This window comes from Sminthopsis crassicaudata, chromosome 2 (genome assembly GCF_048593235.1).
Source record: "Sminthopsis crassicaudata isolate SCR6 chromosome 2, ASM4859323v1, whole genome shotgun sequence".
In the NCBI taxonomy this organism is placed as follows: Eukaryota; Metazoa; Chordata; class Mammalia; order Dasyuromorphia; family Dasyuridae; genus Sminthopsis; species Sminthopsis crassicaudata.
In genome coordinates this window covers 614,493,778-614,565,866 of record NC_133618.1, presented here as the reverse complement: position 1 = coordinate 614,565,866, position 72,089 = coordinate 614,493,778, and the positions used below count along the sequence as shown (strand labels likewise).

Genomic DNA, 72,089 nt, shown 5'->3' with positions numbered 1-72,089 from the left:
AAGATAATTTAAGAAGCAAGAGAAAAATAACAAATAGATCAGGAAAAGCTTCAGATTCCCCAACTGTAAAATGGGGATAACAATGGTTCCCACATCTCAAGGTGGTCATAAGGATTAAATGGGTTACTTTTGTAAAGTGCTTAGCAAAATGACTAGCACATGATGGTTGTTCAGTCATTTCTCAGTCATGTCCGACTCTTCATAACTCTATTTGGTTTTTCTTGGCAAAGATAACTAGAGTGGCTTGCCATTTTCTTCTGCAACTTATTTTACAGATAAGAAAACTGGGTTGAAACAATACCGTATGATGAAGAATTCTGATGGACGTGGCCCTCTCCAACAATGAGATGAACCAAATCAGTTCCAATAGAGCAGTAATGAACTGAACCAGTTACACCCAGCGAAAGAACTCTGGGAGATGACTATGAACCACTACACAGAATCCCAAAGCCCTCTGTTTTTGTCCACCTGCATTTTAGATTTCCTTCACTGGCTAAATGTACACTATTTCAAAGGCTGATTCTTTTTGTTCAGCAAAACGACTGTTTGGTCATGTATACATATATTGTATTTAATTTATACTCTAACATATTTAACATGTATTGGTCGACATGCCATCTGGGGGGGAAGGAGGGGAAAAATTGGGAAAAAAAAGTTTTGCAATTGTCAATGTTGTACAATTACCCATGCAAATATCTGGTAAATAAAAACTATTATTATTAAAAAAGAAAGAAAGAAAGAAAACTGGATTGAGTAACTTGCCCAGAATCATGCAGCTAGTTAAGTGTCTGAGGCTAGATTTGAACTCAGGAATATGGGTTTTCCTAACTTTAAGTCCAGAATCCTATGTGCTATAATGTCACCTACCACTCCTACTGGCTGCACATAGTAGGTACTTGATATTTGATTTTTCTTGTTCCTCAAAGATAAGCCTTCCAAGATAGGAATAAAGGACTTGTGGTACATGTTGCAAAGAGATAAATTTAGATTTGAGGTCAGGAAAAATCTCCTAACTATGGGGAATGCCTCAAAGTGGAATTAGTTGACTAGAAAAGTAGGAAATTCCCTCCCTGGAGGTTTTTGAGCAGAGGCTAGGTACCCCACTTGTTAGATTTGTCATAGTGGGGATTCCTTTCAGGTACAGGTTGGACTAGAAGGATGCTAAGGTCAAGTCTAATGTTCACATCTTGTGGTCCTGTGAAGAGGGGTATAGGATACAGGAAGGGGAAGTAGTTTGAACAAGTGTACAGAGGTGAGAGATGAAGACAGAATGTTACAGTCAGAGAAGAGCTAGCCACCAGGTTTGGCTATACAAGTGAGTGTATGGAGGAAAGTAATGTGAAATTCAGCTGGAGAAATATGATAGAACTACACATGTCCCATGTCAAGGCCCTTCGGAAATAGCTCTCATTTCTTCACTACTGCATTTCTCAATAAATTACTTAATTCTGTGCATACCACTATGCTCTAAGGGTCAATATGAATTGGTGCATCTTCCAAAAGTGCTTCCTTTGCTCCCAGGAATTTATTTGTACCCAAGGAGAATTCAGTGTAAACATAAAGTAAATACGTAGTATAACTCCTTAGCAGAGCTAGGATGATTCGTTTTTACCATCACAACTAAAACTGTCATGCTATAGTATAGATCTGAGTTAGATTTTAATTAGCTTTTTCCCATCCCACTTTTCTGGACAACAGTGGATGGGTTTTCAGGAATTAAATGTATCAGTCACTTTATGAAGAGCCGAGAACCTTTATCCATCTACCCCCCTGAAAGTCCCATCATAGCGCCCTTAATTCTGTTTTTAGATATTGTAGTTTAGAAGGAGACTTTCATTTCTTTCCCTGGGTCCTTCCCCACTCCCACTCTTTGAATGATGATATGGGATGAGCTCATAGTCTGGGGAAATGGCTGCAAGGAGACAGAACAGTGCTCCATCCAAAAAGCACACAGCACCAGTGAGTGGGCAGCAAGTGAGCCGTATTGTTTTCTGCCTGTGTAATCTGAAACAAGTAAGTATTCATTCTAGTTCAATTACCAAGAGGGAAAAAGGAGCTGTGGAAATGTTTACGGAAAAGAGGAGGTTGCTGTTTATTCAATTCTTAGGGATAAAGAGCAGCCTTCTTTAACAGGTCTGTCTAGAAGTATCCTCTGACGGTCAGAACATGCCATTAATTCAAAAGCGTGGAGGAGGTCTTGATAGAGTCATATGGTCCATTCCCCTTCCTTTAAACAAGGCAGTTTCTCTAAACCAGTGACAAAAGAAAGTTTTAGTCCTATAAACATTAACTCAATTAAAAAAAAAAAAAAAAAAAAAAGCTCATCAATCACCAGGTAGGTGTAAAAACACTCTGTCAGGCACTGGATATGCAAAGACAAAAATGAAAAATAAGACCTGGCTTTAAGGAGCTTAATTATACCGAATATCTCTAAACCAGGATTTCTATTTCTCTAGGAACCTGAATACCCACCAAAAGAGGACCTTTCTAGCCTCTAGAACAATGATCTTTAAAATCTGGGACCTGGTCATCTGAAGGACTAAGCTCAGTATGAGGGTTGCATGATCAATCCATCAGAAGGTAAGAGCATTCTATCATCTCTATGGCAGCCAAACAAGAGACCTTCCTTACTTGGTTAATCACTGATTGGGCATTGCCTCCATCAGTCTGAGACCTGTGAAAGACCTTAGCTTAACAAAGCTGCATCAGTAGTTCTGATCCATCTCTAGTCATCGGATCTAGAAAAGAAAATGAGGCTGGTGAATTTTCAGAGCTTGAATCCATTTCACTTGCTTCACATGGCTTCACTCCGTGGTGTTCTTTGAGAAAGAAGGACAAACAATAACAATCTCCAAAATGACCCCTCATCCCCACTTGCCCCATCATTATTGAATACTTCCAGCTTGTACTTCTCTGGCCCTGTGGACTTATTATAATCTAATCCGAACCTAAACACTTGAAGAGATGTAATTGAAAAAAATCCTCTCTCCCATCTATTCCTAGTAAACCCATACTTTATTCCCAGATCACCTAGTAGATGCAAAAGTTGTTCCATCCCTGGTTCTATAGAGTAGAGTAAAATGCTTCCCCACCCATTACTATTTGAGATGGGGCAGAGAGACTTAGGATGAACAGATATAGATAGATTTTAACCTATTTAGTTTATTTCTTCCCTCCACCCAAACCTACCCCATTTTCAACCTTTCCTATTGCTGTCAAGAACACTACCCTTCTTCCATTCCCCCAAGTTCCCAACCTCAGTGTCAGCTGGACTCAGAGACTTCCGTGGCTCAAATGAGTTAATAGATATAAAATACTTTGCAAATTTCAAAGAGCTTTATAAATGCAAGTTACTATCATCATCACCACCACAATTATCATCACTATCAGTACTAGTATTTAGCGTAAAAACAGCATGCTCCAATGATGACTTAATTCCCCAAGCCTTCTGCACTCTTGAGTTCAAGCAAAGTTTCTAGATCAACATGGAGAGGTGGGTGCCAGTAAATGTTAAACAACATGACTGTGGAAGGGTTGTCCTATGCACAAACACTTTTAAGCTTAATCTGTATTAATAACACATTTTTAAATCTAAATCTAAATCAACACAATTATATAGCAATCCTTGATTTGTATTCATTGTTGATTTCAAAGTGTCCAAGATGTGTAAACCAGTTCCAACAAAACTCTTATTTCTCCCCTCACTTATAGAATCTATTGCAGAGTTTTCCTTTTCTACTATATTTTAACATCTGTTCTTTCCTTCTAATCATACAACCACCACCTTATAGGAGGTCGTCATTACTTCTCTTGTAGACTATCACCTCCTAATTGGTCTCTGGGCTTCAAGTCTCTCCTTCCTATTCATCCTTGGCTGCCAGTGTTTGTTTGTTTGTTTTTTAAAATGCACATCTAACAATGTTAATTCCTCTACTCAATAAATTCTGGTGGCTCCCTATTGATTCTAGAATCAGTTCTTCTTCCCTTTTAGCTCAACCTTTTAAAATATCTATTTGGGAGATATATTTATATAATTATTAGTACAATTAGCACAATCGAGTATCTAATTACTTGTTAAATAGCTACATACAAAGAGCTTCTTGCCAGAAATGGCAAGATTTGTCAAATTAATATATATACAGGATAAAAAGGATGAAGAATGGAAGATAGTGCCATAGTCATGAACCTGCAACACTCCTAGAATGTGGTGGATCACTCAACAGAAGTAGGAATACTTGAAAGGGTTTTGGGAGAAAGATAATAAGTTCTGTTTTGAATGTGTTAAATTTGCAATGTCTCCATTGTTTTCATTGAGATTTTCATATAGAGAAGCTTTGTGCACAGTTATATTTAAATAGTATTGTCTTCTCATAGTGGATAGAAATCTGTCTCGCCTTGAAGTCAGGAAGGATTGACTCAGATGCACCATATCATGAGTTACAGATACATAGCTACACTGTGATTTTGAGGAACAATTTGATATAATTTATAATTATTACAAATATATATTTATATATAATATACAATCACATAAGGCATATTCCCATATTAATCAGAGTTGTGAAAGAAGAAACAGACCAAAAGAAAAAAAAAAGCATACACAAAAATAAAGTGAAGAAAGCATGCACATTCGGAGTCCATTGCTTCCTTCTCTGGATGTGGAAAGCATTCTCCAAGCTCTTTGTATTTGTCTTGGATCATTGGATTAATGAGAAGAGCTGAGTCATATACTTGATTCCATTGTACAGTGTTCTCCTGGTTCTGCCCATTTCACTTTATATCAGTTCACATAAGTCCTTTCAGGATTTTTCTGAAATCCCCCTGCTCATCATTTTTTATTGCTCAACAGTATTCCAAATATTCATATAAAATAGTTTGTTCAATTATTCCCTAATTGATGGGCATCTCCTTAATTTACAATTCTTTGTGACCCTAAAAAGAAATGCTATAAATAGTTGTACATATGGGTCCTGTTTCCCTTTTAAGGATCTCTTTAGGATACAGACCTAGTAGTAGTATTGCTAATCAAAATGTCTGCACAATTTGGTTGACCTTTGGGCATAATTCCAAATTGCCTTCTAGAATGGAGGAAAAAGAAGAAAATAATCATCCTGTTTTAAATTCATGTAGAAAATATAAGTAGCTGTTTATCTACAGTGAAATCATGCATTTGGAAAATTCTCTATGTATAATGGCTACTATTTGTACATTAATAAATTGGATTAAATTAGTTATGACTAATATAGCAAGTATATTATTGCCTAATGAACTGTACTGTGATCTGAATATAAGCTGCAACTTTTCCCCAACTCCTGCTTGTTTAAAATGTCAGTGAAACTTATAATCAGTTACTGTGTGTGTGTGTATGTGTGTGTGTGTGTGTATTCCTTTCAAAGACATCTTATTTTATGTATGTACCAATATTAGGATCCATATTATACTTACTTCAAATACTGATCTCTTCTTTTCTCTCCTTTCTTCTTCTTTTCTTGTTCCTTCTTCATCACCCTGATCCTCCTCTACATTGACTCCAATCTACTGCTCTTCTCTCCTCTTCTTCTCTTTCTCCTATTAACTTTCCTACTTTCTTGATGTTGTTGTCAGTAATAAGAGAACATCATTCAAATGTTATTTGGAAACATTCATTATTTTGTCAAGATTTTTAATTTCATTTAATTATTGTCAGTTTTTCTTAAATTCTTTTTCCGTACTTTTATATTTGTCAACATTTCATTCAATTTACAACCAATATATTTGTCTTGTATGAATCTAGTTTTTCTTTTGTGATTTATAAGTCCTTGTGAGGCTATAAAAATAAAAATGAAACTATAAAGATTTTGAAGTACCTTCTGAATCATCAAAGAGAGATCACATTGTTTTCAGCATAGTTTTGGTGTCAAATAACATTTTGTTGTATTCTAATTATTTTTTTTAAATTATTAAATACTTACAGTAAGGAGGCAGCTAGGTGGCGCAGTGGATAGAGCACCAGCCCTGAATTCGGGAGGACCCGAGTTCAAATCTGGTCTCAGACACTTAACACTTCATAGCTGTGTGACCCTGGGCAAGTCACTTAACCCCAGCCTCAGGAAAACAAAATACTTACAGTAGTCACTATGTTCAAATTACAGGAAGCCTTTCCTGTCTCCCTCTCCTGCTTTCCTTCTGAGATTACTTGGGTATGTATGTAGTAAGTACATGATTTGGGCTTTCTCTCTCAGTCATGTTGCTACATCTTTCTTTTCAAGGTTCTAGAGACACCCTGAAGATTTGGGTGTTTGTTTTCTAATGCTATTGATTTGAGCCTTCACTGATTGTGTTCCCCCCACTGTTAGCACCCTGTGACTAGTGCCATTTAATCACATAACATCGATTACCTTTTATCCAAAAAAGGGATATTTACATCAAAGATATGACAAGGACAAAAGTAGAAACTTCCCCCCCAATTCCCTGGGAGCATATTGTTCCCTGTACCAAAGTTTCTTAAATTGTGGTCATAACCCCACATGGGGTCTCATAACTGAAGATGGGGTCACAGAATTATGATTTATTATCAGTAAATTAGTAAAGTTACTGTAAAATACAAATGGATTTGTATACCAAGTTTATATACCTAAATATTCAGGGTTATTAGATTTCTCGAGTCAAAAGAAGTTATAAGTAGAGTTTAAGAAATCCTACCTGTAGCACCAGTCTTTGAGAAGAACAGACTTAGAGTTAACACAATTTCTACAAAGCTTCAGTACCACAAACTTTCAGGTTCAGATGTATATTGAGGATAAATCCTCAACTGAGCTGCTGCTGGGATGGATCCTGGAGGTTTAGCCCTACACTCCCCAAAAAAATAAATAATAATGCTGATGGGATGGCTTTTACATCCCCAAATGGGTTAGACTCCTGGATTTCTGGCTGCTGAAAACTAAGATGATTTAGCCTTTTTGCTAAACTCACAGGGTCACAATTTCTAATCCCTTCACAAATAAAAGAAAAGAACCAAGACCCATGAATGGTGGTGGGATCAAGACCCCTCTCCTTATATCATTGTCCTTCATTGGACACTGCCATCACAATAAGAACAAAGGTCCCCAAGAGAAGCAAGACTATCTGCCTTTGAAGGCATCTGGATTTCTGGATTTACAGCTACAGTCAATCAAAGCAGCTTCTGTCCATCACATGGTGAGTTACAGAATGTCTATGGGTGGTCCCAGTGTCTCTGCAAGGTGCTTCCTTTAAGAGACACTAGGTGGCACCATAGTGCACAGAGAGCCAGTCCTAGAGTCAATCTGACCTCAAACCAGAGCTAGAAGTGTCACTCTAGACTGGTTCCTTAATCTCTGTCTGCCTCAGTTTTCTCATCAGTAAAATGGGGATAATAGCATCCATTTCCCAGGGTTGTTAAAAGGTTACAATAAGGCAATATTTGTAAAGTACTTGGCAAACCTTAAAATGTTTTATCAGTGTTGGCTATTACTCCATGACATTCACTACAGGGATTGTATCCCAAAGAGAGCATAAAAGGGAGAAAAGGGCCCACCTGTGCAAAAATGTTTGTAGCAGCTCCTTTTGTAGTGGCAGGGAGCTGGAAACTGAGTGGATGCCCATTAATTGGAGGATGGCTGAGTAAATTATGGCACATGAATGTTATGGAATATTATTGTTCTGTAAGAAATGATCTTCAGGATGATCTCAGAGATGCCTGGAGAGATTTACATGAACTGATGCTGAGTGAAGTGAAAAGAACCAGAAAACATGATATACAGTAACAGCAAGATTATGTGATGATCAACTATGACGGGCTTGAATCTTCTCAGCAATAAAGTGATCCAAGAAAATTCCAAAAGACTTGAGACGGAAAATGTCATCAACATCCAGAGGGAGAACTATGGATTCTGAATGTAGACCAAAGCCTACTATTTTCATTTTTGTTTGCTTTTTCTTTCTTGTGTTTTTTTCCTTTTTGTTCTGATTTTTCTTTCACAATATGATTAATATGGAAATATGTTTAAAATGATTGTACATGTGTAACCTATGTCAGATGGGGGAGGGAGGGAGAGAACAATTTGGAACTCAAAATCTTACAAAAATGAATGTTGAAAATTATCTTTACGTGTTATTGGAATTATTCTACGATGAATCAGGGTCCCTGACTTCCTGCAAATAGGAATTAGCCTCAGAGGTGCTTGAACATGTGCCAGTCTCCATTACAGATGTAAATACTTGCATATTGTCTTCCCACTTTCAAATCTTTTGGTGCAAGGAAGTTGAAGGGAGAAAATATTCTTACTTTGGCTCCAATCTTGCGGGCAAAGCTCACAGGGAAGTGTCCAACTCACAAAGCCAAGTCTTTGACACCCCTTTCTAAGACACCTTCTAAGTAGGACTGGAATATTGCTCTATTAACATTTTTCATTGCTTGCTGCATTTGGGAGTTAAAATTCAGTGAAAGTAGCATGTCACATAAAAAAGGACTGCTAGGAACTCCCTGCCCAAAAGGACTTCCTGGAGTGAATTTAGATCCCTGGCTTACCCCAGTCCTTGGAGGCTCTCCAGGAAGACAAAGACTTATGTCTAAATTCCAACAATCTCTCTCTTTTTTTTTTTTTTAAGGTTTAAGACTGATGGAATAAATCCATGTTGCTTAGATTTACTATAAAATATGGAATGGAAGAAAAAGAAAAGGTTATGGTAGGTGAGCACAGAGCCAGAGCATGGCCACAGAGTTCATTAACACTTATCCAGCATTAGCCATTGTGGCTTGATGAGAGAGAAGAGGCAGTTGTCAAACTAGTCCTGCTCAGGGTTTGGAGGCTTTCTAACACACTCTACCATATCGGCACCCACTCTATCCCTATTCTATCCTAAGTCAACACCACTCTGGATGCCTCTTCTCCTTCAATGAACCAGAGCTCAGAAATCCCTCTCCCTGAATGCCACTATTTATCCTTCCATCCTTCCCTTTTCTAAGCCTGCTCTTTCTCACCACAGCTTCACACCACTCCACTTCTTCCTGCTCCTCCAGCTCATCATCCCCACTTAGGCTCTTCTAGCAATACTCATCCCCACACACCCTTAGCTTCAGTCTTTCCTCTTTTATTGACCCTTGTGTGTCACCTACAAACATACTCAAGCTTTTTCATCCATAAAAGAAATACCTTCCCTTGAACATATCATTCCTCCAAGTAATTATAACAAAATCATAATTTTAGAACTGGGGAAAAGCTTAGAGGTCATCTGCAACAGTGTCCTGATTTTCTAGATAAGGAAACAGAATCCCATAAAAGGTTAAATGACATTCCTAAGGTCACACCGGTACCAAGTTTCAGGGATAGGGCTTCAGCCAAAGTCCTATAGCCCCAATCCCAGCATTCTTGATGGGTTTTTTTCTATAATTCTTTTTCCTTTTAAAAATTCTTACAATATGCTGTCTCCTCTGTTTGCCTCTACTTTTCACTGCCCATTATTTCTCAACTATTTTGTAGTTTATTTTCTGCCCTACAACTCCCTCAAAACTACTCCATCAAAGGTCAACAATGAACTTTAATGGGTAGGTTTAATGATCTTATCACATTTCCTGATCTGTCTGCAATTTTGACATTTCTAACCCCACTCCACTTCCTGAATACTTTATCCTCCAATGTTCATAATAGTATTCTTCTCTGTTTCTCATCATCATCATCATCTGACGATTTCTTTTGTCTTCCCTGGAAGACCATCATTCATTTTTTTAATTTTATAATTATAAATTTTTGACAGAATATATGCATGAGTAATTTTTATAACATTATCCCTTGTATTCATTTTTCCACATTTTCCCCTCCCTCCCTCCCTCTACTCCCTCCCCTAGATGACAGGCAATCTCATACATTTTACATGTGTTACAGTATAACCTAGATACAATATATGTGTGTAAATCCAATTTTCTTGTTGCACATTAAGTATTAGATTCCGAAGGTGTAAGTAACCTGGGTAGATAGACAGTAGTGCTAACAATTTACATTCACTTCCCAGTGTTCCTTCTCTGTGTATAGTTGTTTCTGTCCATCACTGATCAACTGGAAGTGAGTTGGATCTTCTTTATGTTGAAGATTTCCACTTCCATCAGAATACATCCTCATACAGCATTGAAGTGTACAGAGATCTTCTGGTTCTATTCATTTCACTCAGCATCAGTTGATTTAAGTCTCTCCAAGCCTCTCTGTATTCCTCCTGTTGGTCATTTCTTATAGAGCAATAATATTCCATAACCTTCATATACCATAATTTACCCAACCATTCTCCAATTGATGGACATCCATTCATCTTCCAGTTTCTAGCCACTACGAAAAGAGCTGCCACAAATATTTTGGCACATACAGGTCCCTTTCCCCTCCTCAGTATTTCTTTGGGATATAAGCCCAATAGCAGCAATGCTGGATCAAAGGGTATGCACAGTTTGACAACTTTTGGGGCATAGTTCCAAATTGCTCTCCAGAATGGTTGGATTAGTTCACAACTCCACCAACAATGTATTTAGTGTCCCAGTTTTCCCACATCCCCTCCAACATTCATCATTATTTGTTCCTGTCATCTTAGCCAATCTGACAGGTGTGTAGTGGTATCTCAGAGTGGTCTTAATTTGCATTTCTCTGATCAGTAGTGATTTGGAACATTCTTTCATATGAGTGGATATAATTTCAATTTCATCATCTGAAAATTGTCTGTTCATATCCTTTGACCATTTATCAATTGGAGAATGGTTTGATTTCTTATAAATTAGGGTCAGTTCTCTATATATTTTGGAAATGAGACCTTTATCAGAACCTTTAATGTTAGGATTACTAGGTGAGAACTCAGGTTGTCTGGACAATTACAAGGTGAGAACTCAGGTTGTCTGGACAATTACAAGGTGAGAACTCCGGTTGACTTGACAGTTCTCTGGCTCAGACCTTGTAAAAATATTTTCCCAATTTGTTACTTCCCTTCTAATCTTGTTTGCATTAGTATTGTTTGTACAGAAACTTTTTAGTTTGATGTAATCAAAATCTTCTATTTTGTGATCAATAATGATCTCTAGTTCTCCTCTGGTCATAAATTCCTTCCTCCTCCACAGGTCTGAGAGGTAGACTATCCTCTGTTCCTCTAATCTATTTATGATCTCATTCTTTATGCCTAAATCATGGACCCATTTTGATCTTATCTTGGTATATGGTGTTAAGTGTGGATCCATATCTAATTTCTGCCATACTAATTTCCAGTTTTCCCAACAGTTTTTCTCAAATAATGCATTTTTATCCCTAATGTTGGTATCTTTGGGTTTGTCAAACACTAGATTGCTGTAGATGTACCCTTTTTTGTCCTTTGTACATCATCATTCATGTTCAAACTCCTAAATATGTATGACCTCTAAATCTCTGCCCTATCATTTCTACTCCTTTTCCTCTCCCCTTCCTTTCTCTCTTCTCTTTCTCCCTCTCTTCCTGCCCTCTTTCCCTTCTTCTTCCTCCCTCTCTCCCTCTTTCACTCCTTCCTTTTCTCTCTCTCTCTCTCTCTCTCTGAGCTTTTATGAGTTTAATAATCATATGAAGTAGATGATTTCTAGAGCTTTACATATAGTGTAATCTTTTTCCTAAATCATATCACCAGCTTTCTTTTAAATATCAATACCTTAATGGTTTGAGAGACCTCCCAAACTTAATGAAAATGAAATCATTGTCATGCCCTAAACATATCTATCTCTTTTCTAAAGTGCCATATTTTTTTTGCTCTACCACATTTTATTTTGTTTTAATTTTCAATAGAATTTTGTTTTTAAAATACATGTAAAGAGTTTTCAATATTCATTTTTGTAATACTTTGTATTTCAAAATTTCTCTTCCAAAAAAAGAAAATTTGAAAATTTTTCACCTCGTTACCTTCTCCTTCCCCAAGACAGAAAGTAATCACATATAGGTTAAGTACATGAGATTCTTTTAAAATATTTTTATATTTGTCATGTTGAACAAGAAAAATCAGACCAAAAGAGAAAAATCTATGAAAAACAAATAGCAAAAAGTCAAAACACTATGCTTTGATCTATATTCAGTCTCCATAGTTCTCTCTCTAAGTGGCATTTTCCATTCCAAATCTACTGGAATTTCCTTAAATCATACCTCAATATGAAATTTAACATCCATCACATTTTATCATCACCTAATCATATCATCAATGTGAATAATATTCTCTTGATTGTTCATTTCACTCAGTGTCAGTTCATGAAAGTCTTTCCAGTCTTTTCTGAAATCAGCCTGCTCATAATTTCTTATAGAACAATAATATACCATTATATTCATGTATCATAACTTATTCATTCAGCCATTTCTCAGTTGATGGGCTTCCACTCAATTTCCAATTTCTTGTCACTATAGAAATGATTGCTACAAACATTTTTGCACATGTGGGTCCTTTTCCCTCTGAAATTTTCATATTTATAGAGCAAAAGTTCATGACCAAACAAAAGCGAGGTTCACAAGAGGTAAAATGGATACATAAAATATAAAAATTTTACACAAACAAAACCAACGCAGCAAAAATTCAAAGACAAGCAGGAAAATGTGAAAAATCTTTGCAGTAAGTTTCTCCAATAAATGTCTCATTTCTAGAGAAATCAGTTATGTTTTTAAGAATAAAAGTCATCCACTGATACATTGCTGGTGGAGTTGTGAAAGAATCCAACCATTCTGGAGAGCAATTTGGAACTATGCCCAAAAAGTTATCAAACTGTGCATACCCTTTGACCCAGCAGTGCTACTACTGGGCTTATATCCCAAAGAAATACTAAAGAGTGGAAAGGGACATATATGTGCCAAAATGTTTGTGGCAGCCCTTTTTGTTGTAGCTAGAAACTGGAAGATGAATGGATGTCCATCAGTTGGAGAATGGTTGGGTAAATTGTGGTATATGAAGGTTATGGAATATTATTGTTCTGTAAGAAATGACCAGCAGGAGGAATACAGAGAGGCTTGGAGAGACTTAAATCAACTGATGCTGAGTGAAATGAGCAGAACCAGAAGATCGCTGTACACTTCAACAACAATACTGTATGAGGATGTATTCTGATGGAAGTGGAAATCTTCAACATAAAGAAGATCCAACTCACTTCCAGTTGATCAATGATGGACAGAGGTAGCTACACCCAGAGAAGAAACACTGGGAAGTGAATGTAAAATATCTGTCTGCCCAGGTTACATGTACCTTCGGAATCTAATGCTTATTGTGCAACAAGAAAATGATATTCACACACATGTATTGTATCTAGGTTATATTGTAACATATGTAAAATGTATGGGATTACCTGTCATCGGGGGGAGGGAGTAGAGGGAGGGGGGGGATAATTTGGAAAAATGAATACAAGGGATAATATTATAAAAAAAATAATAAAAATTATTTTAAAAAAAAGAATAAAAGTCATCCTCAATGGCTAAATAATCGAAAACCATGAATAAATAATTTTCAGATGAAGAAACCCAAGATATCAGTAGCCATATTAAAATTTTCTAAATCATTACATATAGAAGTGTAAATTAAGGCTGCTGTAAGGTATTTAAATGGTACCTATCTATCAGATTGGCTAAGATGATAAAGGAAAAAGAAAAATAATGAAGAAGCTATAGGAAAACAGGAACAGTAATGTACTACTGGTGAACCTATGAACCACTCCAACCATTCTGGAGAACAGTTTGGAACCATGCCCAAAAAGCTATTAAACTGTGTAGTATACCCTTTGACCCAATAATAACTCTATTAGGGCCATACCCTAGGGAGATTAAAGAAGGAGGAAACAGACCCATCTGCACAAAAATTGTTGTTCTTCTTCTTGTTTATTTGTTTCAGTAATGTCTGATTCTTTGTCATACCATTTGATGTCTTCTTGGCAAAGATACTGGAGTGGTTTGTCATTTCTTTCTCCATATCATCTTACAGGCGAGGAAACTGAGGCAAACAGGGATAAGTGACTTGCCCAAAGTCACATAGTTACTAAGTGTCTGAGGCCCCATTTGAACTCAAGAAGATGTCTTCCTGACTTCAGAACTACCACTGCACCACCTAGCTAAAAATATTTATAGCAGTTCTTTTTGTGATGGCAAAGAATTGGAAGCTGGGAGTGTGGGGATATAGTGCAGGTTCCTCAGCTTAGCATTTAAAGTCCTTCAGAATCAGGCTCCCATTTATCTTTCCTGACTTTCCACTGGTATTCTTCACACTCTCAGTATTTTAACCAAATAGCTAGCTTGCTTTTCCCAGAACTCAGCATTCCATTTCCCATCTCCATGATGCTGTCCAGGTTGCCCTGCATACCTAGAATATACATCCTTCTTGCCTCTATTTCTTAGTATCCTTAGCTTCCTTCAAAGGAAGAAGATATCCTTCTATCCTTGATAGACTTCAATCTATCAAGATAGAGTCATCTTGATGTTTATTTTTATTCCTTCAAGATTCAACTCAGATGCTGCCATCTCTTCCATCACAAAGCTGTGAAAAACATCAACATCATATATAAAAATATACATCTTACCTAATTTTTTCTGGGAATTCCTTTGTCCATATCACTCTCTACTTTGTTATATTTATATCCCTGCTGTATACCCAGTAAAATACACTTCTCTGCTTATTTTTTTTACATTTTTTGCCTTTGAATTCTCAGAATCTAACATAATGCCTTGAACACAGTAGGTGATTAATGATTGTTAAATTCAGTTCAATTAATTGCATAAGTGCTATGGATATTTGTAATACAAAATTTTCAGACCCTTTAGCTGTTGCTCACTGCCAACTAAGCAAACTTCAAACAATTTAGCTTAGCATTCAAAGACTTCTACTACTTCATTTCATCCAAACTTTATTTCACACTACTAATAACTCACAATTATCTAACAATCACAAGTTTAAAAGCTCAGTGATGGAGATAATGCAAACATGGTATACATTTTACAGATGAGGAAATGGAGTTTTTAAAAATGTATTAGTTCAACCTTGCAAAAGTATCAAAGCCAAAATTTGAAGCCTGGTCTTCTGGATCTCACAGACAATGGTCTTTGCCACATATGACATCTCTACATGGCTCCTTCATGCACCCATAGTCCTTCCAAACTATTCACTCTTCCCAGGAGGAGTCAGGGGAGGTGTGAACATAACCTATACCTACAGCATTGATCTTACTTACATAGCCTCTCAGTGGCTGCTATGATAGTACACACTGATTTGCTCAGAAAAGAAAATATGGGGAAGAAGGACCAAGCTATTTCCGAGCCCAGCTATTTCCCACGTGGTTATCAGTACACACATGATGTTTGACTTGGCTGAACAGCAGAATCCAGGTCTGGCTGCTGAGTGACTAACAGTCACCAATGAGCTGTAATGTAAACTCTAGCTCTGTGTGTACAAGTCATTTTCTAAACACCCTGCACTCACATTTGACTTGACCAGGCTCAACGGCTTAACAGGGCAATGGAGGCAAGATGCTATCTCTTTTTAAAAAATAGCATGTGGTATATATTCTAAAATATACACACTATTATGTGGTCTAATTTGAGGGCAGAAGACTTTTCATTGAAAGCGAGTGATTTTCCTGGTTATGGGTAATCACAACATTTGGCTTCTCAGCTGCAAATACCAACAATCAAAACACATGTTTGGGATAAAATATGGGAGCAGCTCTCTCCCTTGTGATCTGTTAGCATTGCTCCAACTGTGCATTCCTCCTATAAGAAATAACTCCAGCTTTCAACTCTGAAAAGTCCATAAAACCAGGACCATATTTAACATCCTGACTCATAGGCTGTATGAACTCATGAAAAGTGACATTCAGGATTGAGCCAATTATCCATGAAATTCAGACCACATGAACACATTATCCTGAGCTATCCAGCTCATGGGATCATAGATTAGGAGCTGGAAGGAAAGTTATAGATCACCTTTTAAATCTTCTCATTTTGCAGATGAGGAAAGTGACCCAATTATTAGTGCTTGCTTTCCCTCAGTTTATGAAAATTACTTTAGGGGGGGGGGTAGCTAGATGGCTCAGTGGATGGAGCCCCAGCCCTGAAGTCAGGAAGACCTGAGTTCAAATCTGATCTCAGATATTTACATTCTAGCTGTGTGAGCCTGGGCAAGCCCAGGCAATTTAACCCCAATTGCCTCATGAAAAAACAAACAAACAAACAAACAAAAAAAAACTTTGTATTTATTTATCTGTATGCATGCTATATCTTCCCTAGGAATGAGAAGTCCTTGAGAGCAAAGCCTCTTTATACCTTATATTCTGCCCTCCCCAATATACTGTAATTCAGCAACGTTCCTCACCATGATGCTCTCTCTCCCATCTTTGCACTGGGCATCCCCCAGGTCTGGAATACTCTCTCTCTTCCTCTTGACTCTACTTTTTGCTTTTCCTGATTTACTTTGAAGCTTTAAAGCTTAGCTCAATCACCCAAGTGCCATCTACAATGTAAATAGTTTGAATGTGCCTCATTGTTGGCATGGTACCTCCCCATTAGAGTGTGAGTTCCTCGAGAGCAGGCACACTGTATTTCTGACTTTCTTTGTATCCCATGGATGGGGCACAGTGCCTGAAACATGATTAGAGCTGGCTGGCTAACTGACTTTGTACCTCTAGAGCCCAGCACAAAACCTGCAGACTCTTCAGGACTTCTCCAACATGTCCCCTGCCCTCAGTTTCCTTCTGTGTTCTTCTATTATAGTATAAACCTTGAGGCAAGTATTGCCTTTCCTATTAGTATTTCCAGTTCTTAGCACAGTGCCTGGCACCTAGTAGGTACTTAAATGTTTATTGTCTAGTTGGATGATGGCTTTTGGTTGAGGTGAACTGAGGAAATCAAAATCCAACAAGGTCAAAGTCACATGACTAATAAATGATAGAGTTGGAATTGAGGCAGATCTTCTAACTTCAGATCCAATACTTTCCCCCCTAAACCATACTAGAGAATTAAGGCAAAAAAAAAAAAAAAAAAAAAAAAAAAAAGAATTAAAGCAAAACGATGACCTCGATGTGAATTGTTTATTTTAATTCTTGACATCTCTTTGCTGGCACAGAAACATCCATAATTTTGCAGAGCTAAATGCTTCTGCCAATGTTATGCTTATGTAAATCTCTGTATATGTATAAATATATATTAGTAATTACCATTAAGCTAATACAAATGCTTGTTACACAATGATATGTAAGCATCCTACTAATTAGAAACATCTGCTTAGCTTTATTAAAAAATGATGTTTCCCTGTGGGCAATAGTGTCTACACATTACAAAACAAAATGGAGATTTGACAATTATCTGCTGATTTTTTTGATCATTATAGACAGTCCAAGTGAATTAATGTCTATTTCTGAAGTGTGGTTGAAACCTCAATTTTATCAGAGGGTAGTTTAAAATAGAATCTCTCCAGGTATAAATGATAACTATGAAGGGAGGCTAGGTGATGCAGGTGATGCAGTTGTGGGCTGCAGCCAAGAAGACTCATCTTCCTGAGTTCAAATCTGGCTTCAGACACTTACTAAATGTGCAGTCTTGGGCAAGTGACTAATTTCTGTTTGCCTCAGTTTCCTCATCTGTAAAATGAGTTGAAGAAGGAAAGTAAAAATACTCTTTTTAAAGCAGAAACTCCAAGGAAAAGCCACTTCTTTTACAAGAACATGACTTGATACATACAAAAATAATGCATTGTATTCCCCTTTCATCTGGATTACTTAGAACGGTTGCACTAAGTCTAGTATATATTTCTGATTCTGTGTCAGTGAGACATGAAGGAAGTAAAGCCGCAAAGACAGAAGAGACAGGAATATGGCCAAAGTTTTGAGATGTCTAACCACTAGACCACACTCACTCCTCCTGGCAAGATGAAATGAAGTAAGTTGAAGGATGGTAATAGGCAGGTTTATAATCCTTTCTCTTGAAAATGACTACCTGAGGTGAACCACTAACTGTGAGTATCAACAATTAGCCCCTAGTTATATTGTTCTTTTAACAAATGAGTTTCCCAATGGAAAGAAAGCAGAATGTTTTTCTTTAAAAATGATAAATTAATCCAAGGGCCCACTGAAGAATGCTCTGCAATAATATATCTCAAAACTTCTTCCCTTAGGCTTCTCACATCTTATAATTTCCACACACACAGTTCACAACAATTCAGAAAAATGTTAAAAAATAAAAATCCATTTTGTTCTATCCCATATCCATGATCTTTATTCTAACATCTTCTATCCAGAAGTGGCTTTTCAGCCCAAGGAGGATAAATTAATTTTGAAGATCTATAATGATCCGAATAGAAAATGTACAGTGGCCACAAGGGAAAGAAAAATATTGAAAAATATTAGTGTAGTAGGAGTTTGCTATAAAGAGCCCGCCACCACATAGCATGGTTCTGTCTTAGATGCTATCCAAAACCCAGTACTGAAAGCAAAGACAGAACTAAGTCAGGGCAACTGAAGCTGTGACCCAGAGTATCAAAATTTACAGGTATTCACTTCTACCTTGATGATCTGTCTCCCCAGTGTCTTACAAGACTTTTCTAAATCCTTCTGTAGCCCCAGTGCATTCCCCATTCTTACTGGGGTAGAAGTGAATAAAACACTGCTTAAATTCAAATCTGGCCTCAGATGATTAATAGCTATATGATCCTGGGCAAATCATTTAATTTTTTTTCTTTTGCCTCAGTTTCCTCATATGCAAAATGGGCATAATAACAATACTTCACAGGGTTAGTGTGAGAATCAAATAAAGTTAATAATTCTAAAGCATTTAGCATAGTGCCTAATAGTAAGTACTCTAAAAAATTTAACTGTTATTTTTATTATAAGCAACTATCTTCTATCATAGCCGGTCCTTCTCCCAGGCCAGTGGCCCATTTTTTGCCACTGGGTTATGTTTTAGTTTCAGATGTTACACAGGAAGATGACCACTGTGGCTGCCCTTTGGGGGTGGGCTCCTGGGGTCTTATGGTTACCTTGGATGAGTTCTTCCCCAGTTCTTCCCCAACTCCCTCCCTCCTTAGGAGCAGCTTTTTACTATTCCCTGTTGTTCACTTTTGTCCACTCCTTCTATTTGATTCTAGGGACCAGAATGGCCCTTAGAGCTGTGATCAGAAGGAGCTTGGTAATGGCCTCCAACATCTCTGCCCCTATTCCACTAGGCAGACTTGAAGAAAATGCTAGAATCTCTGCAAAATACCCCATGCACAGAACAAGACAAAACGTCATGCTAAGACCTTCAGACCCAATAGCAGCTGTTCCTTGTTTTCAGGTTCCTCCTGCTGACTAATCTATTATCTCTTTCCATGTCATTTGTCATAATCTTTGATTTGTCAGGCAAATTAATCATTCTTCAGTAAGGGGAAATTATTTTATAAAGATATCATCAAGGTATGACAAATGAGCAATAATAATTCAATTTCTCTAGGTCTATATGAATAAAGTGAAGGGAGAGAACTAAACAGTTGTCTGAATAATCCATGAAAATGTTTTTAACCTCAATGATGTGCTGTGTGACTAAGGGCATGTCATTTAAACTCTCTGAGCCTCAGTTTGCTCATCTATAAAGTAGGAATGATCATCCCTGGAATACCTAAAGTATAGGATTTCTGGGAGGATCAGATGAGATAATGTATGTAAAACGTTTTGCAAACTTTAACATGCAATATAAATGTTAGTTAACATCATCATCATCACTAAAACATTTCAGGCTCAAAGCACTAAAATAAGACTTTGAATATTCCCCCATTATCTTATTTTTCCAATTCTCTTTGCTGATATAGACCTGGATTAAAAAAACTTCTATCATTAATGAACTCTCCCTTACTATTGTTGTTCAGTCATTTTCCAGTTGTCCCCCATTTGTCCAGTTCATGCCCACATTTGAGATTTTCTTGGCAAAGATCCTGGGAGGGATTGGAGGAGGGAGTGATGAAATGATTTTGACAAATACAAATATGGAACGATAACTGAAAATTTCCTCTCTTTCACTAGATTTCTGAAACCCCAATTTATGTAATGAAAGAGACAGAGACAGATATGGAAAAACTGGGACACTGATACATTATTGGTGGAGTTGTGAACTCATCCAACCATTCTGGAGAACAATATGGAACTATTTGGAACAATATGGGCCTGTATCCCAAAGACATCATAAAGAAGAGAAAGGGATCCACATGTGCAAAAATGTTTGTAGCAGCCCTTTTTGTAGTGGCAAAGAATTGGAAAATGAGTGGATCATTTGGGGAATGGCTGAATAAGTTATGGTATATAAATGTAATAGAATATTATTGCTCTATAAGAAACTATCAGCAGGATGATCTTGTCTTTATTTGGAAATAAAAACCATTATAAAGATATTGACAGAAAAGGAAATTTTTAAGAGAACAGAAATCCTGAGGGTAAACAATACAATTCACCTTATAACAATGAGGTAAGGAAGAGAGAAGAAGAAAGGGGATAAATTTACCACATCCCAGATTCTATACAAGTACACTTCTTACATAGAAGATTGAGCTCGACAAGCCTCCAATTAGTCGTGGTTATATTCTTTTGAAGTAACAGCTCCTTATCTGCAGATCCCTCTGACCTGGTAGACACTTGTATCTAAAGGCCCCAGAGTACCCTGGCACCTCCCACAATCCTTCTAGGTAGCAAAAGTTGTACTTCTCATCACCTGCTTTTCTTACTAGGGGCCACGTATCCAAATTCTGAAAGCACCCGAGATCTCACAACATAAATCAATATAATTAGTCTTCTAAGCATGTCCTCAAACATGGAAATAAATTTAATACATATTTTCTCATACGTTGTTCAAATGTACATAGACACTATTGTAATAAACAAAATACATATTCATTTAAAATTCATTATTAAATTCATAGCACCATTTTATCAATCAGCAGATATTAATTGTATCCTAAGTGGCCAAAATAGTTTGACATTAAATTTAAGACGGTTATAAATTCTTGAAAAGGAGACCTGCCCTAGAAGTCCTTAAAAAATAGATAGCTTTATTTTTTTATTTCCTTCACAGCTTAATTTTATTTTATTTCAAAGTCCAATTCTTCTTGTATAGCAAAATAACTGTATTGGTATGAATACATATATTGCATTTAACATATACTTTAATATATGTAACATGTATTGGTCAACCTGCCATCTGGGGTAGGAGGTAGGGGGAAGAAGGGGAAAAATTGGAACAAAAAGTTTTGCAATTGTCAATGCTGAAAAATTACCCATGCATATATTAAAAATAGATAGCTTTGAATCAAAGGAGATTGTCAGGGAAATAATAAAAGCTGAAGCAATTTTTTTTCATTAGTGTATGTAACTCTATAGCCAGTGGTTGGGGACCTTGAAAATGAAATCTTAAATACAGATGGTAGTACTGTCATGAAAATTCAGTGTTGGGCTATCTATAAAATGGGAATAATAACTTCCTTAAATAGTCTTTACCAGCCATAAGGTGCTATATAATTTTTTACAATTATCATTATCATTATTGATATGGTGGATAGAGTGCTGACCCTGGAGTTAGGAATCCCTAGATCCATTCCCAATTCCAGATTCATTTCCTTACCAGCTGTGTGACCCTGGGTAAGTCACCTTAGCTATTTGCCTCAGTCATTCTGCAAAATGGGTACAATAATAACATCCACATTTCATTATTGTGAGAATTATATAAAGCAATAATTATAAAAATGCTTAGCACAGTGGATGGCACACAGTAAGTACTCTATAAATGTCAGCCATTCTCATCTTTTAGACCAGAACTATGATTTAATTGGTTAAAAACAAAAAGAAAAAAAATTCCTCCACCAATACAGGAGGTACCGGTTTTACAATTTTCAGTCTAAAGTCACCTATGGCACTAAAGGTTACCTGCATTGCCTATGGTCACATAGTCATCATGTTCCAGAAGCAGGGCTCAACAGTCTCCCTTCCACAACCACATGCTTTCTCTTTTTTATTATAAATGGAGGATGAACCTCTCCAGATGAAACAGTCATAGATGGTTCAGAATATAATTACAAAGTGTTGTTACAATCAAATTAAATAAACCAAATTACAAATTTCCAAGCATAATCAGTTTATTAGTAAAGTGTGAATTTATCAATAAGTAGAATCTCAGAGAAGCTAAGACTCCAGAATAAGGGAGACAGCTTTCAGGGAACAATTTGGGGGATTATAGAATATAGAACAAGATTTTGTAGGTGAGGAATTGGTGATGAGTTCAACATCCATCAGAAGCATGGGGCACAATATTATTGGTTGGAAATTGGGAATGAGAGGCTAGCAATAAATATTCGCCTCCTTCCACCAAGAAATGTGTTTTGGGTTGTTTTTTAAAATCCACCTGCAAGATGAGAAATAATAAACCAGACTTCTTTTGATAGCAAAGCAGACATCCTTGAAGAACAACATGATGATGTACCAGACTCCCTGGTGTTCACTGGCAACCCTCAAGGATAATAGATCTCCTTGGGTCAAGAATAAGATAGTGATCAGTAAAAGAACTGAACTTAATTTTGCGCATTTCAGGCCAGCTAAGTTTCTGAATAAAATTCAGAGCCCTGGACTATGACTTAGGCAATTACAGAACAAAGCCAATTAAGTGTAAATCAGATCAATTAAAAAAGACACAATCATTCTGGTCATTTCAGTGTAAAGGAGTTATTAAATTTTTCAACAACCCTGAAGCAATGTGTGAATAAGTTCTTTAATCAATTAAAGGGCATTATAGGGGCTTAACCTTTGGTGAAGATAATTGATATAAGAAACATTTTGTGATTGGTTAATTGAATCAGATATGCCCCTGGGGCTTGCACTTGGCCTGTACACTAAATATCTTTGTCTGATTTTAAGATTCTTTAAAGCTGAATCTTTTGTCTTTTGCACCAGACTTCTAAAGTCCATCTTTGTGTCAAGCAAGAGAGATAAGAGAGGCTGAGAATATCTTTAAAGCTTCAAACTTTACTGACTTTTAGGACACTCTGCATTTAATTAAAAAATAAACCATTCATCAGGCAAGGAGTTCAAGTTCTGAGCTGGGAGATACTTATGGAGGAGACTCCTTTATCCCTACCAGAGGGTTTTAGTCAATTCATTGTCTCCAGTTAATTCCTTAAAAGTATAGGCAGTAGAGAAAATATCAAATTTGTATTGACAGCTCCCTGATTGGGAGGTTTTGTACCAATGAAATACAAATTTAGTTCAAAAATATTGTTTACATAGTACATTTTCACTGATTTAGCTTCCACTTGATGACCTTGATGTCCTTTGAAACACTCTCCTATCTCATCTCGCAAAGGAAAAATCACATAGGAGAGAAAAGTTCTTCACCCTTTGCCACCAAGAACAAAGTGATTGGATAAATGTAGTTTGGGGAATTCTGCTCTTGGTTTGTGCTAAAACCAAGTCATCTGACAATTTCTAGTGTATGTAGATTTTTTAAAAATCCATTTTCCAAGAATAGTGAACATATGTTCTCCTTTAAAAGTGTACATCTCTTGCTCACAACCCAAAGATCTTAATTAAAATGCTGCTAAAGGAAGCAAATCAATTAACAGATATCTTACAAGATGGTTTATTTTATCTTACATGGAGAAAATTACTTATAAGGATCATATTACCGCTTTAGGTGATGCGTTAACAAAGGCTGCTGCCGAATTACATCGTTATCAAGTCAGATAAAAGACACCTTGGGAATCCCAGAGAATTATTATCATAGAACACTTTGCCTTGAAATACAGCTCATCTTTCATCCTTCATGAGGAGGACGTAGGCTCAGAGAGGCAGGAACGCCCCATGGAGGATGGCTTTGTCTGTGTGGAAGTCTCCAGATTTCTCAGGCTGGTCTGGTAAGCAGGAGATTTGTAAGTTGTTAAACACACCAGGGTTAACAGCATGGGAAGAGGAAAGAAATTCTGGCAGGAGACATTTTACAGTGAGAAGACTGTGGGTTTGGACTGGTTCTTCAAACTCTTCTTTTTCTTTCCACATTCCACACTCAAATAAGCCCATGTATGTTGGGATGGAGCCTTCTGCCATTTTTGAAAGAAGAGTGAAAAGACTCTCATAATATCTTTTCCCTATCATTGCCAGGTCACGGGGTGGAGGAAACAATATCAGATTTAAAGTCTGTGGTGCTGGATCTGCATCCTAATGTTGTTACTGGATTAAGTTGCCTAGAAGGCCCATTCCATCTCTATTTATAATTCTATGATCCTACTCTTTGTATCATCCTTGGCAAGTCATTTCTCCTCTCTTGGGCCTTCTTCCCTTATCTGTATAATGAGCAGGACTAATTAATTTATTACACCTTCTTCAACTCTAATTCTGGGATACTGCATTTCTCCTCCATTCATTTGCCCAATTCTTTTTTGGGTAAAATTTACCCTACTTCTAAGGTCCTTGCCACCTTCCTCTATTTCTCTTTTTTTTTCTTTAAATAATGCTCAAATCTATTTCTCCCATGTTCAATATATATTAGACTCTATTTGCCATCTAGGGAAGGGTGTAGGGGAAGGGAGGGAAAATCGGAACACAAGGTCTTTCAAGGGCTAATGTTGAAGAATTGTCCATGCATATCTTTTGAAAAATAAAAAAGCTTTAATAAAAAGAATTAATGGTCAAGTGGGGCAGCTAAATGGTACAATGGATAGAGCTCCAGCCCTAAAGTCAGGAGGATCTGAGTTCAAATCTAACCTCAGACACTTAATACTTCCTAGCTGTGTGACCCTGGGCAAGTCACTTAACCTCAACTGCCTCAGCAAAAAATTAAAAAAAAAAAAAAATAATGGTCAAACTTTTAGGTTCAATACCAATTACATTCTATTCTGTCTTAGTCTCCATGTTCTTCAGAGCTAGGAACTCTGAATATGCTGAATATACAGACATTGAATCCACCAGAATGCAAAAAGAGCCAGAACTAGAATGGTTTGAAATAAGGATAAGTTTCACAAACTGTGCTTTGGATAAACTGTGTGGAGGAAGGCTTCAGGTGAGCGAGATGAAGAAGAGAACTGGACTTCCTGTAGATAGGGCATGAGGGAGTAGAGATAGGCAATAGGGAGAAGCTTACCTGCTCTCCTGTCTCACCTTCTGAGAGTTTTTCATTTATTCACTTCATATATTCACTTATCATATATGAAGTGAATAAATGAAAAACTCTTACGAACTTACTTAGCTTATTTAATAATCTAACTAGCTAATCTAACTAGCTCCATTGTTTCACTTATGCTAAAGGACTAAAAAAATAGTGCAGTGCCCTCTAAATATATTTCCCTAAGCCACAAGCCCTAGTTCTATCTCTGGGATTTTGTGATAGAGCGATGCTGTACAGTAAAAAAAGGAGTAAATCTGGTAACGGAGCTGGGTTCAAATCTCATCCCTAATACTATTTGTGTGAACTTAGATAAGTCCATTAGCTTCTCGGTGCCTGTTACCTCATCTGCAAATTGAGGAAATTAGACTATGTGGCCTTAGAAGTCCCTTGCAGTTTTAGGTTAATAATCCAGTGGTCCCATGAAATATATGCAATGTCCAGAAGGCTGCAAGAATGAGGAAGGTGGCTGATGAGATTAATGGGAATGCTATTAGTTAGACCCACAATACTAATGAAGCTCAGCTCGCAGTTTCAATACTTGAGAAAAATGGTTGATTTTTTTTTTAATGTTCCATAGCAATGGCCTATAGTCCCATGATCCACCTAGCAAATGTAAACTGGTGGTTATAAAAGGAACTGAATTTTAGGTGCATGGGTCAGTGTAAATCCATCCCCATTAATAACAGAACAACTCATCCTCCTGCCCTGCTGACAGTGGGCCATCATCCTCATCTAGAAAAGAAAGTACTTCCTCTTTTTAAGAGCAGATGCACTTAGGAATCTCTTCCTCTCTTCATTTGTCTCCATCAGTAAACAGGTTGTCTTTGATCCCTGGTGAATTAACAGCCTTGAATGTTAAACTTTTGTACGGATTCACCAGCACCCCTGGGAATGGTCGTAGCATGTCTTGTCCAAGCCAATCGCACACATCGGAAACCAGCCGCCGGTTAGAGTTCAATCACTTGAGCATCTCTGGAAAAGAAGAAAAGTATTCAGGGAATTTTTGCTTCTTAATTCTTTGGCTGGTGGAAGGGAGGGATGAGGAGTGGGAAGGACCCATTTCTGTGTAAACAGATTTTCACAGGGATAAAAAAGGGGCTGAAATTCTGCAGCTGAAAATGCAAGGGAAGAATTCTGGAAGCAGCCATGAGTTAAAGAGATTTGGTCTCTTTGCTGATAGGTTTTGCTCAGGCCAAATTCCCTCTGATTTTAATGGACTACAGGCTCTGGGCTCTGTGTCACAATAGCAGCATGCATACTGAATGCCCCTCATTATCCATTATTACTAAGGGATTCACAATATCAATAAATCTGTAGCCCGGAAGAAAGAGACATGGAATGGCAATCAGTGAGTGAGATAATGGCCAATCCAGATAGCAGGCCTGCCACCTTCTTGGGAGGCAGACTTGTTAAGCTCCTATTCACTCCCAAGGTTGATACAGATAAAGGAAGGAGAAAAATAATACAGTGCTTGCTTTCAAGAGTCTTACAATCTGATTTTTACCTAACAGTAGTATTACCCATCCTCAAGTAAAGTGAATTTTTGAACTCCTTGAGGGCAGCAACTATTTTTGGCTCCTTTTGTATACCCAACAATTAGTATAGTGTAGACAAATAGTAGGTGCTTAATAAATGTTTATTAATTGAATAGAATATTAAGACACTGAACTGGAGACTTTCTGATGACTCCTTCTACTAGTGTCCTCCCTCCCTCTCTTGCTTGCAACTAATTAGCATTTATTCTGTTTATATTTTTTCTGCATGTACTTATGTATATACTTGTTATCTCCTCTGGCAGAATGCATATGCCTTGAGGGTAGAGTTTATTTGATTCTTTGCATTTGCATCCTTAGTGAGAGTCTGGAATATATAGTAGGCACTTAATAAATGCTTGGTGATTGATTGAATTGGAGTTGTGTAACTAAATAACCCAATAATTTAAAAAAATTTAAAAAAAAACAACTTAGGGGCAGCTAGGTGGCTCAGTAGATAGAGCACCAGCTCTGAAGTCAGGAGGACCTGAGACCTCAGACACTTCCTAGCTGTGTGACCCTGGGCAAGTCACTTAACCCCAATTGCCTAAGGGGAAAAAACATCTTAAATAGTAATCATCCCCTGAAGTGACCACCGGGTATTATTGCATGCCCTGAAGAGAAAAGGGGAAAGGGCCCTTCTTTATCCTAAATAATAAGTGGAATCTCTTCCTTAGGATTCTGCTTTAAGAAATAATCAGTATTACAAACAAATATATGGAAGCTTGGTGGACCTACTTTGGGATATGTATGATAGAAGGACCTTTCTCTCCTGCATATGTACAGGCCTTCTGACTATTTGCAATGAAAACGGGCAGGGGCAGACTTCCCGAGATAATGGAGGGTAGAAGGTCCTGTTGTGCTATGGTCCATGGGGTCACAAAGACCTGGACATGACCAAATGATTTAATAACAAAAAATGTGGATGTTTCCTGTTGACTATGAAGAGTGGAGCGCCATTATGGGGATGCTTCATAAGGCTTTTGTGAAAACTAATTAATCCAATCACTTTTTCAACTTGCCATATTATTTTATTTCTGTAGATATGGACTATCTATCCAGTTACTGAAAAGAGGGAAAAAAATCAAGCAACTTAGACTGACAGATAGATAGATGCATAGATACATATATACAAAGAGATGTATCTATCTCTATACAGACATGTATATATATACATATATATATACACACATATATGTAAAATACACAATAATACAAAAGTTACTTGACCAGTGGTAGTCACTGAATTGATTGGTTGCTTTAGATTCTGAGTTAATATAACCAGCTCCAAATTAAGTCTACTTGACAAAAGTTGTAGTCAGCAACTATACTGTTGTACAAAGTCTACTTTTGTCTGGGCTAACCATAAAATTTTAAATTTATTTGTGACTTTAGGAAATATTATCCAGATAGTTATCTCTAGTTGTTAATAAAGACCCAGTTGCAGTATTATAAATATCTCCTGGTTTTGTTATTGTTGAGTCACTTCAGTCCACATCCAACTCTATTCCCTTTGGGGGTTTCTTGGCAGAGATACTAGAATGGTTTGGCATTTAATTCTCCAGCTTATCTTACAGATAAAAAAACCTGAGTGTTTAAGGCTGAATTTGAACTCAATAAAATGAATGTTTCTGACTTTAGATTGGATACTCTATCCACGTTGCCATTTAGCTAATCAAGTAGGGAAGCATCATAAACTTGCTAAAATAATCCAGGAGGTTTTTGACTCCTTATTCTAGCAACAACTTGGACCAAAAAGAGTTTCCAGCAAAATGGTTAAAACTGCTAGGAATTTATATGGAGATTCTGAAGGTAGTTCATGAAAGCATGATGTGGCTGGAATCATCATTTATCTTTGGGATAACTCTTGCTTCCTTGAAATACATCACTGCTTTATCTTAACTGATGTCCTTAAGACTCACCTGTCAGAGGAATTCAAATTGGATCTGCAAAAGAAAAGAAATAAGAATTGGAATTTGAACATTCATTGAGTAATGCATTACGTATAGAAAATGCATTAAGAGTTTGGCCAATTTACAAAATTCCATTGCTTGCTCCTGGCTTTTTCTGATGAACTTTCTTTCTTATTGATCTTTCATTCAACTTTACTCCATCTAGTGTCAGTTCCTGGTACCTTGAATTATGCTTCCTTTCCCCTCAAGATTATTTCAGACATTAGTAGCTATGAAAGAGAACTTTGTGGCTTTAATTTCATTCATTCATCCATTCACTCAAACACTCAAATGAATATTTATTGTATTAAGGCAATTAATTCACTATGTGCTATGAAGAGACTCACAAAACTGCCACAATTTATTATTTGTTATCATTTTTAATAAAAATATTTAATCTTGATCATTTTAGAATCTTAATTGTTTCTTCTTGGGTACCATCTAACTCATGACTCAGTTTTTCCACAAAAACTCTTCTTAGATTAACACAACACAATGTGCAAATTAAAAGTAGCATTCCTATTTTTGTTTAATCCAATGATTTCAAAGCATTTTGTTATTAATAATGATGATTCTCATAATAATTTATTTTATATGATACATTAAATTTTGGAAGGCATTTTACATACACTATCTTATTTTATTCTCAATCCTATGAAATAAGTATTATTATTATCATCTCCTGTTTCACAGAATTGTTAAATTGTTAAAATTCAGAAAAGTTAAATGATTTGCCCATAGTAACACAACTAGTAAAGGTCTAAGACAAGAGTCAAAATCAAGTCTGTTTGACTCTTAAGTTCAGAATGTTAGCCACTATTCTTTCTACTTTTCAGATGAAGAAAACATGGTAAATTTTATTATTCTTATTCTTATTTCTAAAAAGAGTGTTGGCCCAGGAATGTCAATGAAAATATACTTTGCTTTTTATTCTACATCAGGGTTTCTTAACCCAGTAGTTCATGAACCTATCTTTTTAAGAATATTTTGATAGCTATATATTTTTATGAAATTAGTTTCCTTTGAAATCTATTTTTTTTCTTTTCTGCACATAAAAGCATCATTCTGAAAAGAGGCCCCTCGATTTCACCAGATTGTCAAAAGAATCCATGACACACACAGAAAAAAATTAAGAATGCTTTAAAAAAACAAATAGGATGACTAGAAAAAGAATTATTCCAAAATTCTTCTAAAACATGTGCTTAGACAAAGAAACATGTGTTCCTTGAAACACTTTCTATGCTACAAGTTTCTGTTTTTCTCTGTTGTTGATGATTTCTTTTTAATGGCTACAACTAAAGTATTGACTCTTCTTCCCTTTAATCTCTTCTCTTTCCCACCTTCTCCAGCTACTACCCACATAATTTTCTTTTTCTCTTCTCCTGTTTTCTGAATATCCTGATGTGCAGATAAATCCTGATAAATAACCTGATAAGATGAAGATATGCTGATAAATCTAGGAAAATTAGTGGACATGGACTCTTCACTTGTTAAATAGTTTAAATGTGACTCTTTGAGTTAAACAATAATAAATCCTATCAGCCTCCTAGGAAGAGCAGAGGAGATAGCAGAGGAAGGAAAGACAGACTTATCAGATACTGGGGAAGTCAGGAAGGAATCCAAGTTGATACTCAGACATTTTAACTGCAAAAAAAATCTCTCTCTGGAGTCTGCTGTTCTAGCTTTCCAGCTGCCAAGCTTTCTCCTGAAAGGAGAGAGCCATCAATTAGGACAAACTCTAAGGGACAGGACAAATTCTTTTCTTGTTAGGTCAACTATGACTTGAAATAAGTGGATGTCAGGCTGGAGCTCAAAAATTTCTTTGTTAATCAGAGACTGGATGGTAATCAATTTTGTTGCAATGACATTTGAACTGTCCTTTTAAAAAACATTCATCATGGAAAGATAAAACATTTCTGATGACAACCCATTAGAAGATGAAAGGGATGGATCAGAAGAACAGACACTGAGAAATCATGTCTGTTCTGGTACATCACTGGGAATTAAGCACAGGATATGAAGCCAGAGGTCCTGGGTTTGAATCTCACCTTGGGAAGTGACCTGGACTAAAAATAACTTAAATTTATTTATCTCTTCATTCGTTTATTTTTGCTGATACAATTGGTGTTAAGTGACTTGTTTAGGGTCACACAGCTAGGCAGTGTTAAATGTCTAAGGTCAAATTTGAACTCAGGTCCTCCTGACTTCAGGGTTGGGTCTCAACTATAAAATTATCTCTGAAGTCCTTTCTGACTCTAAAACTGATCATCTGCCTGTTTTTATGTTTTTGTAATTACTTTGAACTCACCTAATTTTTGCCCGGGTTTTAGAGTATGTTTTCTCCAGTACACTTTCTTTGCCACAAGATTTCTTTGTTTTCTGTGTTTGTCTAGGATTTTCTTAGACTCGTTGAATGTTGGAGTTAGAAAGTATCTGAGAGGTCATGTAATTCAACTTTTATCTGAAAGGGCAAGTCCTTGCCAAAATTTTCCCAAACCACCCATCTATCCTCTGTCTGAATGTCTTTATTAATATAAAACCCAATGTATTCTGAAGCACCCTATCCTTACTTTGGACATTTTGAGTGATTTGGAAGCTTTTTGTTTATATTAGTCCAAAAAATGTCTCTTCTTTATGTTCCCATTTCTGTCCTCTGAGGTTAAGCAGAAAAAAACCTAACCTTTATTCTTTGACTATCATTGTCTCTACTTCTTTCCCTTTCATATAAATTTTTTTCTGAAAAATTAGCTCATCTGGGTTCTTGTTCAAGGTCTGCCAGAATTCATAGAATCAGAACTGGAGACCTAGAAGACAGACCTGGAGACCATTTATCCAACAATAATATATAAAAAACATCCTTTTAAAAAGAGGAAAAGAAAAAAATGTAGAATTTGGGGGACAACCACTACAGTGGAGCAATGACCTCCAAATTCAGGGGAAAGTGAAAATTTGTATAGATGAATTTATCTACTATATATCCTGAAACAATCCTTCCTACTGGCTTCTTTATGTCTCAACAAAATTCCATCTGCAAGAAGCCTTATCCAACTCCTCTTAATTCTAGTGTCTTCCCTATTATTTCCTATTTATCCTATATATTTTGTTTGTATAGATGTCTTTGTCTGTTGTGTCTCCCATTAGATTTTGAGCTCCTTGAAGTTAATACTTTTGCCTCTTTCTGTATTCCCAGCACTTAGCGGAATTTTTGTAATATTATTGATCAGTCACATCCAAATCTTTTTGATCCCATTTGGGTTTTTGTTGGCAAAGATACTGGAGTGGTTTACCATTTCTTTCTCCTAGTCATTTTTACAGATGAAGAACTGAGGATTAAATGGCTTGTCTGGGGTCACACAGCTAGTAAATATCTAAAGCTAGATTTGAATTTATGAAGATGAGTACTCTTGATTTCAAGCCCAGTGCTCTATCCATTGTACCACCTAGCTGCTCCATCTGGCACATACTAGGTGCTTAATAAATGCTTGTTGACTTAAAATGATTGATGCAACAATTTGACTCCACTTTCTCTTACCATATTTTGCCTTTGAAATAGCTGTTCTATTTCTATAAAATATATTGTATATGATATGTTCATAGCTCATTTTTTAGTTTTTGGAAAAAATCAAACTAAGAATACTTAGTTCTATTTATTGGGAGATGAAGGGAGGTTAGAGGGATGGGAAAGGTTCAGACTTATGAATTTATGAGAGTGCCTTACAGTCTCTGAAACTAAATTTACTATCTCCTAAGGTCATTGCTCACAATTTTTTTTACAAATTCTCATAGTTGTGGTTAAGCATTTACGTATTATGCTTTAAAGTTTTCAAAACACTTCCCTTACATCATCTAGTTTGATCTTCACAATAATACCATGAGGTAGATAATGTAGTCATTATTATTTTCCATTTTCAAGATAAAGAAACTCAAGTTCAAAAAAATCATAACTAAAAAGAAACTAAGATTTAATTTAATCCAATAGACATTTATAGGCTTATGGCTCAAAAATACTTGGTGGCTCATTTATGTTCATATACGTAGAGAGGATAAAAAGCAGAGCTCAAATCCAGCTCTCTTTTATTCTAAGATAGAGCTTCATTAATTGTATTTTTGTCTATCTTCTATGATTATATGGCCAGATAATTCTCAAAACTTTAGAAATATGACTTCAAGAAGTAGTTCCCATATCTCAATCTAATCCCCTAAGGACCCATTCACTATCCTTGTAATATTCAACCGAAGTGCTCCTTCCCAGGCATCCCTCTCCTCAGGGTATTACTTTGCCTTTAAAAAAAAAAAAAAAGTAAGTTCCTTGAAGTCTGAGACTTTATTTTGCTTTTTTTACTTGCATTCCGCAGCATTTTAGTGATAATATCATATGCAAATGTGTTACTACCAATTAATATTTATATAATGGCCAATGAAGTAAATGCTTAATAAATGTGTTGAATTTCTTCTATTATTATATATGATTTCTTGAATGGGAAATTTATTGTTATATATTTTGAATCCTCTTTGATATTCTGCTGAGCACATGACAATGTTTGATTTTATTTCTTATTTTCCTTTTCTGTCTTTTTTTCATTCTGTTCTTTCATATTTTGTATTTAGTTTAATATGAAATATGTGCATATATGTGTTTTTAAAAGTAAAATAAATGTGTTGAACAAAATTTTAAAGATAATTTTATATGAATAAACTTCTGAATAAGATAATCATCAGCAAATGGGTACTTACTCATTTCTAACAGAGAGATAGAGAATAACAACAGGTAGTAACGTGATGAAAAAAGCAGATATTGACAGATATTTGCAGAATAGCGTGCATATATTATCTCATTTGCTAGAAGCTTAGCTGTAGATCTAGAATGAGTGTAACTAACTGATTTATTTAACTGAATCTCTTCAGATGAGGAAAATGAGTCCCAGAGTTCCATGAGTTGTATAGAAAATGAGTTCTAACAACAGGATTGAAACCCAAGCCTCCTTTTGTTATAACATGCACACCATTGCCTCCCCTTATTGCTATCTTTTTTTATTTTTTTTAAATCTTATCCCTCAGAAGGTACCCAAGTGTTCTCTTCTCACGTTCAACTCAGAATCAAGCAGCTGTACTGAACCACTACTAATCATTAGTAAATCATTCATCCTCCTTGTGGGTCAAGTATGTTAATGTTTTCCTTCTCCCAGGAGAACCGGCCCCCTCTCCTTTCCTGGTACTTTACCTTTCTCCTGTCTCTGGACCTCCCTACAACACATATCTATCCCTTTTCCCCAGATATCTAGTTTGCATCTCATATCTGCTAATCACTACTAAGCTTAATAAATAATAGAGGGAACTCTGGTGTCAGTCAGTCAGTCGAAAAACACTTATTAAACCACCTACTATGTGCTAGGCATTGTGGGAAGTTCTAGGGTGCAAAAAAGGCAAAAAAAGTTCCCTGATCTTAAATAGCTCACTATCTAATAAAGGAGACAGCATGCAAAGAGTTAAGTACAAACAGCTGTAGCGAGATGGAGATAATTTCAGAGAGAAGGTAGTGAGATTAAGCAGAACTAGGGAATATTTCTTGTAAAAGGTGTGATGCAAAAAGCTTTAGCCTAAAAATGAGGTGGGTATTTCGATTGGATCTTGCTTTCCTCAGCTCCTGTTCCAACTACTAACTCCTCAGACTTTCAGGTTCTCTCTCATCTGTAAAATGTCCACAATAGCACTTGCCCTGACTACGGCAGGAATGGGGTGTATTTTATATGAGCCAATATAGACAAAACCATTTTTAATCACTGAATGCTATTTGAAAATAAAATATAGGTAAAGCTTTTGTATATAAAAGATTCAAGTATGATCCCTTCAGGAGGTATTTGTATTTTAAGAGGGGACTCTAAGACCCAAAGCCAACGTGAGGGAAACAGTCCCTATTCTTAAAAAAACTATAAAGATGTAATGAAGGCAGAAAGGTTAATGGTTGGAGCAAAAAGGATATGCCCAGAATCTCTGAAATCAAAAAGGCTGTGCTGGAGACCCTAGAGACTCAAGAACCTATTCTTCAATTTTCAGTGTGAGTATTTATACCTCAGAAATCAGCAAATACTAATACTAGGAGTGATTTATTATTTTTCTGATTATTGAGACTCAAAAATGTGAAAGAGAAAAATCTAGATAAGGTAGATTCAACTGAAAAGTGGGTCTATCAGATTTCCCCCCCCCACCAAGAAAGCCACTTGTTTAACATTTACTAGCTTACTCCTGCATGCAGACGACTGCCTGTCTGCACTTCTGGGTGGGTGTGAGGAATTTCCCTTCTCTTGGTGTTCTGTTTTGATATGAACATGCATTTCCAATGAATTAGGTTTTAAGCTGGAACCTTTCCACTTTACTAACTATTCTGATTCACTGGGGAGGTAATTGGAGGAGAAAAGTTGAGTGTTCTGCCAGAGCCTTTTGAAAAATTCAGATGAAGATTGTACTGATTGGTCATGAAATACTGTAGTAATGAGTAATATTTGAAGGTGCAACGATGAGATCAGCAGTAGTCATAGTTGTAGTAGCAGTTACTTATGTCTCTGTAGATCAAAGTTTGTAAAGTGTTTTAGACTCATTATCTCATCTGAAGTTGGAAAGTTTGTGAAAACTCCCTGAGGTGGGGGATTAGTCTGACTTCATCCTTGCCTTATTAATGCCAATTCAGAGCTTTGCACTTGATACAGGCTTAATAAACATTGGTTGTTGAACTGGCAATGAGCTCTGTTATAACCCCTTTGCTAATGTACTAGAGCAGGAAAGGAATAAAAAGGGAATATGATGGGTGCTATTTATCTTCTCTATAAGACGGACACTGCAAGTCAAAGAATATGGTGTGAAAGTTTCAAGATCTGGCTTTCAACTCTAATGTATTTGAGTAAACACTGAGGAAGAAGATATTCCCCTAAAACTTTCCCTACTGGAAGCATTGAATTGATGATTAGGATAACTTTATTAACACTTGGGTCTATTTTAATTTTGTGGTTGACCTTGACTAAGCAACTCATTCAACCTTTGCTGATTTAGTTTTTCTCAACTGCAAAATGGGGATAAGAAAGAGCAAGATACTCATAGAAGATACTGAACTGGAAGCCCCCCTCCTTCTTCAGATGAGGAATGGAAGCCCCTCCAAGTTGCTTCCAATGGCACAACCAATTTGTGGGAGCATGAGACTAGAAGCAGTGCCTGAGCTGCCTTTCTTATAAAATTTAAAAGTACTGGACAAGTATAATTATTGCTATACTCTATGAGAGAGAGAGAGAGAGAGAGAGAGAGAGAGAGAGAGAGAGAGAGAGAGAGAGAGAGAGAGAGAAAGAGAGAGAGAGAGAGAGAATATATATATATGTATATATATAATAATTGAAAGACCCACTCTCCATTCCAGTCAAACTGGATCATGATCTGTTTTTCATATTCTCAGCACCGAAAACATCTCTGAAGTAGTAAAGTAGTTAAGGTTCTTTCTCAAATTAAGCTGCAGAAAGTGCAACTCCATTGGGCTGGCCATGTTGTTCAAATAACAAATTAACACTTTCCAAAATGACTATTTAATGGAGAACTCACACAGGGCAAAAGCTCACAAGATGATAAGAAAAAGTGATACAAAAACACTCTGAAGGTATCCCCTTAAGAACTTTTAAATAGATTATATAACATGGGGCTCCATCAGAAAAGGTGCTGTGCTCTATGATCAAAGCAGAATTGAATTAGCTCAGAAGAAACACGAGGTGCACAAAGTTGTAGACTCCACTCCAAATGTTCATAGGGACTATTTGTCCCTGACCTGTGGCAGAGCATCCCAACCTCGTATTTGTCTGATCAGCCACAGTTGGACACATTAACTGGACTCTAACATAGGGATGTCATTTGATCCTCTTTGAGAACAAAGGACATCAACGAAACCAAATCTAACATATTAACATGTCTCATAGACTCTTGACAAATATTTGTCGAAATGAATTATGGAGAAGAAGCCTTCTATCCATCCCTCTGGAGTCAATCAAATTCTCTCAACATTCTTAGCAACCTGAGGGAAGGCACAACCAATTTTCAGTATAATGTCAGAATGAGATCTACCATCATCATCATCATCAATAGCATTTATTAAGTACCTACTGTATGCCAAATACTGGAGAAACCAAAATAACAATGGGCAAAACATGGTCTCTCCCTGGGAGCTCAGGATAATAAAGGAGGCAACATCCAAACAATTATGTACATACAAGATGTGTACATTGTAAGTGGCAGGATGTCTAGAGGGGCAGCCCGGAGCCATGTACCCTGTAGCCATGAAGTAAATGACATAATCATGGATTTAGAACTGGAGGAGACATTAGAAGCCATTAAGGTTAACTCTCTCATTTTATAAATGAGGGAAATTATGAACAGAAAAGTTGAGTGATTTGCTTGTGGTCACATGAAGTGAGATTTTAACTCATGTCCTCTCACCAAAAGCCAGTGTCTTTTCTTTTATTCCAGCAGTCATGCCTCTGAAGAGATACATAGCCAAATATAGCCTAATGACCAGAGGGAAATATTCCCAGAGTGTAAGAGGGAGATGAAGGAGTTCCCTTGTCAGAATCTGCAAAAGACATTGGTCTCATGTTGACATTTGCCTGAAGTAGCATGTGAGGCATTCCATCAGATGGTGGGGTCCCTTCTGGTGTCATGTTACCCCCCTGGAAGCTGTAGCCCAGTGCCTGGAGAATGTCAACAGCTGACTGGCCAGGCAATGAGGAGGAGGGGTGCCGTGCAGCTGGAAAGGCGGGAGAAAAGAAGGAACACCCCCATCTCCTGCCCTTTCTGTGTCATTCAGGTGTATGAAGAGAAAAGCCTCCTGGAGTTAGAGTTATCCAAACAATTGCTCTCCTAATTTCATTCCTGAGAATTTCCCTTCTGTCACAGATTTCTGTTGACAAATAGAAATGTTGTTATTGAGCTCATGTGGCCAAAGAATGAGAAACGAGGTGGACTTAATGACTATCCTCTAAAGGGGTGTGATATCTCCTCCCTCATTTCCTTGTGTTAAATGAGGAAAATGAAGAGTCTGTCATTGTTCTATCAAGTGACTTCACAAGTCTAACCCCCCACTGATCTGCCCAGCAAGGCACATTCTTCAGGAAAAAAACAAACATATAAATTATTATACTAGTTAAGTCATTTTCAATCCTGTCTCACTCTTTATGACCCCATTTGGGGGTTTTCTTGGCAAAGATACTGGAGTTGTTTGCCATTTCCTTCTCCAGATCATTTTGTAGATGAGGAACTGAGGCAAACAGGATGAAGTGACTTGCTGAAGGTCACATGGTATGTGTCTGAAGCCACATTTGAATGCAAGAAGAGAAGTCTTCCTAACTTCAGGACCAGCTCTATCTGCCGTGCCAAAAGTGAATAAGCACATATGTGTATATTCCAAGAAAAAGTGAAGTCAGAAGCCTCCAAACTGTGCACTTTCTCCTCCCTACAGTCATAGTCTAGATGAGTTTTTCCCCAAGTTCCCTCACTCTGCTTCTTCCCCTCAATTACAGTCTCACAGAGCCCTGGGATATTTCCCCCTAAGGCCTGGTATTGTTGTCACTACAAAACTCTGCTCATTAACTGAATTTCCTTAGTCACCTCTTGTATTATTTTGAGAACATGAATTATAAAACTGGTTTCAGGGCACTTTGCCCAGGTGCTAAAATTGCTAGTTACCATTCTGCTTATCTGATAAAGACGCCCTAGATCCTTAGAACCAAAAATTAGTTCAGGAAGAGAAGCCAATGAAAGAATTCCCAAGAACTATCATGGAGCCAATAGAATGCACTGAGCAACACTGTACGGCAGCAGGTGCCACCTGCAGCGTGGAAAGATATTTTCCTGGGCTTGCCACCGGGGAGCTGTGGAGTTTTTGCTCAGAGTCAGACAGGAATATGGCCATGAATATTGGTTCTTCGTGTCTAGGGAAGTTTTGCTTCCTACAATATTGCCACAGTATTCCAGGAGGAAATTAGGTAAAATGAAAGAGAGTGTGGTGGTAGGAATGTCCATTGCATTTATACTGGAAAGTAGAGGTGCAGCTATGAATTTCTGAAACTTCTGAAAATTCCATGAGATGCTGCCAAAATTGACTCTTTGCCCATTTTCCTATCCCCAAATTACAGAACTGAACAAGGAAGGGATGATTCAGAGACCTCTCGACTGAGAACTAGAAACTTTGAAGTCGCCAAGATTATACTCAACTCAAGATAAGAATTCTCTCAAGAATTACTTTCCTTATGTTTAGTTATAAAATATCAAACTTTGGTCAATAAACATTTATTGGATTTATTTTGTGTCTAGAAAGATAAGCATTGGGGATGGGTGTAAGATAATGAATTTTAGAGGTCATCAATTTCAACCCCTTCATTTTGCAATTTAGGAAACAAGATTTCTTCAGGGTTAAACAGTATTTGATATAGGATTTTAACCCAGGTCTTCTGGATTCCAAATCTAGTAACCAGTTCACTATGTCTTGCAAAAGAAATAGAGGAATCTTCACAGACAATGGAGGGACATAAGTTGATGAAAACTACAGGACTGCTTACCAGTGATGTGTCCTGTGCAGCTGTACACTTTGCAAGTGTCTGATTCCACCATCTTTGATGAAATATCTTTATTGCTCTGGTTAGACTGGAGGAAGGAGATCTTGGTTCCTGAATCTATCTTAGATTATCCTAAACAGCTTCCCCCTTCTGTTCTACTTGCTCAAGGGATAACAACTAATTCTACTCATATAGAGAGATTGAAAGAGTCTAGAGTAAAAAGCCTGGGAAATAAATTTTCAATGATTCAAGTACATTATTTCATCAATGTGGGTCCCCCCTTTCCCAAAACAGAAGGCAACCTCCTTATGACTTGGCACGTGACTTTTGAGACTTATTGTAGCTGAAAAACTCATCCACTTTACAACCAATCTGGAGCTGAGCCTCTTCAAATTGAGCTGGGCTGTTCCTTAGATGGCAGGTGACAGACTGGTCATTGAACCAATATTTAAAGCCTTCCCAGTATGTTAGGGAATACCTAATGTCCAAAATCTTTGTAACCCAGAATAAATCAGCATCTCACTAACATGAGCATTGAATAGAACATTAGTGGAAGGGCTTGAGATTACAAGCAGATAGATGAGACTATGGTTAGAGTGATGGACTTTTAAGTGGGGAAGACCAAAGTTTGAATCCTGTCTAGCCATGTGACCTGACCAAGTTACTTAATCTGTGTTGTCCTTAGTTTTTCCACCTATATAATACTATCTATTCCCTACACTCTAATGAGATAACAAAGAAAATGCTTCAAGTACCATGTGAAAGTTAGATATTTTTATCATAGATCTGGAAGAGATATAAAGGCCATCTAGTCCAACCCTCTCATTTAATGAGGAAACTGAAACTCCAGAATGCTGTGACTTGTGCAAGGTGAGACAAGGAGTAAGCATTAGAAGTACAATCTGTACTGAAGGACTGGCAGGACCAAGTATACATTTCCCTTTACCTTGGTGCATTCCGGTCCAATTTCACATCAGATCCATAGCTAAGGGGCTCCTAATTCCTCAAATAGGCCAATTGCACTGAGTTTCCCTCCTCTCCATCAAATCTCATCTCCTTTTCTTTTTTACATTGAAACTATTTACACTCGAATTATTTTTAATATATACAATGAAATTATGATTTTTCAATTATTCCCACTTTTTCCATATGTGTTTTTTTAATTTTTAATTTTTTTCTTTTATAAGGTTGTTAGTATGTACTTTCTCCTGCCAACCCTGATTTTTTTTAACTCTATAGTATATTCATATATTCATCCATACATTTATTAACTGCCAATATCCCAGGCCCCATACTTAGTGCTTAGTGATATCCTAAAAGTCTTTCCAGATTTCTTTGTTTCATATGCCTGCCAGTGTTAATTACATGATAGAATCCCATTACAATGTTTTACAATTTATAAAGTCAATTTATTTCATGGTCAATAATTTATTGTTGTACCAGTTGTTTTCCTACATAGGACAACCTCCTTACCCCTGGAGTACTTAATCTGTAATTCCTTTGGCCTCAAATACAAGGATGAGGAAAATAAATTAAGTGCCATAACCTAAAAGCAATCCTTACCTTGTGTTGCTCTTTCTTCTGGTAGATGTGTCTAAAAAAAGGATTATAAGGAATTAGATAAACAACATCTATAAATCTACATTACAATGCATTCTCAGTCTGCTGAGCCCCCAGTGTCCCTTGGGACCAGTGCTCACCATTATGGAAACAGAAAGTATTATGGGACTCGATATGGATTTGGAGAATTCTGGGATTTAACTACTCTGGAAAGGGTTGTTGGGGTGGGGAAGAAGAGGAAGCAAGTGTAGAGGAAAAAGAAACTATAAAAGGAATGGAGAACTCTGGCTTTAAGGTGGCTTGCTATCTATCTCCTGCCTGTTGGATTTGGTGATGACTAATTTCAGGATCTAAATTCCATTGCCTTGCTGGCTGGAATGATATTTTGGAATTTTAAAAAGCTTTCTATTTTCCTTTCCATTTTTCCCCTCCCCTCTTTCATTTAAAATACCTAATCTGGCTTGTGTGTGATGAAGAGGCTGTTTTGCTCTCCCCTTATTTATGTGGATGCAAAAATTAATAGTTAATTACCTGTGCAACTATGACAAATTATGTTCCACATGAATTTAGATATGCAAATGGATCAAACAGATGCATCAAGGTAGCAGAGCATCCTAGGTCTGCTCAGGTATCTGTCTCCTTCTCTTTGCTTTTTATATGCAATAGTCTCATTTTCCAGAGATGTGAATATCTTTCATCAACATTTTCATGATTACATTTTTAAAAGATATATCATTATTTCATCATACAATAGAATGAGAGTTTCTAGATTAAAATATTGAAATTCTTTAAAAAAGGAGTAAAAATCAATGTTTTCTCATCCTGTGAGAGTATGAACCTACTTAGAAGTATCTGGGATTATAAGACAACATTTTACATGAACCAGATGAAATATTGTATTATATGACTATTTATAGAACTAAAGAGGCAAAGAGACAATGAATAGAGAGCCCACTAGCTTTGGAATTATAAAGACAGGGATTCAAGTTCTGTCTCCAATATAGACCAGTTGTATGACTATAGGTAAGTGAATTAATCTCTCAGTGCCTTAGAAAATCCTCTAAAATTATCAATTACAGAGCAGATATTGATCTGTATTAGTAGAGGGAGTTTCCATATAAAGGTTCATTCATTGAAGAAATCTTTGTGACAGACATGGACAAAGATATAGATGCAGATATAGACATGGACTTAGGCACAAATAGACACAAGCACAGACAAAGACAAAAAAGACAGATAATCTAAATCTATTTTTTCTCTCCTTTGCTTCTTACTGATTTATGATTCAATTCTGTCTTGTGATTTCCTATCATCTCTCCTCTGAAGGTTTTACAAATAAGGTTAATATTCTAAATCAGTTTTGTCTTTGACCATAATATCTTTTCATCTTATCAAATAAAATATTTGCTGACTGAGGTAAATTCTAAGCTCTTTTGATTTCCTTTTTGTGAAACTAGATTCTCCCTGATATATTTTCCTATATAAGAAAATATGTTAAAACAAGAGGTAAAATACCTCCTCCTTCCACATGTTTTCATATATATACATGCATATTTATCTACAGCTAGACAGATGTATTATGTATATATCTTTTGGACATATATATAATGCATATACATGTACATATAGAAAGTATATATAATATTTACAAGCTACTTATTTAGAGAAACAAAAATTTTGACTGACACTGTTACTTCCTCAGTACAGAAAACTGTTGAATTTTTCTTTACTAATATAGACTAGCACCTTCTCTGCAATGTAGATTCTTGCCAAATTGCCTGAGGGAGGTATTAAGAGATTGAGTGACTTGCCCAGTAGAAAGCAATGGAGGATAAAAAGTAGATTTGCAGAAAGTTTACATTTAAGCAAGATCATCCAAAAAGCAATTAAAGATGAAACTGAATAAAGAACAACAAACACCTCCTCCCCAAAAAAGATGAAAAAAATTATCAATATTTTACAGCTAATGTTTTTCTCCCTTATTGACAGCTGGTCCACTAATGTTTTGATTTTAATGTTAGAGTCTTTCATGTGCTATTGAGTGAGAAGGGGCAATAGAGAAAAGAATTATGGGAAGCACATCTACACCAAACATATACTGAAGAGGTCTATGCTCAAGGTATTAACAGATTTTCACATTTAGAGGGCTCCTTCATCAGATATCTGAAAGGAAGAAAAAAAACTGAACCATAAATGTTCTCAATACTGAAAGAGGGTTTTGGGGATACATTAAGAACTATTATTTTATGTTTATTTTCTCGCCCTTCTAAAAGGTTTCTGAGAATGATCATACATCAAGGGCATCCTTGATGATGAGAACAAAAAGGCTTTTGTAAATAGTGTTTTACAGTGGACACAAACCTTAACACAATTGTTTGAAAAATGTAGGATATATATAAACTAATTATGCTCATTGTTGTTGTTGTTTTAAGCATTTAATTTAGTGGAGAAAAATGTAGTCTTTTCCACTCTATCCCAGAAAGTTTCTTCCCTCCTGTGCATAGGTTAAAGCCATTCAGGATTCCTTGATAAATATAATAACAGAAATAACTTTATTCAACCATATTCTGATAAATACAAATGAGAAAGAAAAAGAAGAGAAAAACTTGCATGCCAAAAGTGTTTGTCTCTGTAATAAAGCATGTCCAGTGCAGATTACAAATTAAAGAGAGAGTAGAGTATCTCTTTAGAGTGAAGTATTCCCAGTATTCCTGTTTGTAAAGTAAAATAAAGAAATACTGAAATAAGATTCACAGCCACTCAAAAGAACTTTCTCTAACAAATCACCAAAAAAAAAAAAAAAATATATATATATATATATATATATATATATATATATATATATATATTTTAATCAGGTAAAGAATTTCTTAACTTGCAGTCTGCTGAACTCTTTTTTTACCCACTTAATAGTATTTTTGCCAACTACATGTAAAGATATTTTCAACATTCATTTCTGTAAGATTTTGAGTTCCAAATTTTTCTCCCTCTCTCCCTTCCCCCTCCCTAAAACACCAAGCAGTCTGACATAAGTTATACACGTATAATCATGTTAAAAATATTTCCATAATGCTTTGATTTTCACTTTTTTTTTAATTCAGGGGGTTTTGTATTTTCCTTTCTCATGTTTTTCCCTGTTGAACTGCTTTTTAAAAATACTTTGATGACTGAATTTCAACATAACTGGTTTTCTTTTTAATTATATCTATTTTATTTAATGCGTTTAAAAAATACTACTCTGGAAAGGGGTCAATAGGCCTTAACACACTGCTAAAAGGATCCAAGACACACAAAGAAAGGGTTAAGAACTGATCTAGACTAAGACCTGAAGTTGCCTTAATAGCCCATGGACTAGTTCATCCATCAATTAGTTAAAAGGCATTTATTCAATGTTTACTATGTGCCAAGGAGAGTGATAAAATGGACAGAGAGCCAGTCTCTAGTCCTAAATTTAAGTTACTCCTCTGTCATATACTGGCCCTGGGAAAGTAACTTAATATCTCATTGTGTCATACTAAGGTTATGACTATGAGATGCTACAACAATGAAACCATAGATCTAGTGCCTATTGCTACCAACTTGGCTACAAAGAAAAACAAAACAAAAAAAAACAAAAACAGTCCCTGCCCTCAAAGAGCTTATATCTAAAGCAGATCCTGAAGATGGGCATTCCAAACCCAAAAATAAACAGAAGGAAGGGAAAATGGACTGGAAAATCTCACAGCCTTTTCAATGAATCTTCTGCTTCTGATGTTGTTAAATAGCTATAGATCACTGAATACCACTTCTGCATTATTGTAATTGTGGGTGGCCCAAAGAGTGATGGGGCAGTACAAGCTGAGTTTAAATAGGCTGGTGAAATCAACAATGAGTTGTCCACAACAAAGAGAGTAAAAATTATCAAGAAGCTGAGGAAGAAAAAAGAGAAGGAAGAGAAGAAGAAAGAACAAGAACAAGAAAAACAAGACCAAGAAGAACAAGTACAAGAATAAGAAGGAGGAAGAGAAGTAGAAAGAAAAGAAGAAGAAGGAAGAAGAGGAGAAAGAAAAGAAGGAGGAGAAGGGGAAGGAGAAGAAGGAGGAGGACAAGGAGGAGGAGGAGGAGGAGGAGGGAAGACAGAAAGTAAGGAAGGAAGCAAGGAAGAAAAGGGAGGAGGGACAGAGGGAGAGAGGAAAAGAATATTGTTGAAATATTTTTAAAGAGCAGAGAAGAAAAGAGAAGGAAATTCAGAGGGAGGCAAAAAGAGGATGTAAGATAGTTTTAAAACTAATATGTTAAATCTATTAGTTTTAAAAAAAACTATACTTAATACAGACTCATGGTTTCATGTACAATCAGTCTTTTCTGTTCTTTATATGTGATAATGTCTCCACGTATTTTTTTGGTGTTTTTCAAAATCAAAATGACAAAAAAATTTAAATTATTTTAAATAATATTCAAACTTTAAGAAAAATAAATCATCACAGAGATATACAAATAACAAAGTTCTGTCAGTCATACAATAAAAGCAAAGCAAACAGATATGGTAGGCATATGTTCCACTGATATCCATTCAAGATTAAAAGAACCTGAGGCAAGAAATTACACCCAAAGTCCACCTTCTCCACCTTGTATATAAGAGTGTACTTGCTGTATAGGATCTGTGAAATGGCATGGATGATACTATAAGAGTGATTTTAGTGTAGAGTAATCAATTTAGGATATCTTGTTTTAAGAAGGGCATTGATAAGCTGAAGTACATCCAGGGGAATGAGTGGATTAATGAATGAAAGGATGAAAGATCATTGATTAAATGCACCAAATTCTAGAGTACACATAGAAAAAGATAGGATATTTCTACTATCAAAGATTTCACAGTCTAAGGGACCAAGCATAATAAAAAAGGTGGATAGAAAAGCCTCAAGTTTCTAAAAGTTATACAAAGGAACAGATGGTTAAGGACCACGGGTCTTCAATTTGCTAGAATAAGTCCAAAGACAGTGGAAAAGGAGTCTGTAAGGCATAAAGGAAGGTGGTAAATCTTCGAAGACCTTAGAGGTCAGTGACAGAGCAGCAGACTGTAAGGCTTACTAGTCCTTAGATTAATCATTAGGTCCAATTGAGGGAGTGGGGAAAGATCTTCAGGGCAGATAAGGTTTGTTGGGTCCAATACTCACCGGAAAGAATTGAGTAGTTGACTCTTATCTCATCCAAACTATATGTGCAATCAATTAGCCTTAGGGTGTGACTGGGTGGAAGTGGGAAAAAAAGGTTACTACTTGATGGTGGTGGGTAGATGACTAGGAGAGTGCTGGCAACTTTTTTACTTTATCATATGAGGATGATTAGAATATGGCATGGGAATGTTTAACCTAAAAAAGGAAAAGATTTGGGATGAGGGGAAGGATATCTATCTTCTAGTGTTTGAAAGACTGTCATGTGGAAAAGATATTAACGTTAATCTGTTTTGACCTGAGCAAATAGAACCATTGGGGAAAATTATAGGAAGACTGGTTTACACTCAAAATAAGGAAAATGATTGAATTGAAAATAATACTTATTGAAAATAAGTAGAGGGAAAAGTAAACTGTCTTGTAAGGTAGTGAATTCTACACCACTGGAGCTATTTAAGCAAAATGGATGGGTCCTTGACATGGATATTCTAAAACAATGCCGTGCTTCATGTAGGGTTTGGATCTCAAAGAAGAAATACTCTGATTTTCACTCAAGATTCAACTCTGAAGAGAACAATATTGTGTGCCCAGAAGACTTTGGGAGACACTGCACCAAAATGTTTTTGAAATAGGGAAAGCCTAAAAGGAACCTTGGAGGAAAATATTTCCCTAAAACCAAATGGTTCCCATATTCTCTTCTTACAAATACAGTTATAGAACAGAGAACCGCTATAGGGATGCAACAGAGAAACTCCCCCTTGAGTAAAACAAAAGCTTGTATTTTTCCTACCTAAGGAATCATTATCAAACATATGTTTTCGGATCATACAGATCTTCAGTGCTAGAAAACCAGCGGAGATAATGATTCCCAGTGTAATTCCAATGATGGCATATTTGATTTCTGAAAATAGAAAATAAAAAGATTGCTCAGAATTGCTATTAACACATTAACCCCTGCCCAAAATTCTTCAGTGGTTCCCATCAGTTAAAGATTAAGTCTTTAAACCTTAGTCTTTAAACTAAACTGTTAAAAATTTTAGTCTTTAAACCTTAACCTTAAAGTCCTTAGTATGGCATCTGCAAGACTCTTCATAGTCTAGCCCCAATATTCCCTAATAATTTTTCAATTGATATGTGTCCACTATATGACAGGCACTCCACTTGGAAATGAGAGTAAAAAGGCAAAAGCTAAAGCAATTCCAATTCTCAGGGACTGCAATTCTGTTAATGGAAACTATGTACATATTCATGTAGATGTAGATATTGATACACATATATGTATCTATCAGATTTTGACTCTAATGCAGGGGTTCTCAAACTACGGCCTGTGGGCCAGATGCTGCCGCTGAGGGGCAGAGACAGAGTGTGAGCTTTTGTTTTTACTATAGTCCGGCCCTCCCCAGTGAACTGGCCCCCTATTTAAAAAGTTTGAGGACCACTGCTCTAATGCTTACTAGCCTTGTGACTCTTGGCTAATGACCTAATGTGTCTCAGCCTCAGTTTCTCCCCATCTGTAGAATAAAGACAATAACATCTACTTTATAGAATTATCGGAGAGATCAAATGAAAAACTATATTAAGGATTATATAGATGGTAACTATTTTTTATTACTCCTTTTAGTCTTTTCAAGCAAAATTAGAAGCAAGTTAGTAATTTCCCCTTTGGTATCCTTGTGACTTGTAATTATTATTTAGTACTTTTTCTACATATATCCCTTATTTTCTGCATTCCCTTCATCTATTGTCTAGGCCCAGTGCTTGATGGGGAAAAAAAAATCTGTTCCAATAAGAATAAGAGATAGAATGATACACGGTGCTTTTAAAAGATGTTAAAGCAAAAAAATCTCAAATTCAAAATAAACATGTATTTTATAACTACTACCTACAAAGCATTATTAGGCCCAGGGAATACAAAGTTTAAAAACAAAAGGTTACAATTTAGTAAGAGAGATGAGACTTGTATACAAATAATCATGTTCAAAGGAGAGGTTCAGATAGAGCTTTATTAAGGAGGGAATCACTTTCAGATGAGAGCAGGGGACATACAGGAAGACTTTAAGGAGGAAGTGACATCTAGACAAGATCCTCAAGGAAGGGGAGGGTTCAATAAGTAGAGATGGAAGAAGCCAATCTATAAATATGGACATGGAAAAGGGTAAACAAAGGCATAGATTCAATTCAATTAAGCAAGCATATTGAGCAGAAAAGAAAAAAAGCCTTACTGGATGGATAAGAGTACAAAGAAAAGAGCTATTCTCTGCCCCCAAAGAGCTCACATTTTGACTCACTGCTAAAGAAGAGAGGATAATGACAGAGACAGTGACACCTTCTCAGAAGCAACTTTCCCCTTTTTTGCTCCAACTTTACCTAAGTAGCACCACTCCCTGGAATGTCTAGCAACATTTCCCCAAATCTTTTCTATGAATATTTCAGATCACAGATTACAGCCTTAAATTCATAACATTATGTGTGCTTGTTTGAGAGAAATAAGCCCCAAATCATTCCACTGTGTTTGTTTCACTATGATTTCAGTGTTTTGTTTAATTTTTCCTATTCTTGTTTTCCACAGATAACAAAAACGCCTGCGTCAGGGACCTACCTATTTCCACACCAGTAGATTTTCCTTTTGCCAGCACCTGAACTCCACCAAAATCTGCAAAAGAAGATAGTAATTTAATCTAATTGTCTCATGGATTTTTAGAATATAGTTTTGGACAGATTCTAGGCCAAACCACCTTAAATCCAGTCCTATCCATATTTATTATAAACATCTGATACAATATAGTGAGCTGGTTTTATGGATACTAGTCTTGTCTCCTATTTCCCATGATTCTCCATTCTCGATGTTAATATTTTAAATAGGTTTCACTATTTACACAGTAGAGAAGATTGTGTATTATATGGCTAACTCAAATTGAAGTATTCTCATAAAAGAAAAACAAGAAGCCAGTGAATCAATTCATTTTAAAATTCATTCAAGATGCATGTCAGACATCCTATAGCCCAAACAACTTGGGGGTTAAATAAATTTTTCTTTCCTTTCAACTGGTTGTTTTGACATTTTATTAATTAATCCACTGGGAATGGGTTCTTTGCTTGCATAATTTTTCCATTATAACCATTAATTCAATAGCCTAAGGCTTTCCTATTTTTCTTTTTTTTTTTTTTTCTTTTCCGGCCACCATGATATTCCACAAATTTTGATATATGAAGATAATGGAATACAATACTGTCGTTAGAATTGATGAAAGAAATGATTTGAAATAAACCTAGGAAGATTTGTATGAAATGATGTAATTAAGGGAATGGAAATAGGAAAACAATTATGTCAATAGCTACAACACTGTAGACTTTAACTTTGAAAGACTTTATAATTCTGATTAGCGTAATATCCAAGCAAAATTCCAGAAGACCCATAATGAACTATACAATATGTTAATCTTCCTAAAGCTCAATCCTAATCCCTGTGCTCTCCAAATTAAGTATGTGACTTCCCACAAGCCATCCCACTACCCTAAACTCCTGTTGCTTCCCTTATAAGATGGAAGAGGAGACTAATAGATCTCTGAGGTTCTTTTCAACTCTAAACCTATGATCTTGTGTTTCTTAATAGGAGGTAATAGCATCCAGCAGTATAACATACACTACCACATGCTACTGCCTCCTAAAGTACAATGTAAGGAACATTTATTAAACACTTCCTCTGAAGTGAGAGAGTAATACTAGATTGAGCATTGGCCATGGAGTCAAGAGGACATGAGATTAAATCCAACCTCAGATATTTATTAGTTGTTTAACTCTGGGCAAATTGCCTCCAAAAAAATAAACAAAACAAACCAACCAAGCACCATGCAAAACCTTGGGTTTGGTCCTGGAAATGAAAAAAGGAATTAAAAAAAAAAAAAAAAAAAAAGATAGTTCCTTTCTTCAAAAATGTACACAATTAATTATATACTACTAAGAAAATTGAAGAGAGAGAAAATATTGTTGTGGGAAGAATGGAGAGAATCCTAGATAGAAATGACACTTGCAAGCTAAAACATGAAGAAAAAATACTAAGGTAAAAATGAGACAAGAGTATGTTTTAGGCACTGAGACTGACTTCTATGACTGCAAAAGGCTGGAAAGTATGTACTATTGGGCCCTGAGTATTTCATGTCTTATTTCTCTAGTTGGATTCTCTAGAAAGTAGAGACAGCAGAATCTTTTACTGCTTTTGTGTCTTCCACATACCTAGCACATAGTAGGTGCTCAATTGAATATAGTAATTGTTTCAGTCAATCAACAAGTAATTATTAAGCAACTTCTCAGTGCCAGGTGCTATACTTGGCACTGGAAATACAAGTTTGGTTGATTGATTGACTGATGGCAGAGAATCATAACCTTCCACAATAAAACTTAGATCAGCATTTCTCAAAGTCTAGACCAGGGGGATACCTGAGATTCTTTTAGGGAATCTGTAAAGTCAGAAGTATTTCATAATAATACTAATGTGTTTCAGTTCAAATAAGAAAATATTAATACATGTAACCCAATTAAACAAAAGCTCTTTTGAAACCCGAGACCAAAAAAGTTGGGAATCACTGACTCAGTCACTGATTCATAAATTTAAAACTGGAAAGGATTTCAAAGACTATTAATTTCAGGCCTCTCATTTTACAGATGAGGAAACTGATAAACAGATAAAAGGAAAGGGGACATTAGAAAGATATTTTAGGCTCTATCTCTTGGGTCTGATTCAATAAAGCAGTTCTTTCTTCTTATGTAGAAAGTTGGGGGAAAATGTTTTCATTACTACTTGTTCAATTGTATATAGAGATATTGCTCATTCTTGTAATTCCACCATTAGCCCAATAACACCATCCATTAAGACATCCTTTCTCCTCCTCTGGGAGAGAAATCCCCAAATGCAACTCTCCTCATAACCTTCTTTTTAAAAACCTGGGTTCAGAAAATCTGACCCCTGGAGTTGTAATGAGACTCTGGATAACAATCAATTATGCAGATACTAGAGCCATCCTCACAACCTCAGGTCATTCTATTTGGATTCATTAGTTGTGTGGGAGTCCCTTCTGTGCTATATAACCCAAGGCACTTATTTCCCCTGGCACTGCAAAGTAGGAGCAAAATGTATAGGCACTAACAAATTGGTCAGCAGAACATACAACATGCTGTCCCCCAAGCAGTCCATGAGTTAAAGTCCTTATAAATGCTGCCGAATTTTGGCATTAGTGCAGAAGATGTGAGTGTGATTCCAAGTCCAAAACTTATAATGTTTTATGACCCTAACTCTCTGAGCTGTAGTTTACTCAAATGTAAAATGGACATGATAATATTCATGTTCATTCCCTCTTTCTTCTTTCATTCAATATTTATGGAACGAGCAAGACATTGTAGGTATAGCAGACAGGTGTTGTGTTGCAATGAAAACATGGTAGACTTGGAGCCAGGAAAACCTGCATTCCAATTGTGTTTCAGTCATTTACTAGCTATATAATGCTGCATTTCATCTCGGTCGGTCTCAGTTTCCATATCTGTAAAATAAGGAGGTTAGATTTGATGAACTTTAAGTTCAATACTAAATTTATGATTTTATAATGTGACCATAGAAACACTAAAGAGAAAGGGATTCAAGAATTATGGCAAAGACAAATTAATACTACATGGTGACTAACTAAATGAGGGGGAGAAAGAAAGGGTTAGAGTCACAGGTGTTTGAGGCTATCAAGATGGATGCTGGAAAGAGGTGGGAATGCAATTGGAAACAGGGAAGAATGCAGAAGGAATAGGTTTCAGGGAAAAGATGACAGGTTTGTTTGTTTTAGATCTACTGAACTTGGGGTGGAATTGAACTAAGTAATATAAAATAATTTCTTGATCTGGCAAAGCTGAAGACTTTTGTTACTTATTTAATTGGGGAATTTAATAAGGGAAGAATGAGAATTATTATCTGGAAGAAGAGAATGCAATGCAAATTTGTATGACAAATGGCTGAATTCAACCATGTTGGTTGTTCATGATGTTATTATGAATTTTTTTTTTTTTTTCTGGAGGGAAAGGCAAGAAGCTAAAAATCCAAATTTCTTTTCCTGGTATTTCAACTCTCCACGTATGGTTTCCATCTTACTGACTTACTTCATATACTTTATGCTATACCCAATCTTTCTTAGCAACTTCACATAGATAGAAAGCCTTCAGTCTACTCAATAAGCAATGTTCCATATATGGAATTCACTGGACTACCAACTCACCACATTTATACAAACACATACGTGCACACACACACACACACACACACACCTCTTAGAATAATTAATTTCTTTAAAGCTCACCTCAGGTATCATCTCCTATTATCCCCTATTTAATGTCTTTTCTAATTTCCCCTAAACATTTACCTCTTTCTCCCCAGTGCAATTTAAATTTTATTTTAATCTCTCTTACAATTCATCTTGTCTTTTTTGACCCCTATCAAGAAAACCTGGTGAGTGTCCAAAAAAACCCTGAAGCAAACAACACTTTGTGCACGTGGAGTGAAAGGTAGTCTGAGAATGTACATAGGAACTTTTTGTGTTCATTGTTCATTCCCTCTTTCTTCTTTCATTCAATACTTATGGAATAAGCAAGACATTGGAAGTAAAGTAGACAGGTGTTATGTTGCAAGGAATCCTTTCTCAGTAATAGAAAAAAGAAGTGTGAATTAGAGAGACAAAGATATTCTATTCAGAAATTAAAATCACAAAATTAGAGATGGAAAGGACTTTAGAAAACATCTATTCCAAAGGGATCTGTGACACTAAAAAGTCTTTGACAATCTGCTGAAACCCGACTATATTTAAATGCATTTTATACATATGTATTACTTTATTTGTATATATATATATATATATATATATATATGTATGTATGTATATATATGTAATATGTATACAAATACACAATATACAAATACCAAAGCACAAATATACAAATAATAATATTATATAATACATATATTAGTATTGAATGAGATGAGATAAGATCTTTCAAGACAGTTGTGAAAATCGAGTAAGGCTTCATCTACCTCAGAGTTTGAGTAGGCCTGAAGGACTTTGAAGATTGAATTAAGGGCATACTTAAGTCCCCTTCCTACTAGCCTCCCATGACATCATTTTCTCCCTATTTCAGTCAAATATGAGCAACTGTGTACTTACTGGTCAAGTTCAATTTCATGGGTAGATCTCCCATTTAGAATGTCAGATCCTCAGCCAATGAGGATGAGGGTCAGTGGTAAGATGGGGTATTTGCCTTAGGGATTAAAAGTGTTAACCCTGCGCCAAAAGGTGCTTCCTCCCTTAGATTGTCTGCTCCATGGGTGGGACGCCCTTCTCATGAGAATGTATAATAAACTTTGCTTTGCTTCTCTAGAGATCTCTCCAGCTTTTTTATTAAATGGTGACCCCTTACCATTTCTGTACCACACAGTATGAAAAATCAATGACTGATATACAGATTATAAATATAAAGAAGAAGATTGTGATCATGTGTTATCTAGTCAAAACAATAAGTATAACAATTTCTAAGTAGTAATGACCACAAAAAAAAAAAAAATTTCAAGATAAATACAGCAACGGAAATGTGATAAGAAAATAGCTGCAACTTCTACCGTGAGAAATTCACCAATCCTGCCAATACTTTTGTAATTTGTTGCCTACATTCATAATTGAAGGAAAGACTAAATTTCAGTTAGAGATTAGTGAAAATAGAAATGCAATTTTCTTCCTCATCCAATTTCATGGGCATCCTGAAATTTATTATATGTTAAGAGTTTATTAGTTAATCTGACCTCATTTCACAGATGAGGAACTTGAAGTCGAAGATATCTACGTGATTTGTTCAAGGTTATGCAATTAATAAATAATAATGGCAGAATTTGGATTCAGAGTCTCTGATTCCAAAGCCAGCATTTTTTTTCCCCAATACACCCAATTGGCTTCTGTTATAATACAATAACAAATGATACCTACCCAATAGCTCATATCCTCCTAAGCTCAAATCGAGTATCAGTCATTTATTAGCTATATGACTCTGGACCAGTCACTTAACCCTATTTGCCTCAGTTTCCTCATCTGCAAAATCAGCTGAAGAAACAAATGGTAAATCACTCCAGTATCTTTCCCAAGAAAATCCCAAATGGGGCCATACAGTCAGACATGAGTAAACACTATCAAAGGAAGGAAGAAGTGGGTCAATTAATTTGACAGCAACACGATGATAAATGAGAATCATTCATGTTTGAAATTTTCCCACATATATGGTGAACACATGCTTAGTGTAGTATCTGCTGCCTGCCCTTTGCTTGTCCCTGTTTGGTTGAAATCAGAATGAGATTCAGATACATAAAGAAAGATGTTCACACAGAAATATATTTCTATAAACATCCTGGCTAAAAACTATTGTTTTTATAGGTCTATAACTGAGTATTTGCTAATTTACATCCAGCCACAATTAGTATTTATTTTTATTATAGTCATAAGATAATAGATTTGGAGATGGAAAGTTTGGCTGGATGTAAATTAGCAAATACTCTCCTTTCTACAAAGGCCTAAGGCAGAGCCACACCTTCGAAAATACGATTTTTTTTTTTTACTTCCTTCTATTATTCTCTAGTTATATGCCTTATCTCCCCAAACAAGTTGTAAGTTCCTTAATAGCAAAGACCTCATTTTCTATTTTTTTCCTATTTTTTACATGATCTAATCTAATGTGAACAAATGGTAAATACTTAATAATTAAATAAATGTTGACTTGACTAACATGGAAAAATGTAGGGGGAAGAATTCTGGATTTGGAGTCAGTGGTGTTGGGTCTTCCACTGCATCCAGGGGCATCTCCAGTTTTCCTGAGCTATATCTGGCCACTATGCCCAGCTGGCTTTGAAGGAGAAAGTGGAGCTGGTGACTTTGTATAGCTCATCCTCACTTAAATCCAATTCACTTGCAAGTTATGGCTCACTTCCTTGATGTCATAGTCCTCTTTGAGAATAAAGAACAGACAACAATAAAAACAAGTTGTACTGAGACTTTTGGGACACCCAATATAAAAATATACACAAAGCAGTTGAAGGAAAATTTTTGAGGAAAGTCACTAGTAGTTGGGAGGATTGGGGAAATTCTTCTGAAAAATGTGGAAGTTGAGTTGAACTTTTGAGGAAACTAAATATAAGAAGAAAATACAATGAATGTGGGACAATGTGAGCAAAGGCTGGAATGCTTGCTATGCAAAAAGGAGCAATATGGCAATACTATAAAGATAGGACAGCAGGTTATGAAGGCTTTTAAATGCCAAAAATATCTTCCTCTTTCTATCCTCTGTTTTTGAGGAAGATATATTATATCCAAAAAACAACAGGAAGACATTGAAACTTTTTGAGCAGGGGTGGACTAACCTTTAACATGTTATCTAATCCAACTCTCTTATTTTAACTGGTGAGAAAATGAATGATTCTTAGAAAATCCCTCCAAAAATATGGAAAGCTTACAGACCAAATTTGTACTCAGGTCCTCCAACTTCAATCCCACTATTATCTACTATGCTGAAGGATAGTAACTCAATCAGTAACTCAAGAAGGAAAGGGCAAAATACTGGAAATGAAATGAAAACCTTCCACCAATTACTCTCCTTAGTCCTCAAGTCTCCAGTATTACCATTAAGAGAATGCTGATACTGCTAGTTGAAGGGGGTTGAAGACTCAGTAAAACTCAGTTCCCGCCAGAAGATCGAATAATAGATATGAAAGGATAAATAAACTAGTTCCTAATAGAGGAGCTCAGCAGGCCTCTGACTGAATAGTCAGATAAGAAGCTTCCTTAAGGAGAAGTTGAAAGAGGAAGGTCAAAGAGGTGGGGTTTTTTGCCTTCTTTGAGACCTCTCCCATTTATGTATGCTATTTTAGGCATCTTTTTATAAGGGCATTTGTTCCTTTTCCAAGTTTGAATTTGCCAGCAGCTAAAAACAATTTTAAAAGAAAATCACAGAGCAAGTAAAGAGGTGCCTATGGCATGTAACTCCCTGGCACCAACATGGCTGGCCAATCCTGCAGAGTTTTTGAAATAAGAAATGCATCTCTACTTCCTAAGTGAAAGGCTGGAGAACTCTGCAGGATCTTATTAATAATGAAAACATTCTCCCATCCAAAGCCTGTCTGGTTTTCATGGTGTTCTTTCCCTGGTTGAAGGCTGCTTTTCTGTTTATATTGCTTTTATCTGTAATGACCACACAGCCAAGTGGGCCAAGGGCCCCAAGAAGTGCTACTCATTGACTTTTCTCCTTCTTAGATCGAATGACTACAAAGAGCTAGTTTAAATTTCAGAATTCTTGTTCTTCTTCTTCTTCTTCTTCTTCTTCTTCTTCTTCTTCTTCTTCTTCTTCTTCTTCTTCTTCTTCTTTCTTCTTCTTTCTTCTTCTTCTTCTTCTTTCTTCTTCTTCTTCTTTCTTCTTCTTCTTCTTCTTCTTCTTCTTCTTCTTCTTCTTCTTCTTCTTCTTCTTCTTCTTCTTCTTTCTTCTTCTTCTTCCTTCTTCTTCCTCCTCCTTCTTCTTCTTCTTCTTCTTCTTCTTCTTCTTCTTCTTCTTCTTCTTCTTCTTCCTTCTTCTTCCTTCTTCTTCTTCTTCTTCCTCTTCTTCTTCTTCCTTCTTCTTCTTCTTCTTCTTCTTCTTCTTCTTCTTCTTCTTCTTCTTCTTCTTCTTCTTCTTCTTCTTCTTCTTCTTCTTCTTCTTCTTCTTCTTGTTCTTCCTTCTTCTTCTTCTTCTTCTTCTTCTTGTTCTTCCTTCTTCTTGTTCTTCTTCTTCTTCTTCTTCTTCTTCTTCTTCTTCTTCTTCTTCTTCTTCTTCTTCTTCTTCTTCTTCTTCTTCTTCTTCTTCTTCTTCTTCTTCTTCTTCTTCTTCTTCTTCTTCTTCTTCTTCTCAACTGTTCTTACCCAAAATTTAGAAAAGTCACTTTATTATTAGATTGTGATAAAAATTGGTCATGTCCAATGAATCGATAAATCCATGACCAAGTATTTATTAAGTTTTTATTATGTTCCAGGCACTGTACTAAGGCCTAAAGACCAAGAAAATGTGATAATTCTGAAAGCCAACCTAGTGGAAGAAGTATCTTCTAAAGTTGTTAGTCACTAAGAAAAATAAAGGGCTACATCAGCTGGAGAATGGCTGAATAAGTTATGGTAAATGACTGCAATGGAATATTATTGTTCTGTAAGAAATGACCAGCAGGAGGATTTCAGAGAGGCCTGGAGAGACGTACATGAACTGATGCTGAGTGAAATGAGTGGAACCAGAACAGCATTGTACATATGGCAACAAGATTATATGATGATCAATTCTGGTGGGTGTGACTCTTTTCAACAATGAAATGATTCAGGCCAGTTCCAATGATCTTGTGATGAAGAGAGCCATCTATACCCAGTGAGAGAGCCATGGGAACTGAGTGTGGATAACAACATAACATTCTCACTCTTTGTTTTTGTTTGCTTGCAATTTGTTTTCTTTCTGATTTTTTTTCCTTTTTGATCTGATTTTTCTTATGCAACACAATAATTATATAACCATGTATACATTTATTAAATTTAGCACATATTTTAACATGTTTAACATATACTGGACTATTTGCCATCTAGGGGGAGGACATGGGGGGAAGGGGGAAATTTGGAACACAAGGTTTTGCAAGAGATAATGTTGAAAAATTATCCATGCATGTGGTTTGAAAATAAAAAGCTTTAATAAACAAAAAAGAAAAAAAGGAGGGACTAGAAATCTCATCCTTCCCAGTATTCTCTCTTAGCCTGTCTATCTAGGCCAATGATGAGAAAGTCTATTTTATCATCCAGGACACTTTGAAAATGTGTTGGTACATAACCCATTAATATCTGCCAAGGAGCTAATGTGGCAAAGGGGATTGTTCAAGGCATCATGTGTGCTTCACTCCACTAATTCTGGAGCCCTTGGACCTGAGATTTCAATCCGAAGTACATAAGATAAGCATCCCTAGGGGTCTGGAACACATTGAATTGTTATTTTCACCATAACACCGCATCCTAAGATGGGTACTGTCATAATCCATAGGATCACAGACCTACAACTGGAAGGAGCTTTAGAGACTATCTGGTCCAACTCCCTAAATTTACTAATGAAAAAAAAATGAGGCTCAGAGAGATAAGTTAAGTGATTTGACCAAGGCCCTGGTAGTAAGCAATAAAAGCATCTATTAAGTACCTCTCATGTCAGTCATTATAATAGACATATTGGCAAATATAAACACGAGACAAACCTTGCCTTTAAGGAGTTTATGTTTTACTGGAGGAAAGATAATGTATGCATATAATTCAAAATGTATATAAAAGCCAAATAGTATACTTTGATTTGACTCCCTCAGAAGCCTTCAGGTGGTATGAATCTGGATTTCAACTGAGCCTTTTGGGGGAAAAAAAATCTTGATCAAAATGGGCCGTATAGATCAGATCCAGCACAAAGAGGCAAATTAAAAAATACCTCTTTGGAAAAGCTACATAGATGGCCCCACATTTAACACCACATACTAAGATAAGATCAAAATGGGTCCAAGATTTAGGCATAAAGAACGAAATCATAAATAAATTGGAGGAACATGGGATGGTTTACCTCTCAGACTTGTGGAGGAGGAAGGAGTTTGTGTCCAAGGGAGAACTAGAGACCATTATTGATCACAAAATAGAACATTTTGATTACACCAAATTAAAAAGTTTCTGCACAAACAAAACTAATGCAAACAAGATTAGAAGGGAAGTAACAAATTGGGAAAAAATTTTTACAGTTAAAGGTTCTGATAAAGGTCTCATCTCCAAAATATACAGAGAATTGACTTTAATTTATAAGAAATCAAGCCATTCTCCAATTGATAAATGGTCAAAGGAGATGAACAGAATTTTCAGATGATGAAATTAAAACTATTTCCACTCATATGAAAGAGTGTTCCAAATCACTATTGATCAGAGAAATGCAAATTAAGACAGCTCTGAGATATGATTATACACCTGTCAGATTGGCTAAGATGACAGGAACAAATAATGATGAATGTTGGAGGGGCTGTGGGAAAACTGGGACACTGATGCATTGTTGGTGGAGTTGTGAAAGAATCCAACCATTCTGGAGAGCAATCTGGAATTATGCCCCAAAAGTTATCAAACTGTGCATACCCTTTGACCCAGCAGTGCTACTACTGGGCTTATATCCCAAAGAAATACTGAGGAGGGGAAAGGGACCTGTATGTGCCAAAATGTTTGTGGCAGCCCTTTCATAGTGGCTAGAAACTGGAAAATGAATGGATGTCCATCAATTGGAGAATGGTTGGGTAAATTATGGTATATGAAGGTTATGGAATATTACTGCTCTGTAAGAAATGACCAGCAGGACGAATACAGAGAGGTTTGGAGAGACATATCAACTGATGCTGAGTGAAACGAGCAGAACTAGGGGATCATTATACACTTCCACAATGATATTGTATGAGGATGTATTCTGATGGAAGTGGATATCTTCAACATAGAGAAAAGCTAATCCAATTCCAATTGATCAATGATGGACAGAATCAGCTACACCCAGAAAAGGAACACTAGGAAATGAGTGTAAACTGAGAGCATTGGTTTTTTGTTTTGTTTTGTTTTGTTTTTCTTCCCAGATTATTTTTACCTTCCTAATACAATCCTTCCCTTGCAAAACAACAACAACAAAATGCGGTTCTGCCCATATATATTGTACCTAGGATATACTATAAGATATTTAATATGGGAATGCCTGCCATTTAGGGGAGGGAGTGGAGGGAAGGAAGGGAAAAACTCGGAACAGAAGGGAGTACAAGGGATAATGTAAAAAAAAATTGCCTATGCATATGTACTGTCAAAGAAAATGTTATAATTATAAAAATTAATTAAAAAAAAAAAAGGAAAAGTTACATAGAGACAAAGCTAAGTTTCGACTTCTCTATCAGGTAGCTAATGGTAAAGGGTATATGTATATATATTATATAAAATTAAAATTAAAAAAACCTCTTCTTTGAGTTTTTTAGAGAGTCTCTGGTTTCATTTAACTGAAATTCACTTTTTAATATTTAAAAATTTTAATACTTAAAATTTAATTATTGTTATATATACATACACACACACACACACACACACACACACATATATATATATATATATATATATATATATATATATATATATATATATATATATATATATATATATATATACATATATACACACACACACACACACACACACACACACACACCCTGGCAGGATTGAGGCTTGATCCACCTGGAGTCTCCACTGCTTGGTTTAATTCTGAAAGTTAGCCTTGAGGTTATTAGGAATTCCATCTCATTAATCACAGGCCAAACAGGAAGATCTTAAAACAAACCCCTCACTTTTAATGTTAAGTTCTGCCTCTTTCTCTTACTTGACCCCGAACATTACAGTTTCCCTATCTGTAAAATGAGTAGACTGAACTTGGTGATAGCCAGTATGTCTTCCTTTTTTTAATTCACCTGCAATCCTCTGATATCACTTCATTTCTCTGAATTCCTCATCCCCTTCTGTCAAACAAGGGCAACAGTCAGTCACTCTCTTACACTGACAGCTTGCCCTGAACATAAAAGAATAAGAAGTTCCTTAATTTTTTTTTTCTTAAAGAATGGTGCAAATAATAGGGATCATTCAGTATGCAATGGCCCTCTGGAAATTCAGGCAGGCTCTGAAGTTTACTCATTATGCTGGTTCATGGATTTCATTCAATTCATCTATTTCACAATATTTGATAATCTTATGTATCTAAGTACTTAAAATTTTTAATAAATTCAATTTTTAAATGAAAGCAATACTCTTTAATAAAATTTAAGTACAAATAGTATTAAAGCTCAATGAAACTTAAAACTTAGATAATATTAATGGTTAAGTAGTAATTTTGAAGTATTGAAGCTTAAAACTTTAACAGTATTACTATTTAAGCAGTAAACACTTAAATAAGTAGTAAATTATAAATTAAATTAAATATATAAATTAAAGCAATTAGTAATATTTAAATACTCAAAGTGTTAGTACTTTAAGTTATTAAAACTTAAAATTTCAGCATCCTTTGGGGTGTCCTATATGTCTATCACCATCATCATTATCAATATTATTCCAAAATTTAGGAAACAATTTAATTTAGTAAAGAATTTAATATTTAGAAAAGTACAACAGTGGTTGGCTATCACACTGTATAAAAACTTCTGTTCATTCTTTATTAATTAATTCTTAAAGAGTCACACGTCAGTATTAAGATACTCAAAAACTCACATAATGCAAGTGGATCAATACATTTTTCAACCTAATAAATCAATATGATGAGAGCTCTGTGGTGTTTTTGTAGCAGCCCATCCAAATGGAATAAGTTCTAAACCTAAGTTACCTTCATACTGGATGAATGATCCAAGAAGGGAAGGGTCAATCTAGATGGGTTTGTGGATAACCATTTAGACAATTGTGGGTTTTCTTGCCAAAGGGATTTAGGTGGCTCCTTCTATACTGGAGATTCATGTAGAACTTGATCTCCCTCATTTATGGCGATTAAAGAATTGGAAGGGATTTCAGAGATGATCTAGCCCAAACTCTTTATTTCACAGATAACAATAAATGAAGCTTAGAAAAGATGATTAATTTGCCAGAGGTTGCACAGGTAGAAAATAGATGGCTTGGGATTTCAACCAGTGAACTCTTGATTTAGAATATTCTATCCACTACAACCCAGCTTCTTAAACTGTGGATTATGATCCCATATGGGGTCTTACTATGGAGTCGTGAATTTATGATTTATTATCAATTAATTTTGTATTTGTATTCCTATTTTATATCCCTTATGTAGTTGGGATCATGTAAAAAATTTCTTGGAAAAAAAGGGGTTTTAAGGGGGAAAAGTTTAAGAAGCCCTGGAGGACAGGACATTGTTTCCCATAAATTACGAGTGATTTCATGACACTTTTGATTATCCCTGTGGCTATTTACTTGTGTATTTGTGAAAAAGATCATGATTTACAATGCAGGCAACATTAACATGGAAAACCACAAGTCACTTTAATAAGAGTAAGTATCCAACAACTCTAATTTGGAAGGACCTACCTTGTTGAGAATAGGTAACCTTTGTGTTTGAAAAATGAAGCTTTGCTATGGAGCTGGAGCCCTCATCAAGGAGAGCAACATCTCGACAGAGCAATCAGATTCATAGCACCAGACAAAAAGCCAAAAGGCTTAGTCCTTGTAGAGTTTTCCAACTTTTCCCTGTTTTTCTTAGAAAGAAGCGCCAGACCTGAACCAAGCAAAGAACTCCTTTCACCCATCAGTCCAGAGGGAAGCTCCTACATAAAGGACAATCAACTCTGGGTCAGATCATGTTGGGGAAAAGGAGTGGTTTATCTCTCAAATTATCTAGCATCAATCCCTATAACACAGTTAACATTCCTAGACTCTGGGGAGGGAGAAGTGGAGAGAAAATAGGAGAGATGGGAGAAGGAGAAAGGAGGAAAGGAGAGCCCTAAGAGACTAATAATATAGAAATAGGATGGAAGGCAAGGATTAGAAACCCAAGACTTGGTAAGAAAGTGAGGACAGGAAGCACCCTAAAACAAAGCCCTATCACACCACTTTAATTATAATTCTAACTTCTTTTTTTTCACTCAACAGCATTTTATTTTTCTCCCAATTATCTGTAAAGATAATTTTAAACATTCATCTTTGTAAGATTTTTGATTTCCATTTTTTCCTTTTTCCTTCCCTTATGTCATCCCTCCCCCAAATAGCAAGCAATCTAATATAGATTATATATATAGATTATGCTTAATTTTTTTATATTGGTCACATGTTGTGAAAGAAAAATCAGAAAAAAGGGGGGAAAATTAAATGAAAATAGTAAGCTCCAATCTACATTCAGTCTCCATAGCTCTTTCTCTGGATGTGGATGGTATTTTCCATCCCAAGTCGTTTGGAATTATCTTGGATCACAGTATTGTATAGTTCATTGTCATCCTTCTGCAGTCTGCCTAATTTACATCCTATGCATCCTTGGATTGTAGTGCATTTCAACCTTTAAGTTAAATTCCCCAAGTAGTTCTTCTCCTAACAGAAATAATAATAGTATTCTTCTTGTGTATGGAAAGAAAGAGGGAGAGAGGAGTTTTGTGGAATAATTTAATAATGATTGTAAAGCCCAGTGGAAAGAGAAAGTGTTACATAAATGCTAAGTAGAATGGTTATTGTTATTCATGCAATATTCATACCCTTCTTTAGCCTCTGGGAGATTTTGCATTGAAGTCCATGGAGACTTCCTGGAGGGTAATCACTTGACTTCTAAAAAGATGGAGGGTAGAATACTGACTGCTCGGAATTAGAAGATCTTTCCTCAGGATAGAGTGAAAAATAAACATTCACTCTCATCTTTCTTCAGTCTTTAAGTAGAAGGAGAAAGGGAATAGTTGTATAAAGCCTTGGAGGAATACACTGAACAACTCTCCGGGGCTTTATTAAAAGCTGGATAAGCTCCCCAGGTGCTAAGGATGATGGAAAGTTTTAAGAATAGTGTGAAACTGTGTGGTAACAAATCCTTTGAAGTGCAATTATTTTAAGAATATAGATTTAAAGCAAGAGGTCTTTGGAGGTTATTAACTTCCATTTTACAACTAAGTGATTTGCCCAAAGTTTGGATTCTGATCCCCAAAATCAGGTCCAGAATTTTGACCACTGCACCACATGACCTCATTGAGAGCATTTTAAAAATTCCATTTAACCATCTCACCTAAAGCATTGAAAGATTCGGATCCTACCTTGACCATTCACCCCCAAGCTTCCAGAAATTCCTATAGGATTTCTCAGAATCAGCTTAGACATCTGTAGGTTTTTGTATAAAAAGTAACTGCCTTCAAAGTCATTTATCCCTCCTTATAGTTTGTGGGGAAGACAAGTATAGAACAACAAAAAAGAATAAAATTCCCAAAGAATAAAAATTAGTTCGAAAACATGCATTTGTGTAGACAAAATATAAGTCGGAAGCAATTAATAAAGGAGTTAGCTTGATCATTAAAAAATAAGTTGTTGTTTTCTTTTTTTTTTTAAGGAAAGATTGTTTTGTTCTTTATACTTAATCACATCTAGTACAACTAAGTAGTGAGGTGGATTGACCTGAGTCTGGCCGGAGTCAGCCACAGATACTTACTGGACAAGTCACTTTACTGGTTCTGCCTTGGTTTTCTCATTTGTCAAATGAGGAATTTACAAATAATATTTGTAAAGCATTTAGCACAGTGCCTGGCACATAGTAGGTATTCAATAAATGCTTGTTCACTTCCTATTCCCTGTGTTTTGCAAATAATAAGACTTAATAAATACTGTTTGATTGATTCATAAGTTAGTGAGGTTTCCCCTATGGTTTCTGGACTAACCTAAGTGAGTGATCTAGGGTATTTACTATAAACAAATCTGTCTAGTTCAGTTTCTGCCTATAAAGGTTGACCCTATGTTGGGAGATGTAGATTAAATGCTGGAAATTGTCAAAAAAAAAAAAAAAAAACGAAACCACTAAATGCCACTAGGGCATTTATGCCACAAAACAAATCACTTCTCTCTCTTGTTTCTAGTGATGATCTTTTAAGTATCTGGGATTCCTATCTGGAAAGTATCTGGGTTGCTCATATATTTTATTTAGACAATATAGAAAGATGAAATCAGGCTTGTCTTTCAGGGAACCATAAGTAGACCATTTGAATGAACCAAAAGTTAATCAAAGATATAGCAATTGTGTCTAGTGTGGATTCTGGGAGTCTGGGCAAAAGAGAAAATATTTTTTGTAGCTTTAATCATCAAAGCACATGTGATTGAATTTGGGAATTACTGAAGAAAAATCTGTTGGACCATGTGTTCAGGTACAAGAGGCTTCTTAATTGGGGATCTGTATGTTACAGGTTTCTTTAACATGACAGAATCAAAAGTTACCAAGTGTAGCTTGATGTTATCAAATGATGACCAGAGATCTGAAGCCAGGAGGAAGTTCAGAAGTCACTCAGACCAGCTTTTTCATTTTTCATAAGAGGAAGTTCCACCTCAGACACATTATGTAAGTTACCCAAGGTCACATCAATAGTATTGGGTACACCAATGTGTTGCTTTATTCCACAACTAAAATCTCCTCCCACTAGTAAGAGGGAATGAGGTTAGTGTATATGCTTTTCAAAGAATGTGACTGTCCTTGGGTGTTATCTAGGCAAAGTTTTTAAGTTGTAAAAGCTTTGCCTCTTCATTTGCTTCAGTTTTCTGGATCATATTTGTATTGCAGAGACTATAAACTGAGCACCGAAAAGTCAGATGAAATATAGAAAAATATTGGGCAGAGTAGAACTCCCCAAAGGTACTCACCTAGTCATATCTAGAAATTGTTGTGCCCAAGACAAAGGATTAAAAAGTATACTCTAATTAAAATGGGGAGGGAATAGGGGCTCATCCCAAGCGGGTCATCTGGTATTGTCTCATTTGACTAAATTATTATTGCTAACTAGATGCAAAACTTTACACAGTCTCTCTTGAAAAAATCTGCACTAAGATTTTTGAGACAATATTTATTCTTCATGTTATTTTTTCTAAGTATTTGTTGTCTCCCCCATTAGAATGTAAGATCATTATGAGTCAATGCTTCATTCTTTACATTTGTAGACCCATCACCTAGCACTCTGTCTGGAACACAGTAGGAATTTTACAAAATGTATTGATTATCTTTATAATGTTGAAGAGTCACAAATGCTGTCAACACCATTTAAATCTGGCACAAAGCTGAGCTGGTCCCATTTTCCTTACAGCTCTGCAATCCTTCTCTTCTCCCACCTGTTGACTCCAGCAGAATTTCTTCCAATGAAAACGTGAGTACATGCACACAAAATGGGTCTGAGATTTTATGTTCCATCTGCTTATATTCTGTTCAATAAGTCATGCCTTCAGAAACATATAGCTGAGATCACTCAGAGAGTTCTTTCCTGGCCTAAAACAAATAGCTAAATTCAGCTTTCAGACTCCCCAATAACTGGGACACAATTTTTTTTCTCAGAATTAAGAACTGGTTTTTTAAATTTTTTTTTCTTTGGTTTCTTGATTTTGTAGATGGGTTGTTGTTTTGTTTTTCCCTGAAAATGTTAAAAATCTTCAGATATTGAGTTGAAAGGGAAAGTGAGGAAGAGGTAAGAAGAGTGAAAAGAACATTTACTAAGAGAAGAGGAATCTTGGGGGCAGTAAGATCTCTTGGGTTCATAAGATTACAAAAGGCTAAAATAAGTGTTGTTTCTTCTATGCTTATAAGGGGAAGGAACTGTCAAAAAAAAATCTCTTTTTTTGCCAAGACTGATAATCTAAGAATAAAAATGATGATTTTTTGCTTTTAACATAAAAATGAATTTAATTCTTCTTTCTGCTGCTTCCATCTTTTCATGGTTAAAACAACAACAACAATAACAACAACAACAGCAACTTCCTAACAGATCTTTTGGTTTGGTTTGTTTGTTTGTTTGTTTGTTTTTCTGGAAAGAATAGAGGGAAAGAAAAGCCTTTGGGAGAAGATAGCAAAGGGCAGGATCAGTTACAGATTTCTTTATGGAACAAAGGCTGGGAGCAAACAGGTTGCCATTTGTTCTCTCCATACCCAACAAGAACCTATATCTTCTCTTCTCTGGTCCTGAGGCCTAAAGAAGTAATGTAACTTATCTAACTTATCTGACTTACCACATAACTAGCAAGAAATACTGTAAGGATTTGAACCAGGTAAGCACCTAGCAGGATCTTGGACTCAAAGCTATAACTAGGGATAGGGTGCTCAGGGCTTGGTTCTAGGGTGCTAGCATTGAGTAAAAAGATATTTTCCCTTTCTTACCTACAACCGAAATAGTAACTTTCCTCCAGAGTGTTGGAGGCAGCTTGGTTAAATAGAAAGAAGTAGAGCTTTCATGTGCTAGTGCACGTTTGTAGTCACCAGTAATTGGAAAAGTGAGCCTGGATTCAAGTTCAAGTATCCTGAGTTTCAATGGGCTACATCAATCAGGTATTTACGCCAAGTCCAAAATCAATATGGTGAGCTTCTGAAAGTAAGTTTGGAAGAAGGGAGGCAAAAAGTTCCAATTAGGTTTATGAGTGGTCATTTTTTGAGCCTCAGTGAAACAGAGAGATCTAGGAAAGGAAAAAATGAACAAACAAACAAAGAAATGAAAAAAAAAACAGAATGAAAAAAAGGGAAAGAAATAAAGAAGTAGAAAAAGGAAGGAAGGACAGAAGGGAGGAAGAAATGAAGAGAGGGAAGGAAGAAGGGAGGGAGGAGGGAGGAAGGAAAAAATGGAGGGAAAAAGAGAAGGGAAGGAGGAAGGGAGGAAGAGAGGAAAAGAGGGAGGGAGGGAAAACCGAGAGAGGGAGAAGGGAAAGTAGAAGCTTCTACTTTGCAGGGGTTCATGGCTTAAATTTTTGTACCCTCTAAATATCCCAACCTGGGGTAAAGCCTCAGTTACCTTCCTTGCTAAAACTCTTCCACTGGGTCCTTCTCTAGCCTAATAATCTATAATTCTATTTTAAACAAATGTTTCAATAAGCCTAGCTTTCACATTTCTTAGTAAATACTCCATGCAAAAAAGGACTAGTTTATGAAAAGTGAGCAACTAAGGGCATTGCACAGCTCCCCAGACTTCATAAGTGTGCAAACTGAACCTCATAACAACCTTGAATTCTATATTTGGCAGCTCAAGCTTAAATTTGAAGAACAAAAAAACCCAGGACGTAATGAGTTTATATGTCAATTGAAAACTTCAGAAGTCATAAATGAGGAGAAGCATCCAACCCTCCCTTCATCCTATGAAGAGTCCCATCCCCAATCCCAGGCTCACCTGCCTTCTCTTGAGTAAATTAACACAGTTAGACTTTAGTTAAGTTACATCAAGAGCCTTTTTCGGTAAACAGGAAGAAGTGGGACTGTTGTAGAATTTGAGGCAAACCAACAAGAATCAAACTGACTTCTTGAAAATAGCCTTCTGCAGAAGGGGCAAGCAATGCTATTACTGCTGCTACTTACTTAAGAAAAGAAGAAGAATCTTCAGGATTCCAGAACCCAAGGCCATCCCGGCTGCCCAGCTGGGCTGGGTGGCTCACCCACAGCCACTGAGTTAATGCAAGATTGCACAAACTGTCATCAAAAAGAGCTGGGGCCAAACCACATCATGTGATTGGGGACGGAAACAAAAAGCAGCCACATCCTGGGAGGGAGATGCTCGCTCTCTCTAGGGTCCTTTCTTTGTAATGTGTAGCCTTTCCAAGGAAGAGATTATAAACATCACAACATGGCTTTCCTAGAATCTAGAATTTTTTAATGACTTCCAGCTTTGACATCAGTGATTAAAGCATAGAATCAATTAAGTGACATTGGAAATAGGTCACAGGACTTTGAGTCCTGCCCCTCTTCCCAGACACTTAATGAGTGATTCTGCACAAGTCATTTCACTTATCTCCACCTCAGTTTCCTCATATGTAAAATGGAGATAATAATAGCACACTCCCTTTAATTGTGATAATCAAATAAAATTATAAGTGCTTTGTAAACTTTAAAGTAGTTTATAAAAGCCAGCTATTATTATTAGCTATACCAAACACGCAGAAAATATTGGGAAAATGTAAATATAATCAATATATAGAAAATGGGGTGTAGCAGCTCCATCCAAATTTATAGAAAGGATTGTTGTTAAGATAAATGAGACAATAGTAACCTATGTTTATAGAAATGTTTGCTTTGGGGCAGCTAGATATTGCAGTGGATAGAGCACCAGTCCTGAAGTCAGGAGGACCTGAGTTCAAATCTGGTCTGACACTTTTAACACTTCCTAGCTATGTGATCCTGGGTACGTCGCTTGACCCCAATTGCCTCAGCAATAAATTAAAAAAAATAATAAATAAACTTTTTCTTCTCTGAAGCTTAGATAAGTTAAATTATGTGTTTATGGTTCACATAGGTAATATGTATCAGAGAGAGGATTTGACTCCAAGTCCAAATTGAGCTTCCCTACAATTCAGAATCTCATTAGATAACATGGATTTTATTTTTTTTTCTTTTCTGTTTTAAAAAATATATGCAAAGACAGTTTTCAACATTCACCCTTGCAAAAACCTTGTGTTAATTTTTCTCCCTTCCTTCCCCCCACCTTTCCCCTAAACAGCAGGCCAATATATCTTAAACATGTGCAATTCTTCTACACAAATTTCCACAGTTTTCAGTCTGCCCAAGAAAAATCAGATCAAAAAGGGAAACAACGAGAAAAAAGGAATAAAACCACCAAAAAGGTGAAAATACTATGTTGTGATCCACATTCAGGTGCCACAATCCTCCTTCTGGATGCAGATGGCTCTCTCCATCACAAGTTTATTGGAATTGGACTGAATTACCTCATTGTTGAAAAGAGTTGATCACATAATCTTGTTGCCCTGTACAATGTTCTCTTGTTTCTACTCACTTCACTTAGAATCAGTTCATATAAGTCTTTCCAGGTCTCTCTGAAATTAGCCTCCTTATAGTTTCTTACAGAACAATAATATTCATCACATTCATATACCATAACTTATTCAGCCATTCCCCAGCTGTTGGACATTCATTAAAAAAGGGCTGTTACCAACATTTTTGCACATGTAGATCCTTTTCCCCTTTTTATGATCTCTTTGGGATACAGACCCAAGAGAGACACTGCTGGATCAAAGGGTATGTACAATTGGATAGCCCTTTGGGCATAGTAATGGATTTAATTTTTTTTTCAAAATAACTTTATGATCTTAGAAGGAATGACATTCTTTACATGCAAAGAATTATATGACTCAGTTCAAGCTTCCATTTTTTCCTTGGAGCTCAACAGGTTCTATCAAGTTATCCATCTATCCATGAAATATCAATGCTTTCAGCACTGACACTGGATCAAAATACTATTGATCATAGTGTCATACAGGAAAAGAGATTGCTTTCTCCAACAGAATCATTTTCAAAAGTTTTAAGAAATTCTGAAAGTGGGGATATAGAGAGGAATCTCACTTGCCATTTTTCATCTAGCAAAGTCCAAAGCAGTGGAATTCATCAAAATACCTTTTCTGAGTACAAGGAAAAGCTTTCCCCAAGAGAAGCTAGAAAGTCCCATTCAACTCTCAAATTCCGTACTTTATAACTCTGTGGTTCTCCTGAACTCAGATAATTAGAGTGGGGGAACCCATAGTCAAGATAGGATCCCTGTGTTATATGCTCCTGCTTTTGCTTACAACAAATTTTATTTTTGCCATTTATTCCTCCAGCTCTTTTTATATGGGGAATGGACTTGCTCAGGATCATATAATTAGCAAGTGTCTAAGGCCAGATTTGAATTAATGAAGATGAATCTTCTCAATTCCAAGCCCAGTGTTCTATCCATTGCCTCATCCAGCATCCCAATAGAGAAGCTTGGGATACTTTTATTTTTTAATGTATTTCATCTTCCTTGAGCCTCACAACAACTTTGTCAAGCACAGACTTCCAGTATTATTATTTATACTGAGTTAGGGAGCTGTCTAGCCCAAGCATATGAAGACTTTCCCCAGTAGACATGAAGGTGACTGAAATACAGTCTATGGAACACTTCAAGCTTGGTCAGACATTAAGGTCATCCACTGCATCCTAGGCCATTATCATCATCCTGTCTTTTGTCTTGTCACTGGTCTTTACTGACTATGGAAAAGAGAAGGAGGCTGATAACTTTGGGCAACTGGCTCATTTAAATCTAATTCATCTGAAAATCAAGACACTGCTCCATTAAGTCACTGGTCCTTAGAAACAAAGTACAAAGGTACAAACTTAGATGACAATAATATTCATGATACAACAAACTCATAAAAAAAATCACAAAATAAAATTCTGTGAGATCTGAGGTAATAAATATATTGATTTGGGGTTGGAGAATCACAATAAGCTTCATTTCAATAAATCAATAATCAATCAATCAGTGAGCATATATTAAGCTTTACTATGTGCCAGAGATTGTGCTAAATGCTAAGAATATAAATACAAAGAATGAAAACATTCATCTCTCTAACAGTCTATATTTCATATACTAAGGTATATGAAATCCTACAAAGGAAATAGTTCTGAGGGTATCTCCTTGTTCCCTTAGTATTGATCCTTGATGAAGGAGCCTTAGAATCCATTTTTCCTAGATGCTAGGAATATAGGAATGTAAGGACTCTGAAGTTTAGAACCAGATTTAGGCATGCTGAAGACATGGGACTGAATGAGACTAGTAAGGGGAAGAATATCGAAAGAAAAAAGGGTCAAGTATTCACCTCTGGGAAGGTACACATTTAAACAACTTTGAACATTGAAAAAATGTCAATGGTGAGTAAAATCAAAGGAATCCTACTTTATAGGGTGTTGAGTGAAAAGAATATATTCAGACACTATAAAGACAGATCAAGAGGCAGGTAAATTAAAAATTCTTTGATGTCAACAAGCACTGCTGAATTTCTATAGCCTAGCAACTACATGGAGGTCAAAGAGAGATGAAAGATTAGAGACAATGATGTCTTAGATAATATTGCCCAGGACTGTGAAATGTAGGCCATGAATTAAGACATTTTGTAAATAGATGTAGACAAAAAACAGCATATTTTTTATTACTGATTTTAGCTACTTATTCTTAGACTAATTTTTATGATGTCATATAGAACTAAACACAATCAATCTTCAGTGTACCCTGGAATCTCATATTTCATAAAAGTACCATAACATAGGGGAACACAAATAAGGTAAATTTAGGGTGGACAAAAACTCATTTGGAGAAAGCAAATATCTTCCCTGAAGGACTTTTACTCTATATTCAAACCAAAAGTAATTCATCTGGATGTCTTACACATAGAGGATGATTCCAGCCTGTAAGACTCCCAGCACTTTACTGATATTAATGAGGTCTCCTGACACCATTGGGAGGGAGTAAATCTGTGCCCAACACAGTGAGTAAGTAAAAAGCAAAGAGATAAATGTGGGCAGGAGTCCTGGAAGCCAGGATCTTCTTTTATCACTGAGCTAAACTCTTTCATCCCCAAATTTGTCATCATAATCTCAATGAAATTCATCCAGAAATCTCATT

At 36.1% G+C, this 72,089-nt stretch overlaps 1 protein-coding gene across 1 annotated transcript; it reads right to left on the bottom strand.

Moving 5' to 3' along the window:
• Window positions 1-23,572: 23,572 nt before the first annotated feature.
• Window positions 23,573-68,119, bottom strand: TMEM273 (transmembrane protein 273). The gene is made up of 6 exons (XM_074296107.1): window positions 68,018-68,119; window positions 48,486-48,539; window positions 46,677-46,787; window positions 40,737-40,767; window positions 28,564-28,587; window positions 23,573-26,081 (listed from the first exon to the last, which is right to left on the bottom strand). Exons 1-6 carry the CDS (start codon window positions 68,061-68,063, stop codon window positions 26,057-26,059), a joined length of 291 nt encoding a protein of 96 aa, XP_074152208.1. The 5' UTR covers window positions 68,064-68,119; the 3' UTR covers window positions 23,573-26,056.
• Window positions 68,120-72,089: the final 3,970 nt, after the last annotated feature.

Bases quoted from the DNA above. Each gene is read 5' to 3' on its own strand.
- TMEM273 (XM_074296107.1), bottom strand. From the start codon at position 68,063: ATGGCCTTGGGTTCTGGAATCCTGAAGATTCTTCTTCTTTTCTTAA. The intron at 40,768-46,676 runs GTAGGAAAAATA...TCCTTTTTTTAG, and splicing joins GTTTGATAATGATTCCTTAG to ACACATCTACCAGAAGAAAG. The intron at 26,082-28,563 runs GTGAGTCTTAAG...CTTCTTTTCCAG, and splicing joins AATTTGAATTCCTCTGACAG to AGATGCTCAAGTGATTGAAC.